A 60,948-nucleotide genomic window follows, 5' to 3' on the forward strand; every position below is an offset into this window, starting at 1 on the left:
CGCTGCATGTGTCCCTCTATCAATTTGGTCTGTCCTGCTCAATATAATTGGTTCCCTGTTTTTTAAGATACCTATTTCTATACCTGTATCTGGAGGGCAATTCTATAACAGTGTACTTACATATAGTAAAGAAGTCAACTGGATCCCAATTCGTAGGATAGGGTTAATCCAGTCCTGGCTCTACCCCGTTGCATGCAGGGACTGATTTCCCCATTGCATTCCCCCCCCCAAAAAAAAAAGCAAGACTACAAATACCAGCATGCACTGGGGTAAACCCAGGACTGGATAACTCTCCTGCGAATCCAGATCCAGTTGTCAGCCTTAACATATAAGTGTATACAGAACACCTGATAGGCACATATTCTATGTAGGCACCTACTTTCCCTTCTTGAATATTATCAGAGGCACCAGCTATTGCTCAGGAAATATGATATTACATCCAATCAACTTTTGAGGCAAATGGACCGCTGAGCACCCTTGAGATCCCCTAGGTCAGACCTGTCCCAAGTTAAGTCCATGAGGGCTACAAACAAGCCACGTTTTCAGGATATCCCTAATGAATATGCATCCTCACCTTAAGAGTGAAATTATTTATCCTGTTATGATCTATCTTAATCCTATACTCATTGATAACAGCACACCAGCTTTATAAATGCTCTCTAGTGTAGTCAAAATTTTTTATTATAATTTTACACACTTTAGTTTACAATACCCTTGGACAGGGTATTGTAAACTAAAGTGTGTAAAATTATAATAAAAAATTTTGACTACACTAGAGAGCATTCATAAAGCTGGTGTACTGTTATCAATGAGTATAGGATTAATGAATATGCATGAGAAAGATTTGCACGCCCCCTCAACTCAGATCTCTCTCATACATATTCATCAAACTAATCCTAAATGAGTATCCACTAGTTACAGACCATATGTATTCTCCTTTAAGAAACTACCAAATCTTTATCAAATTCTCAAACATCTTTATTCAACATTTTTCATATTATATCACAATATTTATTTAAATATTCTATTAAAACACACAACCATCCCTCACTCATACCTTACATTCTAAGCACACTCTCGCATGGACTCATCCCTCTGGTGTAATGTTTACTGACTCATATATGAAGTAATTCAAACCCCTTATTATATTGCACATATAATTTCCTCTCTTATTCTTGTCCTCTCAGACAATATCTTTTCACAACCTGCAAAGTGTCTCTTCATGCAATGCTTATCTGCACCGCATACACAATTCGCTGAACAAACTGTGAAAGTTGATATTCAATTCTTGATATAAATGTTCACCAATATATTCATAGTCGTGTAAACTTTGTCTGAAAGAATTTGTTTTCTAGCAGTTCTTGCCTCTTGTTTACCAGGCGATTCGTCCTTCTTTCATCCAAAAGTATAAAATCCACGAGATGTCTCTATTTATGCCTCAATGACACTCTAAACTTTCAAGATTATTCCTTACTCTTGCATTTTCAAAAACCTTGAGTATGTTTCAATGTTGTCAAAACCCAACACAAACTTGTGTTTCACAACCAGCGTCATCAGGGGTGTTGACTATAAATAAAACACAACACAGCCAGGGAATAAAATTGCACTTATGAATTTTCTAATATTATTTATTTATTATTACATTTGTATCCCGCGCTTTCCCACTCAAAGCAGGTTCAATGCGGCGTATCATTCACTTAAACCTACCTTACAAATTTGTAGGTAAACAAATTATGCTGTTTCCACCCGGATGGAACATGCTCCGGTAGCCGGAATAATGATGCCCAGTTCGCCAGCAGACACCGAGAATGCGTAATTCTGATTCTCTCCTGACCCGCGTGGAATACTGCTCATTTATAAACCCGCCCACTCTACTTCCTTATTCAGCCACATAGGAGTCACTGTTCCACATTCAAATATCATACGCTGTTCGATTATGCCCCTCAATGTGTTACAAAAAATTCTACAGATAGAACAGCGTATGATATTTGGGTGACCCTGGGAGAAGGACGCCCATCTCCCAATTTGTGTCGAAAGATGGGCGCCCTTCTCTTTCGAAAATAAGCCTGATAGCCACCTGTATGTAAATCTATTTGTACCAATACTAAAAATGTTACATCCTCAAGACTGTGATTTACTGTGGTACAATGTTCTACAAGGGGAGTATCTAATTTTTGCAACTTTATATTGCTAAGATGTTGAGCAATTCTGGTTTAAGCAGTAGAAACTGGTGACGTCTATTCTGAGTGTGTCATGATACATGAGTATCATCATGATACATGATACTCTTTATAACTGACTGTTTAATCTACTATGCCAATCATGTTCTAATGTAATACCACGTGTATCTCTCACTCCGGAAATGGCGATCGCCAGGACAGAATAATGTAAGCCTCATTGCGCCTGCAAATAGGTGGGAAAATGTGGGATACAAATGCAATAAATAAATAAATAAAATAAATATATTTGACTTTTTCCACTGTTTGCCCTATGTAAAATAAGCCACAAGGGCATATTATGGCATAAATTACAAATGAGCATTCACAATCAGTTCTAGATTTCAAAAAGAACTGTCTAGGACTTTTCTGATTAGGAATATCAACCGATTGAGTTTCTATTGCATGAGAACAATACCTACAGCCCTTACATCTAAAATGACCAGCCTGTTCCACATTTCGTGCAACTTTATATTGTTTTAATTTTTCACCCAGATTTTGACCATGACGATACGTGAATCGGGGAAGCTGCTGAAATACTGAATGAACCCCTAATATGGGCCAATACTTTTTAATTATTTGCTTTATTTGTTTTGTACATGGTGCATAAGGCAAAACATACAGCATACTACAATCTCCTGTATCAGTACTCTTATGAAACAGCCACTCTCGTTGTGTGTTATATGCCCTATTAAAAGCCTTGTGAATGACCTTCGAAGGATACCCACGCTGTTTAAATTGCTGGTTCATCTGGCTCGCTTGTTCTAAATAATCCTCTTTCCTCGAGCATATTCTTCAGATACGTAGAAATTGACCAACTGGGATTCCATTCTTTAGTGGAACAGGGTGATGACTAGAGTAATTTAGATGACTAGAGTAATTTAGATTGTGAGCTCTTTGAGCAGGGACTCTCTTTTCATGTATGGTGTACAGCACTGCGTATGCCTTGTAGCGCTATATAAGTGATAAGTAGTAGTAGTAGTAATGTAAAATTGTGTTTCTACCCGTGGGCTTACAGAATATTTTAGTGATGAACTCTCCCTCTTTATACTGTATATAAACATCCAGAAAGAAATTCTATCTCATTGCTGCCTATATGGGAGGAGAATTGAATATTAATATCACACATTTAAATATTGTAAAACTTCTTCCAATATTTGAGCATCTCCATCCCATATGAGCAGCACATCATCTATGTACCTTTTCCATAAATAAATATGTGATGTGAACTTACTCCCATACACATATTTATTTTCAAACATAGACATGTAAAAAGACAGGCCACAGTGGCTCCCATGGCCTACTCCTTTTGTTTGTAAATAATACACCTGGTCAAACTCAAAATAATTTTTTGTTATAACCATCCCATCAATCTGTTTTAGAAAATCATTTATATTCATGGAGTATTTCATATTATTCAACCGGTTCTCAATCATAGTTAATGCTGCCTTCTGGGGGATTTATTTATTTTATTTATTTAGATTTTTTTTGCTCACATCTTTTTCAGTAGTAGCTCAAGGTGAGTTACATTCAGGTACTCTGGATATTTCTCTGTCCCAGGAGGGCTCAAGATCTAGGTTTATTCATATATTAGGCTGTCACATCAAGAGTCACCAATTTTATATCCCGTGTTGTCTCTATGCTCATTTGATTTAATATTGTGGAATCTCTAATGTACGAACTGATTTTAGGTATCTCTATATTCAAATGAAAATCTAAGTATTGTGATAAGGGTTCCATAAGTGAACCCCTACCATTCACAATAGGACGACTGGGGGGGAGGGGGTCATGTTTTTATGAGTCTTTGGTACAAAATATATTTTGGGAACTAAGGGGAATTGTCTAAATAAATATTTAAATTCTTTATTAACCTTGGTGATAAGCCTCCTTCAATAGAGAATGTGTATACTTTGTTGGTATTCTTGAGCTGGGTCACCTTGTAGAACTTGATAAAGTGACCCATCCCGAAGCGGTCTTTTAGCTTCATCCAAATAATCCCTCTTATTTGCACTACCGCCCCTCCTTATCTGCTCGTGATATAATTAATCCTCTTTTGTAGTTGTTCATGGCTAAATCTGATTAGATTGTAAGCTCTGTCGAGCAGGGACTGTCTCTTCATGTTCAAGTATAAGCGCTGCCTACGTCTGTAGCGCTTTAGAAATGATAAGTAGTAGTAGTAGTAGACAGGTTGCCATAAACAAAAGATATTCTGAAAACCTGGTCTGCATGCAGTTCTTGAGGACTGAACTTGGACAAGCTGCCCTAAGTACATGTTTTGTGCTTGCTGACAATGTATTGCTCAGTAGTTTCTGTGATACCATCAAATGCCACAAATCTTGAGTCAGAGAGATAGGCGGCTGCTACTGCTGCTGAGGGACCAATGTTTTTCAACAAAAAGTAGTCACCAACCTTCTCCTGGATGAGAGGATGGTCCCTGCAAAGTTTTTGCTCCTTTTTTCCGAATACCATTGGATGCCACATGTCATCGGTCAGAAAGACAGACTGTTGCAAGTGGAGGGCCGATGTTTTTCCAACGGAAAGGTCCTCATACTGTGACCAAATGCATGAAGAACAAACAAAGACACAGGCAAACTTGTCTTCCTTATTTATATAGGCTAGCGTAATAATGCATGTATATGCTCAGGCAGGAGCCACAGAGCTGGTGTCAGTGTGTGCACCTAAGTGCTGGTGATACGCGGGTAACTTAAGTATTCTCTAGTTACCCAGGTAATGTGCACGCTGCCCAGGGTCCACCTAAATTCACCTGTAGAAAACGACTGTTGCAGATATGCATATTAATTCACACAACAATGCATAGGCACTCATATACATAGGAGCTGGCCCTGTGAGTGCTTGAGCACCCCCCAATTTTGAGAAATTCCTTCTACATGTCCAGGGAGGGGTTATTCTATTGGCTTAGCAACCCCAACAATTTTGAAAAGTTGGCTCTATCGCCCATAGGTTATTATTCTGAAGATTTAAGAGTGTAACTGGGGCATAATGTTTGTATCCACTTTACAGATTACCCCCTCTATGCCATACATTCTAACATCCCAATTTAATTTTTAGACCTCTAGCAATTTGCATGCAGACAATTATCGTATACGCTTGAATATAACCAAGACTTTTGTTACATTAAAACAAAAACATCAAAATTGCATCTTGATTTATATTTGAGCCTTCTCACTCCCTCCTGATGTCCAGCATTCCTCCCCTTTCCTCTCTCCCTCCCCTGTGGTGTCCAGCATTCCTCCCTCCTTCCTCCTCTCCTGTGTGTCCAGCATCCTTCCCTTCCTCCTTCCTCATGGCATCTGGCATTCTTCCCCCTTGGTGTCCAGCATTCCTTCCCTTCCTCCTCCCCTGTGGCATCTGCTATTCCTCCCCTTACCACCCTAACCACTAGGCCACTCCTCCACTCCACTTATTGTGTTGACACTGTAATGTAGCATACCACGCTATACCTTGCAACTTTATTTGAATGTTTTTACTGCTGTAATTATCTATTGCTTATGTTTCACTTATTCTTGCTGTACACTACCTTGAGTGAATTCCTTGAAAAAGGTGGTAAATATAACCTACTAAATCAATGCATTTCAAATATTGATGTCATTTCAGTTGCAGCAGCACAAACTTCTCCCTCCAAGAAATAACATCAAACCTTTCACAAACACACTCACCACCTACATCGCAACCCTGCCATTCCAGAACAGCACTAACTTCCAGAACTCTCACGGCAATGCAAACATTTATGTCAGGCCCTGGAACACCTTTACACCTTTCTCCTGGGAAAACAGAACCAGCAAGACTGCTCCATTTCCCCTTTTAAACTACATGCTAGCAGAATATCTGACCTCAGATACACATAGAGAACATGGAAAGACCTTCACCAAATATGGAACAAGAGAACACAAATTACAAATTGAAATATGTAGCCATGACCTTGACTGGAAACTCAAGGAATCAGTCTCAGCATATAAAGGAACCTAAGAGAGAGAAAAATGCATTTTCTTGTGCACTGTGCAGAACACAGAGATATCAGAGATGCACATTCCCAAAACCGAGAGCAAAAATCAAGGACTTTCCATGAAAGAATGAGAAAGAAATACTCTGTATAATCCTGGGTGAAACTGAAGGCATGAGTTCAGCAGTACTGCTGCCAAGAACTGAGGGGGATGACGAGTGAGTGCAGTGGGGAGAAATGCAATACTGCAGGTTCCCCACGCCTGCTCTTGGAGAAATACATCATTGCAGTTACACACACAAAACCCAGACAGATCTTCACCAAAGAAAGAAAGAAGGATGGGTGAACAGCAGATAGGGCTATTATGTTTACATGCAAGAGCATCTGTGCTGTTCACATTGAAGTAATCGAGTCTATGGAGCAGCAATGGGTGAAACATGAATTTGTGTCGATAAACAGGATAAGAAAAATGAAAAAAAAAATGGACTGATGACAATATATAGTGATGGTTTCTAATAACCACTGAAGAAAAATCACTGCTGATGGTCCATTACCTATATATGAAAATATTAAAAAGTTTAGCATCTGGTGTGCAAGGTTTGTGATGAGGTTATATGGAGAACACAGGGATTTACAATAATTGAAAAACTATTAGCCATTTAAGACTTTGGGCCCTATTTACTAAGCTGCGCTGTAGGCGTGCTAACTTTTTTGCACGTGCTAACGTTAGAATGTCTCTAGCATTAGCATGCGCTAATTTTTAGCGTGCACTAAAAAGCATACTTACAGCGTGGCTTGGTAAACAAGGACCTTTACAAGGTACTGAATATGGCTCAATTAAGTAAGGAATTTATTGGATATTCAGAAGAGCAAATCATATCATTTTTGCAGTGACTAGCTTTATTAGAACATAATACAGAAAATGAAGTATTGAGTTCGCGGACAGAACTTCAGAATCTATATAAGAGATTAGTGAGAGCAGAACTCCATGGCAGCACATTGGTTCAGTATGTTACGAAAACTATGATCTCTAGGGGTTTGAAGATAATAAAAGTATATAATAAAAGAACCAAAGATATTTACGGCTAATAAAGAGTTAATGGAAAAATGGATTATGATTTTAAATCATTGCAGCCGTGATCTAATGATGTTAATAAAGGACAGAACATCACAGACAGAAATACAAATCGAGGAGGTTGAGGTGCAGTTAAAACAGAGGTTAAAAGATGAGGAATATGACAAGCAGTATATAGACCTTCAACAGAATACATTTAGAGAAACTTTGAGAAAGATGAAGGTCAAGAAGTATAAACGCGATGAGAAAGATTATCAACAAAATTGGGTTTATACATGGCTAAACAAGAGCAAGAAATCATATAATACCGTGTTTCCCCGAAAATAAGACACTGTCTTATATTAATTTTTGCCCCCAAAAATGCACTAGGTCTTATTTTCAGGGGCTGTCTTATTTTTCGGGGAAACATCGGGGTTGCATCGGGGTTGGCCCGCCCGCCCGCCGTCGCTCCCGGAACTAACCTTAAACGCCTCCTTTCACCTTCGCAGCAAGCAGCAGCAGGGCAGGCCACTCCTTCCTTCCGTGTCCTGCCCTCGCCTGAGGTAACGTCCGCGAAGGCGGGGCATGGAAGGAAGGAGAGGTCTGCCCTGCTGCTGCTTGCTGCGAAGGTGAAAGGAGGCGTTTAAGGTTAGTTCCGGGAGCGACGGAGGGTGGGCCCGGCGACCTCGGGTGGGGGGGCAGCACAGGGGCGGCCTTGTCCGGCTCTCGGCGGCCCTGCTTTCAAACAAAAATTTGCTAGGTCTTACTTTCAGGGGAGGCCTTATATCTACCAATTCAGGAAAACCTCTACTAGGTCTTATTTTCTGGGGAAACAGGGTAGTAAACATAAAGATTTTTAAGAATCATCGGGGGGGGGGGGAGGGGGTCTTTTACAAAGCAGCGGTTACCGTACGCTAAAATGGAACTACCGCTGGCTCAATGTGGCCGCCGGTGGTAGTGCTGGCTGGAGCGTGCGCCATTTCTGGCACTCCAGGAATTTTTTCCCCTAGCACAGTGCTAACTCTTTGGTAATCAGGCATTGCTGTGCGCTGCCTGGTTACCACCAAGTTACCATAGGAGCCTTTACCGCCACCTCAATGGGTGGCAGTATGTGCTTCCCACCGCATGGCCATGCTGTATGAGTTATCGTACTACTTGGCCATTTTTTGGGGGTGGGGACATTTTACCAGCTACAGTAAAAAGGGCCCTGGCACATGGGAAAAACGGCCCCCACTGCTACCACAGGGCCCTTTTTTCCGCAGCATAGTAAAAGGACCCCCAGGTCACTCTGAAGGACGTGCAGGTGAAGGATGTACTCAACACAATGATCCGAGGAGAATAATTCTTTTTCCTTCAGGGGACAAGGCCGGGGCCAATACCAAGCTGCCAGCTAGAGGCACAAAAATGAAGGATTCAGGGGCCAACCGGTACACCAGAATGAGGAAGACAATACAAATGCAATAGTTAATATTTCTCGTCTTTGTTTGTTGGCACAACAATATCGTATATTGAAGTTAGGTTTGGGATTTGTTCCAAGGCAAGATATAATCCTTTAAAACTCGGATAGCTATATGCAGATTTATTTGAAAATTACAACTAAGGAGATTTTTTCCCCTTAATCCTCCAGCTCCAGATATCTCAGTGGTTCATCCAAAATCAAGATGATGTCCAATGGGAGCTATGAATCCAGTAATTTTATCATTTACAGAATTAATAGAGAAAACTCTGTAGACGGCTGAACAAGAAGCATCATGTATCAGGGGTCATTTGAATATGCCCCTTGATGGATATGTGGCTTTATGTCAATTGAGTGAATGAGAAGTTATTATATCTAGAGCTGATAAGAGCGGAGCGGTAGTTATTCAAGCACGGCAACAATATTTGATGAAAGCGACAACACAATTGTCAATGAAAAAATATTATAGTAAAATGGTAGATGATCCAACATTAAAACTTAAGGATGAAATTAAAGGGCTGATACAATCAGCATTGGAAAGAGGCATACTGACAGCCTGGGAAGCATTGTTTCTATTACAAACTCATCCTAGTACTCCACATATTTATTTTGTGCCAAAGATACGTAAAAATCTTCCTAACCCACCAGGACGTCCAATAGTGAGCACAAAGAATTCTGTGCTGGAATTATTATCGATATTATTAGATCAGTTTTTGAAACCGTTGGTGAGAGAGATGTGATCACATGTACAAGATTCCACTCAGATGCTACGGATACTGGAGGATAATGAATTATCTAATACTCAACTGATCATTGCTACGATGGATGTATGTAGCCACTCTATATACAAATATTCCTCAACAATCAGCTTTGAATATTATCAAAGAAGCTTTTGAAAGATGAACACCAACTCCCAGGATGTCTACTGAGTTTTTGATGCAATTGGTTTGATTGGTTATTCAGAATAACTACTTTTGGTTTCAGGGTGAATATTATAAGCAGATCCACGGTGGCAAAATTATACATGGCTAAATTTGAAGAGCAAAACCACACACAGTGAAAAGCGACTTGAACAATAAGGGGAAAAGTCTTATCAACTGTGGGGAGGGATTTCTAATTCAATGCACACAGTACAAAAAGTGATCATCGACAACCCCCCCCCCCCCAATTTTAAATAATTTATCATGAAATTAGGTTCAAAAAAATGTGTAATAAAGAACTTTACTCACATAATCTATTAATCCATATGCTTGTCAAACAGTCCATGCACAACAAAGGTGCTTGGAATGAAAATATCTTTCATAAAAAACTTATCTGATCATCGTTCATCCCATTAAATGCCAGGTGGTAGGTTCCAACTGTCCCGTTTCGCACTGCTTCTTCAGGGAACCACACCGCAAAAACCGTGAAGTTTTTCAAAGCGCTGGAGAATATGCTTACTACCGCTTCCCTCGCAAAATTTACTAGTGTAAATTTGAAGAGCTACTGTATATTTCAGAACAATTTCAAAAATGAGCTTATGGAAAAGATACCTGGACGATATATATATATTTTTTATCTGGACAGCATCAGAGGAACAACTTTTAAAATTTTGTGACTGATGTAAATCTGAAGTTTGAAGTAACTTATCATGTTAAAGAGATTAATTTTTTGGGACATTCGTATTATTAAAGTTGATGATCATTTTGAGACTACATTGTACAGAAAGGAAGTAGATCGTAATAATTATTTGCCATTTTCATCACTATAAGTTAAAATGTAGCTGACCTATAAGCCCGTTTTTTGAGACATCTGAAGAATTTGGTTTTACGGATATTGAGTTTAGGAAACAAGCTTCATTATTGCAAGCAACATTTTTTACAACAGGGATATCTAAGTAGAATGTTAAAACAGGCATATATTAGAGCTTGTATGCACAAAGAACATTATTATTGCGATATTACTTGCACTCAGTAGGGAGGATAAGGTAATGTGCATTTTACCATAGTCATGATTATCCATTTCATCCACAGATATTGGCCATGTGTTGCAATTATATACAGCATTTGAGGAACATCCTATTTGTAAGCGTTACAATGTGGCAAGACTATAGATGAAATAGTTAAATTGTCATGTCTCTTACCGTGACTGTGTCGCTCTGACTCCCCCTGCTCCACTCTGGCCTGCTATGGACAATGCCCTCGATCTCCGTGTCCGTTGAGTGCCACCCTCCTAGGGCAGGCGCATGCATTGCAAACCTTAATTTATGGGGCCTGCAGTGGAACCTTGCTGAGTGCGCGTCTGGATGATGTCAAGGGTCTGGGCATATATTACGGAGGTCCAGATCCTCTTCCAGTGCCTTTGCAAATTGCTTGCTCCTAAGGTCCTTCCTGGCTTCCAATGTTTCTTGTTTTTGCCTCCAGCATTGGTTCTTGAGTTCCAGCTACGCTTGTCTCTGAGGTCCAGTCTTGCCTCCAGTGTTGGTTCCTGAGCTCCAGCTTTTGCCTGTCCTGAGGTTCCAGCCATGCTTGTCTCCAAGGTCTAGCTTTTGCCTCCAGCATTTGTTCCTGAGCTCCAGCTTTTTCCTGTTCCCCGAGTTCCAGCCACATTTGTCCCTGAGGTCCAGCCTGCTTCCAGTATTGGTTCCTTTGCCCTTTGCTTTGGATTTAGAGGTGACCTGCCTGCCACAGATGGGGCTACAACTGTGTTCAAGAGCTCACTGCTACAAACACAATAGCTTGGAAAGGCCATGAGCTCGACGGAGTCACCAGCCTTACAGTTGCTACAACAGCTTGCGCTTCAGCAACTCTCTGAGGCTGTTCAAACACTGACACATCAGATGGACAATATCCAAGGGCCAGAGGCAGCTGGAGTGGCAGCCTCACCCTTTGTTGCAGAACCTTAGACTGGCCGACCTCCATAGTGACATGGAGGGGCATAATCGACGGCAGCCGGCCAAATAGATGGCCAGCCATCTATATGGCCGGCCCTGTAAAGAGCTGTCCCCAACCGTATTATCGAAAAAGATGGCCAGCCATCTTTTGTTTCGATAATACGGTTGGGGCCGGCCAAATGTCAGAGATGGCCGGCATCGGTTTTCGACGATAATGGAAACTGAAGCCGGCCATCTCAAACCCGGCCAAATCCAAGCATTTGGTCATGGGAGGAGCCAGCATTTGTAGTGCACTAGCCCCCCCTCACCATGCCAGCACACCAACCGGGCACCCTAGGGGGCACTGCAGTGGACTTCAAAAAATTACTCCCAGGTGGCAGTACCTCCCTTACCTTGGGTGCTGAGCCCCCCAAATCCCCCCCAAAACCCACTCTGCACAACTCTACACCACTACCATAGCCCTAAGGGGTGAAGGGGGGCACCTACATGTGGGCACAGTGGGTTTTGGGGGAGGTTTGGAGGGCTCCCATTTACCACCACAAGTGTAACAGGTAGGGGGGGATGGGCCTGGGTCCACCTGCCTGAAGTGCACTGCACCCACAAAAAACTGCTCCAGGGACCTGCATACTGCTGTCAGGGAGCTGGGTATGACATTTCAGGCTGACATAGAGGCTGGCAAAAAAATGTTTACAAACATTTTTTTTTGGGGTGGGAAGGGGTTGGTGACCACTGGGGGAGTAAGGGGAGGTGATCCCCGATTCCCTCCGGTGGTCATCTGGTCAATTGGGGCACTTTTTTGAGGCTTGGTCCTAAAAATAAATGGACCAGGTGAAGCCGGCCAAGTGCTCATCAGAGCCGGCCATCTTTTTTCCATTATTGGCTGAAGCCGGCCATCTCATAACCATGCCCCCGTCCCGCCTTCCATACCCTTCCGAAACGCCCCCTTTAACTTTGGCTGGCTCTGCGACGGAAAGCAGTTGGAGCCGGCCAAAATCGGCTTTCCATTATACCGATTTGGCCGGGTTCATGAGATGGCCGGCCATCTCCCGATTTGTGTCGGAAGATGGCCGGCCATCTCTTTCGAAAATACGCTGGATAGGGATCCACGTCACTCCAACTCCTCGATTTGATGGTAACCCCAAGACTTGCAGGGGATTTCTGAATCAATATCAGATTGTGTTTGAATTTCAAGTCAGAGACTTTGTGTCCAAAAGAGCCAAGGTGGCCTATATCATTTCTCTTCTCATGGGTCCTGCCCTTGCCTGGGCCTCCCCTGTCTGGGAGAGGAATAAACCTATACTAAATTACCTGATGGAATTTCTGGTCCACTTTTGCTGAATCGTCAAAGAGCCTGGCAAGGCCACTTCAGTGGCTACAGAGCTATTGAACCTATGACAGTGATCCCAGAACATTGGAGATTATGCTATTCGATTCTGGACCTTAGCAGCTGAACTGACATGGAATAATGAGAACCTTGCTGCCGTGTTCTGGCAAGGGGTGTCCTCTGCTATTAAGGATAAACTGGCCAGGCACGAGCTTCCCACGAACCTTGATGACCTGATTGTCTTATGTACACAAGTGGATATACGTTTTCATGAGCGAGCCTTGGAATGCCAGAGTAGCCGTAGACCATTCTGGTTGGCTCCTACTTTTCAATGCAAATCTATGCCACTCCCTTCACAGTCTGGGCCCTCTGGGAATTATGAGGAACCCATGCTAATGGACCATCTAGGACTTTCAGACCAGGGGAAGAAGCGGAGATGGGCACAGGATCTGTGTTTGTATTGTGGTGAAAAGGGACATTATACCCTCAGATGCCCAAAGTAGCTGGGAAACTGGCAGGCCTAGGACCTATCCCACAGACTTCCTGCTCACAGTTATTTGTCCCACCAGTCATCGATGATGACCCCAAATTCTTCACAGAATCATTCATAGATTCCAGAACGGCAGGTAACTTAATTGATGAGGCCTTGGCTCATCATTACCATATCCCCACACAGGAGTACTTCATCCCATCCCAGTATCCTCGGCCTATATGGGCACATTCAGGAATTTCCCAAGGCTAAGATGCTCTCACTCAGCCTTCAGTTTGGGGTACTATACAGAGAAGCCATAACCTTGTATGTCCTGCAGACAGCTGTAAACTCTATCATCCTGGGTCTTCTTTGGCTACAATGGCACAACCCCCAGATCGATTGTGAGTAAAGCCAGTTAACAGCTTGGGGTTCCTCCTGTAAAGGGCAGTGCTTGGACTCCATTACACTTTCCGAACCAGTGGCCATCCATACGGTAGAGTTCGGACAGACCTTACCTCAGGCCTACCAGGAGTTTGCTGATGTCTTCTCTAAATGATAGGCGGAAACTCTCCCACCTCACAGAAGCTATGACTACCCCATTGATCTGTTACTTGGGAAAATTCCTCCCTGAGGCAGAGTTTATCTGCTTTCACGCCCTGAGACCGAAGCCATGTACCCCTACATCAAGGACAACCTGCAACGGGGGTTAACATACCCCCCCAAGTCTCCAGCTGGAGCCGGATTCTATTTTGTGGGTAAGAAGGACGGGGGATTGTGGCAGAAGTCTTGCAAGGCTACCACTTGATGTCTTGGCAGACGTTTTGAAGCGGCGCCGGGAGTGAGCAGGTCAGTGGCAATGCCAGAAAGGAAGGAGTGAGGTTCTTTCCTGTCCTGAAGAGGCCACTAGACCACCAGGGCACACACTAAGGTATGGTAACCCTAGTTCCACAGCCATGGGACAGCAACTTGCTTTAGGAAACTGTGGAGGATGGGGCTAATTTTAAAAGTCCTTTAATGGCTAAACAGAGCTTTAAATGTGAAAATGACAGCATAGCAGTGCATTTGTGTTAATAGTACGTACATAATACCAGGTAATTTCCCTCTTAACCACTGGAGATTTGGATTTTTCCAAAGTACGTGTCAAAAGTACCATTTTGCCGGTAATTTGAAGCACAGTAAACAGCAGGTGTAAAAAAGGTGCGGGTGAAGTTTCCTTGGGCTAACTTTCAAAGGAAAGCGATCCACATGCTTCTTTCCCCCCTTAACTTAATATTTACATAATCGCAGCAAAGGTGCGATGACCTGTTAGGTCACCCGTCATTCCCGGCGTCAGACATGCAAATACAGCGCTGCGGGCAATGTGGCGAGGTTTCAATGTGCTCTTTCCCCTCTCTCTCACCACCCTCTTCGCTTTCCGCCTTCGTCGACAAGGCAACTGTGGCCAGAGGTTTTGCCTCTATCTGTGCAGCTGGAGCGTTTGCGCCCGCCCCCTCGGCCCCCCCCCCCCCCCCGGTGACGCTGAGTCACCGGGAGCCAGATAGGAGGGCGGCTCCAGGACTTCCTTGTAGTGCGGTAGGTGGTGACGTTTCTCTTTTCGGCTTTGGGCTAGGGAAGAGAGGGCGTTGATTTGTGTTCATCTGGTGGTGACTCTGTGCTCAGTTGTTGTACAGTGGACGTAGTGGTGTGAGACAGTAGCAGTTTGGGGTGAGCGGTAAGTGGGGTGGGGGTGTTTATAGGGTAGTGGGTTTCCCGGCTCCGAAAGTTTTCGTGGGAGTTCAGCGGAAGGGGGCGATGGCTTTTGTTTTTGGTATCTGCTGTCCTGGCTCCTGCTTGTCGCTTACTCGATGGGGGGGGAGGGGATTGAGAGGCATTTTACTCTGCCATGTTCTGTTTGCTTTTTGCTTTCTCCTTGTGTTTACTGCTTCATTTCTTTCTCTTATTAGGGAGTGAAATCAAGTGAAGAAAATGGCGGTGGAAGGGGGGATGAAGTGTGTGAAGTTTTTGGTGTTTTTCTTCAACTTCCTGTTCTGGGTGAGTTTGGCTTGAGTGGGGAAGCATTAAAACTCCTACAATCGGCCGAATGTTGTACTCCCTCCTCCTTCGGGAGAGCCCAGCCGGTCACTGATCTTCCCCACCGGATCCGGGAAAAACACAGATCGGATCTCATGCTTACTGGCTTTAGCCCTCTGGCGACGGGGGAATTCTAGCCATGACTCTGCGCCTTCCCTGTGGAAGTAAAGCCAGGTGCTTTCCTGCTTGTAGAGTAAGTTGGACCGCCCCGTGATCAGCCATAACAGTTTGCTCCTGGGTTTTGGCAGAGTCCTGGTTTAGCTGGAAGGCACTTGGCTGTGTGCCCTGCCGTGCGGTTTCAGGGGAGGCCCTTCTATAAGCAGCAGAAATTGATCACAGTGATTAGGTTTCTTATATTCAGCTGGTAGAGGATCTGGGTAATCGCCACAATTTTGGATTATGCAAGACTGGTGTGAGTCTGTAGCCTTGTAAAGCTTTTCAGAATGTTGTTTGGAAACGGGTCCTTGGGAGAGACCCTTCTCGCTGCAGCTCGGTGCAATTCCTGGCTAACTCAGTGTGTGCTGTAGTTTGCTGAAAACTTGTTTGTATTACTTGAGAAGTAGCCCTTATTCTTGTATAGTTCTTCTAGTGTAAAGCGAATGAGCCGAAGCTGCAAATCTAGATTCTACACTGGTTCTTGCACTGCAGGCAGCACTTCTCTGATGTAGTACTGCCTGCGATTCTTCCTTCCTCCAGTGCTGAATCCTTTTTTTTTTTTTTTTTTTTTTTTTGAGCATTTTGGACTGCAGTGGGCCACAACCCACAGGGGGAAGCCTGAGAGGGAAGGCAAAATAGCTTAAAAAAAAAAATAACGGACCTTGTGAGTCTGTTGCAACTGTACATAATTTTAAGGTGGATTTTTTCTTAGCATCTTTATCCTCAAGAGTACAGGAAGTGACTATTTAGAGCAGGGGTTCTTAACCTAGTCCTGGTAGCACACCTAACAAGTCAGGTGTCTGAATACCCACAATGAATATGTATGACAGATTTGCATGCACTACCTCAATTTTCATTGTGGCTTTCTGGTTAGGTGTGCCCTGAGTACTGGGTTGAGAACCACAGGGAGACAGTTATAGGCTGAGAATCTGGGAAGCCAGGGTTATGGTCATCATAAACATGGGCCAGCCCAAAGTGGTTTACATACATTTATGCAACAATCATAAAAATAGTTGCTGTCATTTGCTACACTAAATCGTCACCTGAAAGCAAAAGTGGAAGTGTGCTTGATGTGAAACGGAGAAAATGAGAAGTAAAGTTTAATATGCTTATTGTAAATCACCCAGTGTCAACATTTAAATTTTAACGGTAATGTGATAAAAGTATCAAAACAGTTGGTACTCAAGGCAGTGGCGTAGCTATGTGGGGCCATGGGGGCCTGGGCCCCCGTAGATTTAGCCCTGGACCCCCCCCTGCCGGCAACTCTCCCCGCTGTTGCCTACCTTTGCTGGTGGGGGACTCCAACCCCCGCCAGCCGAGGTCCTCTCCCGGCACAAGTCTTCGTTCTGTTTCTGAGTCTGATGTCCGACGGGGGGGGGGGGGGGGGGTCAAAGTTGGTGGTGGCGGCGGCAGGGGGGTCGATGGCGCCAGGGTGGGGCTAAAATGTGCCACCTCATCTCGGACTCCAGACTCCCGCCAGTCTGGCTACGCCCCTGACTCAAGGTCTTATAGCAGTGAACTGAAATGTCATCCCATTTCATATTGGGTACTTTTCAGGTGTCAAAATCCTCTTCCTGCTACTCACATGCTATGTGGCCTTGGATGAGTCACTTTGTCCTGTGGCCTAAGCTCTCTGAGGCAGGGACATACTGTACCTTTGAATATTTTTCACTACTGCACAGTATTGTGTTGTAAACGTTACCAGAACAGCATTGGACATACCCAGATCTGTTTTGCAGCAGAACCACTGGATTCACCCAGATATTTCACAGCAGAGCAGCCACTAGTTCTGGTGGGTTGAACAAATGTGGCATTCTGGTGTAAGATCCAGTGGCTCTGGTATGAAATAAAGCTGGATCTGGGTTGACTTGGCAATTATGGTGAGAAATACTTTGCTATCGGTAAGTGGTTCTGGGGGAAAAATAGTCCTAGATCCAGAATCTGTAGCAGGAAATAAGACCTGGGTCTGGTAATCGTGGTGATAAATTTTGTGGTCTAAGTCAAGCAGTACAGTAAATTTTAATAAACCATAAGTATAGATCTGGGTGGAATTAGAGCAGGGATGTCCAACCTCAGCCCTTGCCAGGTTGTGTTTTCAGAATGTCCATGATAAATATTCATGAGGTCTGTTTGCATACAACAGAGGTAGTGCATGCAAATAGATTTCATGCATATTTATTGGGGAAATGCTGAAAACCTGACTGGACTGCGGCCCTCAAGGACAGATGTCAGACACCCCTGAGCTAGAGGTTCTGAGGGGAAATATATTTGGATTCAGTGGTTATGCTGGGAGTTAAACCTGGATCTAGATGGGTGTGGTGCAGCTCTGATAGTAAACTGTTTAAACACAATTACATGTAACTTAAAGTGGAATGACTCAAGCTGGTTTTTACTCACCACTTTGGCCTTGATTTTTTTATTTTTTTTTGGTGGAAACTTCACCCCCCCCCCCCCCTCAAGTTGGTTCTACCAACTTGGATCACCTGAGATGTTTTATGAGGGGCAGCAGGCATGCTGGGAGGGGGTGAGCATGACAGTACTAACATCTCCTGCCCCTACAGTCTTGTGGTATGAGCTGAAAAATCACACAGCTTCTATCACAAGACTTGCCTGCAGCAGCAGATGTATGTTTAAAAACATTGCTGGGTTGGATGGTGTGACCAAAAGAATCAGGAGGTGGAGCAGCCTCACTATTAGAAGGAAGTATGGTATCCTACTTACCTTCTTCCAGATCCCCAGCTTGAATGGAGGCTTTATCTGCTCTCACAGAGGGGGAGGGGGTGGAGGGATAGCATTCCCCTGAACTCTACTGTACCACTGACGCCCTCCTTGCACACCTGCCTCACCCTCCTTCTCTGCACCGCTGTCCTCGGATGAAATTGCCCCCTTACCTATACCACACTTCCACCGTTCAGACACCTCTCACTTTATCTTTGTAAAGGTTTCTCCTTGCAGCTTATCTTTAACAGCCTTGTTTAAACTTTAAGAATCACGATTACCCCAATATCAAAACACGTGCTCTTACACCCAGGGGAATTTGGCACCGCTAAAGTACAAAATTTGTTCAGCATTCTGCACGGGAGCTGGGAGGCAATGGTTACTCGCACTGTTTTTCTTTTTCCCCCACCTCCCTGTACTGATCAGCAGAAGCAGAGTAGCAGGAGGAAAGCGGCTGCGCAATGTCGTCGTCATCCTCCAATTGTCAGATTGAGCCACTGACTGCACAGTGTCCACACAGTTCAGATTCATCAGTTGGAAGAGGAGGGGGGTGCAGCCACTCATCTCTGCTTCTAATAATTGGTGCCCATGAAGAAGAGGACAAATGGGGGGGGAGAGGGGAATTACCAAGTCAATGGGATATGTATTGGAGTGCCATGGTGGGTGGGAGAGGGCAGTCGGGATTGCTGCGGAAGGTATGTATACTGGGTGTGTTGGGGAGAGCTGAGGATGCAGAAAGAACTGTGGGCTGATGGGGGGGGGGGGGGGATTTGAGAGAGCGTGAGCCGTAGGTGTGTGCTGGGGAGTGGCATGAAAGAGCTATAGGTGCCTGTATAGGGAGGTTTAGAGTACTGTGTGCCAAGGGGAGGGAGAGAGAAAGCAAGCTGAAGTGCTCACCCTAGAGACAGGGCAGTTAATACTGATACTGCCTTTCTGTGCTTACAGTTAAAACAGCAGGGGTTTAGGCTAGTTGGTTAGGAGAGCTGCCTAGTCTCCCTAATAGTTAAGGCCCTGATTACCACTCCTATGCACCCTGCCCAGTGGCAGGCTGGCTCGCACCGGCTTGCAAGAGCCGGCGGTTGAATTATTTAACATCTTGCAAGCTGGTTGTTCTGCACGGCGAGCTGGCTCCAGTAAATGAGGTAAGCATGGCAGGTGGGCCCCACAAGCCATGCTTACCTCGCCTCCCAGAGCCCATGTTTGCCTGCACCTGCCTCGCGCCGTCCTTGGGGGGGGGGGGTAAATCTTTTTTATTACCTCCGTCGAAACAGTTTGCCGCCCCCATCCTCCCCTCTCATTCATATCCACCTGCCCGGCCTCTTCTTCCCCCAACATCCCCCTTTTTCTTCCTGCCACTGTGCCACCTTGCAGGGTTTAAATCTCTTTATTACCTCCATCGAAGCGGCCGCATCATGCAAGGTTCCATGTTAGGAGTTACGGACCAAGAAAGGGATCTGGGTGTCGTCGTCGATAATACACTGAAACCTTCTCTGCTCAGTGTGCTGTAGCGGCTAGGAAAGCGAATAGAATGTTGGGTATTAGGAAAGGTATGGAAAACAGGTGTGAGGATGTTGTAATGCCGTTGTATCGCTCCATGGTGCGACCGCACCTTGAGTATTGTGTTCAGTTCTGGTCACTGCATCTCAAGAAAGATATAGTAGAATTGGAAAAGGTGCAGCGAAGGGCGACTAAAATGATAGCGGGGATGGGACGACTTTCCTATGAAGAAAGACTAAGGAGGCTAGGGCTTTTCAGCTTGGAGAAGAGATGGCTGAGGGGAGACATGATAGAGGGATATAAAATAATGAGTGGAGTGGAGCAGGTGGATGTGAAGCATCAGTTCACACTTTCCAAAAATACTAGGACTAGGGGGCATGCGATGAAACTACAGTTTACTACAATGTAGTAAATTTAAAACAAATCGGAGAAAGTTTTTCTTCACCCAACGCATAATTAAACTCTGGAATTCGTTGCCGGAGAACATGGTGAAGGCGGTTAGCTTAGCAGAGTTTAAAAAGGGGTTAGACGGTTTCCTAAAGGACAAGTCCATAAACCACTACTAAATGGACTTGGGAAAAATTCACAATTCCAGGAATAACATGTATAGAATGTTTGTACGTTTGGGAAACTTGCCCAGGTGCCCTTGGCCTGGATTTGCCACTGGCGTGGACAGGATGCTGGGCTCGATGGACCCTTGGTCTTTTCCCAGTGTGATATTAGCTTATGTACTTATGAAAGCTCTGCCCGTCTCTAGCCTTCCCTTCGTGAGTTCGTTCTCTCGGAGTACTGCCCTCGCGGAAAGAGGAAATGTCAGGAGGCGGGACTCTTGAGGGCACAAACTCACGAAAGGAAGGCTAGAGACGGGCAGGACTTTCAATGACGCGGCTGCTTCGACAGAGGTAATAAGAGATTTAAACCCCACAGGGTGGCACAGTGGCAGGAAGAAAAAGGGAGATGTTGGGGGGAGAAGAGGGCGGGCAGGTGGACATGAATGGGAGGGGAGGATGGGGGCGAAGGAGACTCGCTGGGTATGGCTGGACGGAGGGGGGGGGCAGGGGAGAGAAGAGACTCGCTGGGTATGGCTGGACGGAGGGGGGCAGGAAGGAGATGCAGATGGATGGAGGGGAAGGAAGAGAGAAGAAATGCTGGACATGGAGGGGAGGGAAGAGAGAGGAAGGAGATGAAGGATAAGGAAGAGAGGAGAATAACTGCACATGGATGGAGGAAATAGGAAAGCTGGATCCACTGGACAGTCAAGTCTGCGGAGGACACAGCTTTTACTTACGGATGTAGGGCAAGAAATGAAGGAGGAAAGTAAAGAAATAAATGGAAAGGAAGCCCTAGAAACAGAGTTAAGAGGACAGATAGTGGAGTGGAGGAGTGGCCTAATGGTTAGGATGGTGGACTCTGGTCCTGAGGAACTGAGTTCGATTCCCACTTCAGGCACAGGCAGCTCCTTGTGACTCTGGGCAAGTCACTTAACCCTCCATTGCCCCAGGTACAAATAAGTACCTGTATATTCCATATCATCAAGCTGATCAATCCATAGACTGGTGGGTTGTGTCCATCTACCAGCAGGTGGAGATAGAGAGCAAACTTTTGCCTCCCTATATGTGGTCATGTGCTGCCGGAAACTCCTCAGTATGTTCTCTATCTCAGCAGGTGGTGGTCACACACAGCAGCAGCTCTGGCTAGGCCTCTAAGCCTAATCCTTAGGTTTTGTTGAGGCCTGGGGTTGAGGGCTCTTTTGAGCAAGTGCAAACCTGGTGGTGCCAGGTCCCTCCTTTTCTCCCACCTCCCGCTGGCTCCGTTTAAAAAAAAAAAAAAAAAAAATTTTAAACGTCCTTAAAGGCGTTTATTTAAACGTTCATTGCAGCTACTCACTGGGACACCAGTTCGTTACAGCTCGGAGCGGCAAGCAGGTAATTTTTACCTTTTTATAGCGGGCAGGGGGTTCCCCGATTCTTCTCCTCGTGGCATATGGCGTCGGAGGGCGAGGGCGCAAAGGGTCGCTCCCCGGATCGCTTGAGCGCTTCTAGAGGGGATGCGGGGGTCTTACAGCCTGATTCGCCCTTGTTGGGTGACAGTTTCGTGACCGATGAATGTCCCGGTCCTTCCTCCGGCGTGGCGGTTTTTCCCGCCATAAACGCCCATCCCCCGCTCCTCGCCTCCGCCATCTTGGCCGGCCACACGGCTCGGACGGCTTCTTCGGGGCCGCCCTTGAGGTTGGAGACATTAATGCCATGAACGCCCTTAATTTGGGCGAGGGCACAAAGCGGCTAAAGTAAGCGCCGCTCTTCCCGCGCGGCTCCTTCGCGGAGTGTCGCGCCGGACGCCATTTTGGATGCGCAGCATGTTTCTCCCCCGCTCTTGCGAGCGCCGGTTGAGGGTGCGTCTAGGGCTGTTGCCCAGGCTGCGGAAGTGCACAGTCTGGGGGGTTTCTCCCCCGAGTTTGTTTTGCTGCTGCATCAGGCTTTCCTCATGCACAACGCTGCCCCTGCTCCCTCTTCTGATAAAGAGGTTGAGGTTCCCAGAGGTAAACGCCCTCGGGTTGATTTCCAGGCCTTGGAGGACTGTGTCTCCTCCGATGTAGATGAGGGCAGCGTGTCTGAGGTCTCCCAACGGTCCTTTGCGGATTCCTTGGAGGAGACGGATCCCCGCTCGGATGGAGCGGATGACCCCTCTGCAGCGCGTTTAGCCCAGAGGATTTGCCCAACCTGTTAGTGCAGGCCATGGGCATTTTGAAGATTTCCTCTCCGGAGGACGTCTCTCCCTCAGCCCCTGTTGGCTCTGCCATTATGCTGGGGACGAAGCGCCCGCCTAGAACCTTCCACGTGCATGATGCCATGCACACCTTAATTTCGGCTCAATGGGATGTCCCGAAAGCGAGCCTCAAGGTGGCTAGGGCTATGTCCCGCCTCTATCCTTTACCTGAAAGTGAACGTGAGGCCTATCTGTGGCCTACTGTGGATTCTTTAATCACTGCGGTGACTAAGAAAACGGCTTTGCCGGTGGAAGGTGGCACGGCCCTAAAGGACGCCCAAGACAGAAGATTGGAGGCGGCCTTAAGGTCGTCCTTTGAGGCAACTGCTTTAAGTTTGCAGGCCTCGGTTTGCGGTTCCTATGTGGCCAGGGCGTGCCTGACTATGGTGCAGCGGGCTTCCCCCTCGGATCATTCCTTGAGGGTTGATTGGCCGGCCCTGGAATCGGGCCTAGCCTATTTGGCAGACTTGCTGTATGATGTCTTGAGAGCCTCAGCTAAAGGCATGGCTCAGACAGTCTCTGCGCGGCGGTGGCTTTGGCTGAAACATTGGTCTGCTGACCACGCCTCTAAATCCCGCCTGGCTAGATTGCCTTTTAAAGGCAAGCTGCTCTTTGGGGTCGAGCTGGACAAAATCGTGACCGATCTCGGCACGTCTAAGGGCAGAAGTTACCAGAGGTCAGGGCTCGGGCTAGTACTCGTCCCGGTACCTCCAGAGGACGGTTTCAGGAAGCCCGTCGGTACCGCCCGGGCAGGTCGGGCTCCTCTGCCCCCTCTTCCTTCAAGAGGTTTTTCTCCCCCAAGCAGCATTCATTTCGCAGAGACCGCCGTCCCGGAGGTCCTCCCTCCGGTCCTCCCCCAGGGTCTCGTACCCAGTGACGGGGCCTTGGTCCACGCCCCAGTGCAGATTGGAGGACGGCTGTCCTCGTTTCTGGGTGAGCGGACCACAGTAACTTCACAAGCTTGGGTGCTGGAAGTCATCAGAGACGGCTACAAGCTAGAGTTCTGCCGACCCTTAAGAGACGGGTTTGTACTCTCTCCCTGCAAGTCTCCGGTCAAAGCTGTGGCAGTGCAGCAGACCTTGGACAACCTGATCCGCCTGGGTGCGGTCGTTCCGGTGCCAAAAAATCAGATTGGCAAGGGACGTTACTCCATTTACTTTTTGGTACCAAAGAAAGGAGATTCTGTCCGGCCTATCCTCGACCTCAAAGGGGTCAATCGGGCCTTGAAAGTGGAGACTCTCCGCTCTGTTATAGCGGCAGTGAAGGCAGGAGAGTTCTTGGCTTCCTTGGGCATCTAGGAAGCGTACCTGCATATTCCCATCTGGCCTCCTCTCCAACGCTTTCTGCGTTTTACAGTCCTGAGACGACACTTCCAGTTCAGAGCCCTCCCTTTCGGGTTGGCTACTGCTCCGCGGACCTTTTCCAAAGTAATGGGGGTCATAGCGGCCTTCCTGCTAAAGGAAGAAGTACATGTCCATCCTTATCTGGACGACTGGTTGATCCGAGCCCCCTCTTATGCAGAGTGCGGCAAGCTATGGACCGGGTAGTTGCTCTTTTGAGCTCCCTAGGATGGATCATCAACTGGAAGAAGAGCCAGCTGCGCCCGACTCAGTCCCTGGAGTATCTGGGAGTTTGATTCGACACCCAAGTGGGCAGAGTGTTCCTGCCAGACAATCGGATTGTCAAGCTTCAGGCTCAGGTGGACTAGTTCCTAGTAGCCTCTCCTATTCGGGCTTCGGACTACGTGCAGCTGTTGGGCTCTATGACGGCCACGATGGAAGTAGTGCCCTGAGCCAGGGCTCATATGAGACCACTACAGCTATCTCTGCTGTTGCGCTGGACTCCGATGTCGGAGGATTATGCTGTGCGCCTTCCCTTGGACCCAGCAGTGCGCAAGGCGCTGAGCTGGTGGACGCAGACAGTCAAGTTGTCTGCAGGAATGCCTCTGGTGACCCCGGAGTGGATTGTCGTCACGACAGACGCCTCTTTGATGGGCTGGGGAGCCCAATGCTTGGGAAGGACAGCGCAGGGGCTCTGGTCTCCTGCAGAGGCAAGTGGTCTATCAACCTCCTGGAACTCAGAGCCATTCGGTTGGTGTTTTTGGAGTTCATCCCGGTACTGGTGTTGAAGCCTGTACGGGTCCTGTCGGACAATGCCACGGCTGTGGCTTATATCAACCGCCAGGGAGGTACCAAGAGCGCCCCTCTAGCCAAGGAGGCTATGAGTCTATGCCAGTGGGCGGAAGCGAACCTGGAGCAGCTTTCAGCGGCCCACATTGCCGGAGTCATGAATGTCAAGGCGGACTTTCTCAGTCGCCATACCTTGGAGCCCGGAGAGTGGCAACTATCTGCTCAGGCGTTCTTGGACATCACGAAGCGCTGGGGCCAGCCGAGCCTAGATCTGTTGGCGTCATCGGCCAATTGCCAAGTGCCGCGCTTTTTCAGCAGAGGACGGGACCCTCGATCCCTGGGAGTAGATGCTCTTCTCCAACAGTGGCCGACACAAGAGCTTCTCTATGTGTTCCCGCCCTGGCCCATGTTGGGCAGGGTGCTAGACCGGGTGGCAAAGCATCCCGGCAGGGTAATCCTGGTGGGTCCGGATTGGCCCACACGTCCCTGGTATGCGGACTTGATCAGGCTCTCAGTCGACGATCCTCTGCGGCTCTCAGTGGAGCAGGGCCTGTTACATCAGGGTCCCGTGGTGATGGAGGATCCCTCCCCCTTTGGTCTTACGGCCTGGCTATTGAGCGGCAGCGTCTGAGGAAGAAGGGCTTCTCAGACAAGGTCATTGCCACTATGCTAAGAGCGAGGAAGCGCTCTACTTCTACTGCTTACGCCAGGGTTTGGCGTATCTTTGCAGAGTGGTGTGAAGCAGGCTCACTTTCTCCCTTCACTGCTCCAATTTCTTCAGTGTTGGCGTTCCTGCAAGAAGGTCTGGAGAAAGGCCTGTCGCTCAGTTCCCTTAAAGTCCAGGTAGCGGCTCTGGCTTGCTTCAGGGGCCGCCTGAAGGGTGCTTCCCTGGCTTCGCAGCCAGATGTGGTGCGCTTTCTCAAGGGAGTTAATCACCTGCGCCCTCCTCTGCACTCAGTGGTGCCTGCGTGGAAGCTCAACCTGGTGTTAAGAGCCTTGCAGAAGCCGCCTTTTGAACCCTTGTCGAGGGCATCTCTGAAAGACCTGACGTTGAAAGCAGTCTTTTTGGTGGCTATCACTTCAGCCAGAAGAGTTTCCGAGCTCCAGGCGCTCTCATGTCGAGAGCCTTTTCTGCAGTTCACTGAGCAGGAGTGACTATTCGCACAGTGCCTTCCTTCCTGCCCAAGATTGTTTCTCGCTTCCATGTGAATCAGCAGCTCTGTCTCCCTTCCTTTCGGAGGGAGGACTACCCAGAGGAGTACTCTGCTCTTAAATATCTGGATGTGAGACGAGTCATCATCAGATACTTGGAAGTGACCAATGATTTCCGGAAATCGGATCATCTGTTTGTCCTGTTTACAGGTCCTCGTAAGGGTCTGCAGGCTGCTAAGCCTACAGTGGCAAGATGGGTCAAGGAAGCCATTGCAGCGGCTTATGTGGCCGCAGGGAAGGTGCCGCCTATCCAGCTGAAGGCTCACTCCACGAGAGCTCAGGCGACCTCGATGGCAGAGGCCGGGTCCGTCTCCTTGGAAGAGATATGCAAGGCGGCAACTTGGGCTTCGGCTCATACATTCTCCAAGCATTACCGTTTGACTGTGGCTGCACGGGCGGAGGCCCGGTTTGGAGCTTCAGTGTTGAGGTCAGGGATTTCAATGTCCCGCCCTGGGTGAGTACTGCTTCGGTACATCCCACCAGTCTATGGATTGATCAGCTTGATGATATGGAAGGTAAAATTATGTATAATCATACCTGATAATTTTCTTTCCATTAATCATAGCTGATCAATCCATAGCCCCTCCCAGATATCTGTACTGTTTTTATTCTGGTTGCATTTCAGGTTCAAGTTTAGTCTTCAGTTTCTTCAGAAAGACTTCGTGTTCAAGTTTTTTCACTTGGATTCTTCAAGAGTTGAGACGAGTTTGTGTTACAGTGAGCTGCTGCATTCCTCTCCCCTCCGTTTTACGGGGCTGGATTGAGACACAAATTCTGCCGGCACTCCCTCCCGCTTCGTGCGGCTGTAGGGCAGCTTTGTACCCTTCCCGCTTCGGCGGTGTTAGGGTCAGTCAGCTCCTCCCGCGGTTGCAGGATAAGCCAGATCCCCCCGCATCGGCGGGTGTGGTGTCCCTCCCCCGCTCCGCGGGGATGAGCTGGACGGATTCCCCTCCCCCACTTGTGTGGGGATGAGCTGGGTTAATTCCCCTCCCCCGTTTCGGCGGTGGTGAGCTGGGCAGAGTGTCCCTTCGTGGGTGTAATTCTCTAAGTGCTGAGTCCTGCGGATGGAGCTTTGATATCGACATACTGAGGAGTTTCCGGCAGCACATGACCACATATAGGGAGGCAAAAGTTTGCTCTCTATCTCCACCTGCTGGTAGATGGACACAACCCACCAGTCTATGGATTGATCAGCTATGATTAATGGAAAGAAAATTATCAGGTATGATTATACATAATTTTACCTTATATGTAAGCCGCATTGAACCTGCTATGAGTGGGAGAGCGCGGGGTACAAAAAAAAAGATAGCAGCAGAATCAGATACTGGGCCAGCATGAACAGAAAAACAGTCACCAGACAACAAAGGTAGAAAAAAATAGTTTTATTTTCATTGTAGTGTTTGTAATATGTCCACTTTAAGAATCAGGTGCTCAACATTAAAAGTTTATATTTATTTACGGCATTTTATCCCACATTAAACATGAATTAGATTGGAACCTGGGATCATTTCTGGGTTTTTTTTCCTGGAGAAAGTAATGCATTGCCCCCCTCCCCCAGGCTCTCTCCCCGGCTATAGCCAGCTCTGCAATTTTGAGGGGGGGGCGCAGAGGTGGACGGGGGGGGGGGGTGCAGTGGTAGTCTGGGGAGAGAGCCTGTTAAACATTTACCAGCACACCACTGACCCTGCCTCCTCTGCACTCTGATACACGTGTTCCCCACCTGAGGAGTCTCACCCACACCAGATACCTCCTGGTCTACACACTACCTGAACTCTTGACCAGGGCTCGGGGGGGGGGGGGGGGGGGACTACCATGGCCTTAGTGAGGGGAGGTTGGGGAAGCATTATGTCTGTTCCTCACCTCCGATATCAGATTGCCTTCAGCCAGCCCTAACATAGAGTAGTTTCCACTGCCATTTAATGGGCTTTTGTCAGAGGAAACGCCATGGCCTCTACTCGGATGCTCCTTCAAGATTAGGCAGGAAAATCTCAGACACTAAAACACAGTGGCAACTTCTTTCCAATGTATGGTTGATAGTGATGTCATGGTTAGGGCTTCCCCTTCAGGGCAGAGATGCAGCATGTTGACATTGAGAAGCAGTTTTTTTTTCCTATGGTGTGCTAAACCCTGTAGGTAGGAGATCTGCCTCTTCCTGCTGCATGTACCTGGGCTCAGGCTTCCTTAACCCTGTAGCTTTGATCTCTTCTCTGATAACCAGTTTCAGGATGTGTGTAGGATGTTCCTGTACCTTGTGATAGACAGGTCTGACAGGTTTCAGAAGGGTCTGTGAACCTTGTGGATGGCAGCTAGAGACTGAAATGTCCTGTCTGCCTGATTAGGTCCGGGTTGTCCCCTCTCTGCCTGATTAGGTTTGTCCGGGTTGTCCCTTGTTTTCTAGGACATCTGTAGTTATTTCACTGCAGTTTACAGCTGGAGTGCTGTTTTGTGCAAATTAACTGAGGGAACGGTATTTCAGTTCTAAACAGCAGTAACATGTCAACCATCTGTGAATGTGGTGCCCCTTTTGGCCTGCACAATGTTAACAGAATGCCCCACATTTCCAGTGTCGTCCGGAGAACAGTGCAGCAGTTTTCAATCTAGCTTGAGCTTAATTTTTACTCTGTGCATTTAGAAATCTGACACTTTCCAAGGCCGCCTACTAAACTTGGAGACATATTTTCAAAGCACGTAGACTTACACTGTAACCTATGGAACTTTTAAGTGCTTTGAAAATGAGCCCCTTAGTCATTTGAGGTTACTTACCTGTAACAGAGGTTCTTTATGGACAGCAAGAAAAGTCAGCCACATGTAGCTAATTTAGTATTTTCCAACCTTTTTGTTTCATGGCAACCTTGGTGTCCCAAGTTTTTTCACAAATGCCCTAGGCCACACAGGTCTCTTTCCTCCCCCCACCCCCACCCGCAGTCCTACCTTTTTCTGGCTTCTTGCTGCCTGAGCTGGATCCAGGAGGCAAAGATCCTGTGCTGGGGACAGAGCATCTCGCTCCCCCTGCGGCCCCACTAACAGCCAAGCCTTCTCTTTCACGCACCCTTCTCCACTCTTCCTCATGCCGTCCCCAAGTGGGGAGCTACAGTTGCTATGTTTGCAACCTTCGCGCTCATCACCATCCAGCAGCACCGGGACCTGGGATTCACTGCCCCAAGAGGTGTCGACTGTCGCGGTGCAGCTGCATGCCGAGTGCGAGCAGGAAACATGGCAGTTGCAAGTGCAGGCCGTTAATGTGCATCTCCCATCGTGGTGCCCCTGTGAGTTTGTCACAGCACCCTAGGGTGCCACAGTGCAGATTGGGAAGCACTAAGATAATGTCATCCAATGATGTAATTGACCAGAAATGGTCTCCCAGAGCTCAGGAGACCTCTTGAAAAAGTCCCTCTGAACATAAATGTGTAGACATCATCTGCAGATCACTTCCTCCCTCAGTGAGTCCAAAGTCATCTGAGAGGGGCTGGTAGGAGACTTGCATGTTTGGCTTATCCTGCTGTCTATGAAGAACCCCTGATACAGGTAAATAACCTTGCTGTCTCCACACTGATTCCCAAGCTGAGAGCCAACCCTTCACATCCTGAGTAGAACTGTGGTAGGAAAAGCCAAGACCGTTAGCAAGAGACTGCTGAAGAGGAAGTATGAACATCTGTATAGTAGTACACAGACAAAACATTTGAATGCAGGGACAGCTCTAAAGCTAGTCTATGGCCTGAGGGGCAGCACCAGAGGGCAGGTGGACACATAATCCAGAATACTGCATGCCCAAATGAGGTACGAGCCTGGAGGGCCCAGTCAATGCAGTGTTTGAAAGTATGGCTTGAGGACTAAGTGGCCACGCTGTGAATGTTCTCAAATACCACTCTTAGGCTAACTAAGGTGGTGTCTATTGCCCTGATTAGTGGGTGGAGTCTTTTTCAGTTGGTTCCATGGTTTGCTGGCTGTAGGAGAAGGAGCAGTCAGATATCCAGAAGGATGGTGCTTTTGAGTGACTGGAGCTCCACCCCTGTTGGGGTCATAGGAGATGAAGATTTGTGAGGCCTAGTGGCCAGGCTTTGCCCTGTGGGGGTAGATGCAGAGTGCTTGGGAATAGTCCAGGGTGTGTAGGCATTTCTCCTCCAGTTGGTGTGTACTTCAGGGAGAAGATGGGGACCACAGTAGATTGGGTGAGGTGGAAGGAGGACGCTGCCTTGGAGAAAGCATGAGTGGGTTCCAAGGACGTGCTGGAGTAGTGTTTACTGCAGGTAGGCAATGGGGACTTGCTGATATGTTTGGCTGAGGTAATGGTGACAATGAAGAGGGCCTTCAAGTGAGAAATTTGATGTGCATGCTGTCTAGTCGGGGGGGGGGGGGGGGGGGGAGCCTGAGCTGCTGCAGACAGGTGGTGCCTGCTCAACAGAATTTCCAATCTATTAAAGACAGGACAAATGAGATTAGAGATTTATTTATTGTGGGTATGATTAAAACAAACGGGTACTGAATAGGTGAGTAGGGGGTAAAGAATTAAAAGCAGCCTCAAAAGGTGAGCTTTTAGCCTAGATTTGAATAGGGCCAGAGGCAGAGCAAGACTACCAACTCAGGAAGTCTATTTCAGACATATGTGGCAGCAGGGTGAAACGAACAGTCTGGAACAGGCAGTGGAGGAAAAGGGTACAGATAAGTGATTTTAGACTAATGGAGGGCTGTAGGGAGAGAAGAGGAGAGATAAAGTGCATTCATTCTGCAGCTCCTTAGTAAGTCAGTAAGAGGAAATTGAACTGTATACAGAAATGAATTGAAGAGGGGTTATGTGAGTGTAGCGACACTGGTGGAATGTAAGTCATGCAGCAGAATTTTGAACAGGTTGAAGGGGAGAGAAATGATTTAGTGGGAGATCTGTGAGATGCAAGTTGCAGTAATCTAAGCATGAGGTGATTTTGAGTGTGCTTAAGTTTTGCTAGTGTGATGGGAAAGAAATGGCAGGTTTTAGTAGTCTGTTGGATATATGCAGAGAAAGAGGAGTAAAAAAAAAACTCCCAAGATTATGAGCTGAGGAGAATGAGTGTAGAGAATGGGGTAAGAGGAGAGGTGGGTTTAGGGGGAAAGTTCAGTTTCAGGTAACAGTGATGACAGGCAGCAATGTCAGACAAGCGGCTGAGACTTCTGGTGTGGAGAGGCTGATTTTGGGAGTCATCGGCATAAAAATGATGAAAACAATGGAAGATCAGTGCACCAAGGGAATAAATAGAGAGAAGAGCAGAGACTCCAAGACAGCCCTGAGGTACACTGACGGTGGGATAGTAGTGGAGAAGGATCCACCAGAGCATACATTAAAAGTGCAATTGGAGAGAGAAAAAAAAAGTCAAAAGTGGAGCCCTGAAATCAGTTTATCAAGGAGCATGTGGTGATCAACAGTGTCAAGGTATTGTGGGGCAGGATCTGCCCTATTTGGGCTATTACAATCTGGCTTTAGTCCTCCACAATATACCGAAAGAACCCTTGCCGAAGTATCTGGTGAACTGTTCCTAGCTAGATTAAGGGCCGTTAACTCAATCCTCATCTGTCTTGACCTATCTTCTGCTGTTGATACTGCCCTCACTTGGATTCTGGAGCTCTGTTCTGTCATGGTTTTCTTCTCTCTCATTGCACTGTGTGCTCTGGTGGATCCTGCACTGCTATCACACTGTCGTGTGTACCTCAGGGGTCTCTTGGGACCTCTCCTCTTTTTCTCTATACTTATTCCCTTGGTGCATGAACTTCATAGCAGTCTCCATAATAATGGCTTGGTGAGTAGTTGAGCCTTATTGAATGCGGGAGCTGCACGGTATTTAGTCTTTTGGAGGCTGAGATGCTGGAGAAGAGGCCTGCCAGATTCTCTGCAATCCTGTGGACAGGATCAGCCACCATGGGTTTAGTTGTGTCTACATACTTTGGGATGCCTAGTTTCTCTCATCCCTTGGGTCAGGTGTGTTGGCTGGGTGACCAGTGAAAGGACTGGAATAAGATTTTATAGCAATTGTTGAATAGGTAAAATAGGTGGAGAAGGCAGACATCAGAGGGGATGCTAGAGTTGGGTGGGAGTTATATTTATTTGATATGCTGCAAATTTTCAAAAGAAATCTAAGCAGTTCACAATGAGCAAATGAAATGGGGAAAGGGAAAGACATACAAAAGGACAAAGGAAAGATTACATATCAACAAAAAGATCCATGGGGGGAAGGGGGGAAACAAGGAGGGAGGAAGTCTTTCCACATATATGATGCCAAATCCCAGGAAGGGGTTTTCAGGTTCATGGATTTTGCAGTCATTGCCTGACTGTTCCAGTTCCATTAAGAGTTGGAGGTGGTCAGTGCAGGTGCTTGGTGGAGTGGCTGTCTTCTGGCAGTGGTGGAAAAGTGCCATAAATCTGAGGAGGTATGGTTCTAGCTGTGGTCAGTGAGTTGCACAGGTCCAGGGCCTGAATTGGGGTTTCCTGGCAGTGCCATTTAGGAGGAGGGCTGGTGTTTGCCTATGGATATTTGTTGGAGCGAAAGGAGAGGCAGGGGTGGAGCTCCAGTCACTCAAGCACGATCCTTCTGGATATCTGACCAACTCCTACAGCAAGCCAACCGTGGAACCAACTGAAAAGCCTCCACCCACTAATTTGGGGCAATAGCCACCACCTTAGTTAACCTCACTCCTTTCGAGGACATTCACAACGTGGCCACTTAGTCCTCAAGCCATACTTTCACCAAACATTACATCAACTGGGCCCTCCAGGCCCATACCTCATTTTGGCAGGCAGTACTCCAGTGTAGGTGCTTTCAGGGCAGGATCTGCAGCACCAGCAGTTTAGCAAAGTGGGGCAGGGACTACTGGCACTGATGGGCATTTTCAGTGCCTGTAGTTCTAAAAGTGTAAGGCAGGGAAGCTTATGAATTTGTCTAGGCAGAAAAGCTAGACTGAGGGAGGAAGAGGACTAGGCTACAGAGAGATCTACACACACATGTTCAGAGGAACCTGAAGCTGCAGTGTGGTAAATTTAAAACGAATCTGAGAGAATTTTTCTTCACTCAACGCGTAGTTAAAACTCTGGAATTCGCTGCCGCAAAAAGTGGTTAAGGCGGTTAACTTAGCGGACTTCAAAAAAGGGTTGGACGGCTTCCTGGAGGAAAAAGCCATAGAATGTTATTGAATGGACGTGAGAAAAATCCACTATTTCTGGGATGGGGCGGGACAAATTGCTTGTTCTTTTGGCTGCTGTCGGTGACAGGGTGCTGGGCTTCATGGACCCTTGGGTCTGTCCCAGCATGGCGATGCTTGTGTACTTAAAAGGTCTTTGATCTCTAGGGGAGCACTTCTATCCGTGGCAGTGCCTTGCCTTCACCTCTATGTGACAGACTTATCCTGCTTGTCTAGGAGAATTTCTTCTGCACCCATCCTTTCCCATGTCGCTGACTGGCATTCCAAGCCTTTGGGGAGGGGGGGGGGGAAGGGAGGGGAGGAGGTGTGGAACAGAGGTTGTTGCTCTCTCTTGTTTGATTTGAGATTTTGCTTTGTCCTGCCATCCCATAGCTTCCCATTTCACTCTTTCTCTCCTTTATATTTAACCACCCATTCCTAGAGATCCTAAGTTACTTCATATAACAAAATTACAGTACAAACTTTACATCAAATTTTCTGACATATTAAGAAGCTTCAGGCTTAACCTCCTAAAGGCAAAGAATTCCAGATAAAGGTGGCTTGGAAAGTTCCATCTAAATGTCTTTTCCCCTTCGTAAAATGTCTTCATCAATCACGAACACTGTAGGTATGCTTAGATGAATTGGAGCTTGCCCGAAAAGATTTACATACTAGACATGAAATTTTGTATGCAGTTCTAGCTTTTAATGTCAGCCAATTACGTTTAAGCAATAGAGTAACCTTGTCATATTTTATTTTTTTTTTTGCATTTAAAAGTCACTCACTGCAGTATTTTGCAGTAATTGAAATCTTGATGGTATTGCACAAGTTACAAATATACACAGGCCTAAAACTGAAGGCAATGAAGTGTCTAAAGCTCTCGACTTTAGGGATAGGAGTACTGAAGGATCCCATTAATGAGGATATCCAGGATAGTATAATTGGAGGTGAACATTGCTGTCCTTCCTACCTACTTCAGTCCTAAGATACAAAGTTATGAAAACAGTCATGATCTCATTGTATTTGTGAGTTGCTGAACTTTCCAAGATTGTTTTAAATCCCTTGGTTTTCTGCAAACTCTCCAAGCAATGACATTCCTGCTTGAGCTTGTATAGAGAATGCTCATAGCAAGCGGCTGACTTTCTTATGATTTCCATTTTTCTTTCAGTGGAGCAACTGTATTTAGTGCATTACTTATAGAAGAATCCCAATTTGAAAGCATTCCAACGGTATCCAGAACAAGTAAAAATGAACCTGCTGCCAAAATAATTCTTTTATCAGTCTTGCCTCCTGAAAAGCACCACTTGTGAACTTTAAGAGGAACAGAGCTTAGAGAGATACAGTTAAAACAACATAAAGTGATTGGACCAAGCAATAGGATGCCATTTAGCATCTGAGACTAGATGTGATAAATTTGAAACAATAAAATCAAGAGAATGAGTTGGAAGGAATCACACTGGGAATGAAAGTGGAGAGAGTCAAACGATATAAAACAAGCGACATTTTAACATCTAAGGTGTTCTCTTAAGTGTAAATTTGAGTCTCCAAGCATAACCCGCCTTGGGGGGGGGAGGAGGCATGGCAAGATAAGATAATTTAATGTTTGAATATTCAGCCAAAGGTTGATAGATGAATATTATACCAACAGAAATAGATGGAGAGGTGGAATCGTAAACTAGTAATTCCAAACCTGTAATAAATTTAGTCTCTATCTTCAGGTTAAAGTTCTTATATAAAATAACTAATTCCCCCTCCCCCCCCTCCCCCACCAATCTGAGCTTGTGAACCTAGAGGAAAGATCTGAGATAAATGACCAAGTGGTAATAGGATTTGATAACACTGCCTTTCTGTGGTACAGTTAAAGCAGTTTACATTTATTATATGTAGGTAATTTCTCTGTCCCTAGTGGGCTCACAATCTAAGTTTTTGTACCTGGGGCAATGGAGGGTTAAGTGATTTGCCCAACGTCACAAGGAGCTGCAGTGGTAATCAAACCCAGTTCCCCACAACCCACTACATTAACCACTAAGGCTATTTTCGCCACTCCCAAGTTTCAGCTACAAAGATCAAACCTGGATCAAATCCTGAATAGGATTGGTTTATTCGGACTTGTTTACTGTCTTTTTGAAGAAATTCACTCAAGGCGGTGTTCGGTAAGAATAAGTCAAGCAAAAGACAACTGCAGCAGTAAAAGTATTCAAATAACAGTACAATTATGGCATAGTATACTACATTAGTGTCAACAATACACAATAAAACATGGTTCAACAATTTTTATTGAACAAAGAAATTACAGGTGGAATAAGAAACGGAGAATCATTCGTTGCTAGTTACATGTAAATCGACCCTCCCCCTTTCATTATTGTGCTCAAAGAATAAAGCAAACATAATTAGGAGTGGCAGTGGTACAGTGACACTGTGATATTACTAATTTAAAGTAAAAAAAGATTTTCCAAACTCCCCTGTTTGTGCCCTCCCCCAACCTCATGGACCCCAAATCCACCCCCTTTCCCAATAGAGAAAACAAAACAAAAAAAAAGGGGGGGGGGGGGAATTTCCAGGATAGGTCATCGAGGGTCTGGGTTCTTATGACCCCCTCTGACGGTCTCCTGGGCCCCCAAGTATCAACATTAACCCCCCCCCACAGACACACACTTCAATGAGGATAGGGCTGCAGTACGGTGAGACTGGAAAGGCCACTGTTCTATAAGCAAAGATGGAACATATAGTGGGGCATTTTTGATATGGCATCTTAAGTCCAAAGTTAAAGTGGGAAATATAGCCATTATGAAAACAAACTTTTTTTTTTTTTTTTTTTTTTTTTTTTAATGGCTATTTGCTAGATGTTTTTGTTCTCGGTGCGTTTTATCTTTTTGGACCATTTTCTAAAAAAGAAAGAGAAAAAAAGTCCCAAGTGAAGAAAAGACATAAAATCAATCCATTGGGATGTAGCAGGAGCCAGCATTCTTAGTAGACTGGTCACACAGACATTCCAGGAGAGTAATGGGGCACCTTAGGGGGCACTGCAGTGAACTTAAATGCGCCCAGGTATACATCTCACTGTTTGTTCCTTTGTCTTCTGAGCCCTCCAAACCCCCACTACAATAATCCTTATGTATAAGTATTATAATAAAAGCAAGACACTGGAGTAGGTGGAAAAAGCGGAATATACTGAACTTCATTGGAAAGATCTCAGATTTTGATAGGTTCTTTTACTTAATTTACTATGACAATGGACTTTGTCTAAAACCTACTAATGTTTCGATTTTTTTTTTTTTTTTTGTGTTGCTAATTGCATTGTATCATGTGAACATCCTCTTGTAATAACGAGGTTGCTAGGTTTAGGCATACGAGCACAGTTAAACAAAACTGGTATTCCATGAACAATAGAATTATTAACAGTATTATATGGCTCAGTGGTGTAGCTACAGGGGGCCTGGGCCCCCGGTTTGTCTGGTGGGGGTCCCCTACCCCCGCCAGCTAAGGTGTCTGTCCCACGCTGTTCTTACAATTCTGGTGCCCTGTTTTTTTTTTTTTGTTTTTGTTTTTTTTTAATTCATTTTCAAATAATACATAACGCATTTCTGCAATCCAACTGTGTACATATTGCTTCACAATATTATCATCAGCTCTCAAATATTTGCTTTTTTTTTTTTTCTTTCTTTTATTACCCCCTTCCCCCCACCTCAGTCATATATTACCTTACTTCTTACAATCCTCTCCATTGTTCATATAAATGCCATATTTTTTGGAATTTCTGGAGTTGCCCCCTTTGCATAGCTGTCAATTTTGACTTTTGGTTGGTACAGATAATGTAATCTACCCTCCACCACCTGCATAGTGGGGGATCTCCTTCTGCTTCCAAGCTTTTGCCAGCGCCAATTTAGCTGCCCCGAGCAAATGAATGGCCAGCTTATGGCAGTGTATTGGGCTCTTTCAGGGTCGTATGTGTAATAATTCTCAGCCTGACATGGGTAGTCATTTCTCTCACCAATATGTTTGGGCTTTTGGGCATTCCCACCAAATGTGCCAAAATGTTCCTCGCCCGCCACATTCTCTCCAGCAATCTGTCGTCATTTGCGGATACAAATTTTGTAATCTAACCGGTGTATAGTACCACCAGTATAAGATTTTGTAGCCATTTTCGGCTAGTGGCTGGGTGATGGAGGGTTTCAACAAATGTCTAAAACTACTTGCCCACCAATCTCCTGTATGATTTGTTTGAAGTTCTTTCTCCCATCTCCCTATATAAAAATCCTGGGGGGAGGATAGCAGCAATAGAGCCCTATATAGCCAAGTTATGCCCCCTCTACCCCCCTCCCTCGCATAGCTTTTTCCAGTCCAGTTTCGGCCGGATCCAATTCATCCCTTGCACGCCTAAATATATAGTTCCTAAGGCAGATATAGTACACTAGGTCTCTATCCTCCAATCCATATTCTTCCTGCAGCTCTTCCCCTGTCCTGTTTTTTTTCAGCATCGTGCACGCTCGTTTTAATGAAACTGAGCATGTTCCGCAAGCAGGACAGGGCGCCAGCAATGTAAGACCAGCGTGGGATAAACGCTTTAGCTGGCGGGGGTTGGGGACCCCCTACCAGCCAAGGTACCTTGATGGGGAGACGGTACTTTCCAGCGGCGGTGGGGGGGCAGAGGTGGCGGCAGGAGGCTGGCCAAAATGTGTCTTCCCACATTGGGCTCTGCCCCCCCCCCTCCCGTCGAGGTCTGGTTACGCCCTTAATATGGCTTAGTGGAAACCAGCCAAATAAGGTTAAACAGGTGACCCAAATGCAGCGCATGATGAAATAGGTATACTCATATTACACCTATTAAATATCTTTTTGGTTACTGATTTGAGCCAAGAGTGAAGTTTAAGATTATTTATTTAGATCATAAAAAGATTTCACCTATTTTTGCTTCGAGCTTGCGTCTCTCAGCCTGTCAGAGCTCTTAATTCTTGTAGCCAGGACTTGAAAAGAGGGAACCTCAAGCATTTAATTAGATTGGAAGTACATAGATGTGTTTAGAGTATTTGGTCCCAAGCTTTGGAATGAGCTTCCGGCTTTTTGTTGTAAGGTTACCTCTTGTGCCAGTTCAAGAAGGAGCTTAAGATAATGCCATTTGAAAGCATGTGGTAGTGTTTCCCAAGTCTGGAGTACTCCTTTCTAGTGAGGTTTTCAGGATATCCACAATGAATATGCATGAAAGATTTGCATATAATGGAGGCAGTATATGTAAATCAAGTTCATGCATATTCATTGTGGATATCCTGAAAACCTGACCTGGCAAGGGGTATTCCAGGACTGGGCTTGGGGAAACACTGACATAAGGTAGTGTAGTCTAATGACCAGTATGTGCGAGATGGTTTTATGGTTTGATCATTTAGCTAACGAATAAATCTGATATAGCCTTGGTGGTGGTGGGTTTTTTTTTTTTTTTTTTAGTATAAGTAGGAAAATGGAATGATTTGTAATTTTTTGTATTTGTTGTGGTTTTGTTTTTTGTTTTTTTGTAACCCACCCAGAAGTTTGTATTTTATCTATCGCTACACACAAAGGGGCATGCTAAGAGTTCCCTGAGGCATTACACCCCCCCCCCTTTAGGCCTGCCCTTTGAGTACCACATCTCAGAGGCACCAAATTTAGATTGTTGCTGATGTCTCAGAAGTGGATGGGTCTAAGCTGCACTAACCCAATGTAGCAAAGCAGCTTCCCTGAAAAACACTCTGTGTCTGAATGCAGCCAGGTGAAGTAAAGGGTTTGATTTCTTTAGCTTTTTCCTTATGTAGACTCAGAACAGTATTTAAAAACCTCAGTAATCCAGGCCCTTAGTGAGATATGTCTAAGGAGCAGAGATCCTGAACTTAATCTTGGCCCTAAAGCAGTTTCTTGCTGTCTTTCCCCCCCCCCCCCCCCCCCAAAAAAAAAAAACAAAACAAAACTCTTTCCACAGTTTTAGCTTTGCCAGTTATCAGGAGCTTGACAGAAGTCTTAAGGTGCATATGAATATACAGCAGTATGGGAGTGGGCCACAGGGTCTATGGTGCTACCAGGTTTTTGCCTACATAACATCAGCAACCAGGGAGATTGGGAAAGGAGTGGGTGAGAGAACTTGGGCACAGCTTGGTGTGACCCATCCAAACAGAAGTTGCCTCTGTTTGTAACTCTAAAATTCAAAACCAAAAGATTCTTAATGTGCATTAAGTGAAAAGTGTAATCTTGGTGGTGGTGTGTGTTCCAAGCAGAGGACCTAGCTTTGACTATTGGGACTAGAGCTCCGCTTTCCTAGCGGTCAAGACTGGAGGAGAGTATCACTCGGTGCTGATGCCAGTAGGTGCACTCTTATCAGTGAACGACGTTTGTTCTGGAGCAAAAAAGAGAAAAACTTCACAAATGTTCTGGCTGCCCATCTCTAGATTCTAGGTGGGTGGGTTTTGGGTCCACCTGAGTTTTGGAGGGAGATGTGGTTTGCAGCCCTTGGCTTACGTGGGAGGGGGTAGTTGTTAATAAAGACTGAGATATTACAGCCCAGAAGATGCTGAAGGAGCAGGTGGGAACTGCCAAGTCTAGGTAAAGGGTAAAAATGCTTAAGGACATCCTCTTTGCTGGTGCTTTTATGAGAGTGTGTTTTCTGAGAGCGTTGTGTTGTCGGAGGCATGCTCTAGTGCTAGGATGACAGGCACTTCTTGAGGAGTGAGTTTTGTCCTGTGGTTCTAGGGCTAGGAGAGAGGTTTGGGGACGGTCTGTTCCTCCTCTCATGGTGTGGGAGGGTGTGAGGAAGCACTCATGTGATGTCCATGTGGAATGATCTGCTGGCTGCCTAGCACACTGTCCCTTTCAGATGCTTCACTTCTGCATTTTTCTGCCTCCCAAAAGGTCCTGGACTCCTGTGCCTTTTACTGAAATTGAAACTTAACAGATCTGCAGAGAGGTTTTCTTTAGACAACCTCAATATGTGATTTTATTTATTTTTGTGGTATAGAGAAGGGACTGGACTTGAATGGTGCCTCTGGTCTCTTCCCTATAGGATAATACGAGATTTTAGATATTTGTATGTAAGGCAATGAAAATTTATGTATTTACTAGTAAAAAAAAAAAGGCCCGTTTCTGACAGAAATGAAACGGGCGCTAGCAGCGTGTTCCTCGGATTGTGTGTGTCAGAGAGAGACAGTGTGTTTGTGTGCGAGAGACAGAATGACTGTGTGCGTGTGTCAGAGAGAGTGTATGTGAGAGACAGTGAGTGTGTGGCCCCCCCTGCAGCTGCCACTGGTAACGCTGTCCAGCCGCTGCTGCTGCTCCTGTTGAGCAGCGGCCGCTACAAAAAGAAAAAAAACAATAAATGTTTTTAAACATCGAGCGCGGCACCGCAGACAGCCATCAGGCATTGGCTGTGGGCTCTGCAGCTGCTCATCCTCTCGCCTCTCACATCGCTTCGCTCCTCCGGGGTCTTACTGCAGGGGCAGTGACGTGGAGGCGGGAGGAGGAGAATCGGCTGCAGAGCCGACAGCCAATGCCTGATGGCTGGCTGCGCTGCCGTGCTTGATGTTTAAAAACATTTATGGCTTTTTTTTTTCTTTTTGTAGCGGCCGCTGCTGCTCAACAGGAGAAGCAGCAGCGGCTGGACAGCGTTACCAGTGGCAGCTACGGGTGGCGAGGGGGTTGATGTGTTTCCGGGGGGGGGGGTGTTTGAGCGGTGCACTCACAGCTGATTCCCAGGCAGGCGGAGGAGTAGGGAAACACGCGGAGCAAGTTGCTCCACGTGTTTCCCTACTCCTCCTCCTCCTGCCTGAGAATCAGCTGTGAGTGACGTCAGCCTGGCTACGGAGCCTAGCTCAGCAACTCCAGGAGCCACGGACACAGGCAGCTACTTTAGAACGTTGGTGGTGAGAATTATTATTATATAGGATTTTTTATTCCACTTTTGTATTATTGTGGACTATAGACTAGTTTGAGGGTTTTTTTCCCCCTTGAAATTTGCTGTATTTCTGAATTTGCAAATCCAATTTTGTTTCTGGTTTTTGTATTGGAAGTATTCTGATATAAAAATAAGCCTCTCCTTTTCAAAGCCATGAAGACTTGGTCCTTGTAGAAAAGAGAATCTTTTTGTTAAGTCGAAGGACATAAATGGTCAATTAAGATACAACTGAAGGAACATTAATTTTATTAATCTCAATAAATGGCAGGTTTAATTGTGATAACATGCAGCCTTTAAAATAATCAATCTCTGTGCCGCACCATTATGTCGTCCTTCCCTTCCTCGCCATCCCCCTGAACCACAATTGGCTGTCTGGTGAGATCTCCTGATTGACTGTGCAGAGAGCCAATGAGGAGGGCTGCTATTGGGCAACGCTGGCGGGTGGATATCGGGCATTCCCCACTGTGAGACTTTGTGCTACTGCCCCGGTCTGCCGTTGCTGGCCACCTGCTTGCCCGCTGCTGCCACAAGAGATAGTTGGGTCCTCCTCTTTTCCTCCCCTCTCATGAAGTCTAGAGGTCCCGGTCCTCTTCTCTCCTCCCCCAAGGTCTAGCAGCTTTAGTTCTCTTCCCACCCCCAGAGTGCTTTCTGCCTAATTGTGACCCTGTAGGCAGCATAAGAAGAGGAGAAGAAGGGTTGAATACAGAGCTGTGTGGCTCAGTCTTCTGGCTGACTGCCTTTTCTCTTCTAGGCTTCGGGAAGGGAGGGGCTGGATCTACTCTTGTTCTGGACTCTCAGAAACCGTGACAGACCTGCATTCCAGTCCATTTCTTCAGATGCTGATCCCTAATGTTTAGGCAGGCTGCGGCACTGGTGCTATCTTTGGAAACAGCGATTGCACACTTCCACTGTGGAGGCTTGTATACAATTGATGTTTTCATGACTTTTTCTCTCTGAAAAGGTGGCATCAGCAACCTTCTGAATTTTCCGTATTCCAGAGGTTTCCAAACTCTTCCTGGGGGAACCCCCATCGAGTCAGGTTTTTAGGATATTCACAGTGAATATTCATGATTTTTATGGTCTGTGCCTTAGAGTTGGCAGGGAGAGCATAGAGATTAAGTATAGCAGTGCTTAACTTTAAAGAAGTGGAACCTGACCAGAGTGCCAGATTTCAACTCTGGTCACCTTGTTGGGCAGACTGGCCGGCTCGTGCAGGTTTTTATCTGCCAACATTTACTGTGTTACTGTGAGAGAGATTTGCATGCATGCATCTGTCCATTGTAGGCAAATTTCATGAATATTTATTGTAGATATCCTGAAAACCTGGGGACCATTGCCTTATTCCATCCTTGACTGTCATTGGAGCAAGGGTAGGCAACCATGGTCCTCGAGGGCCACTTCCTAAGTGGGGTTTCAAGATTTCCACATTGAATTTGCATGTATCGCTAAGAGATCTTGTGCACTTTCCATTGTGGAAATCGTAAAAACCTGATTGGGTTTTGGCCTTTGATATGTGGTTGCCCATGCATGCATTAGGGCGTCATTGTTTGAAGCCTCATCTTAGGCCTTCCCAGCCAGTTTTCATTAGGGTGCTATTTCATTTTCTCATTCATCCTTCACATTATATTGTGTATCAAACAAAAGCCTCCCTCACCACCTCTGTCCTAGAAAGCTACACCCAGGACAGCTTTGACTGTACCAGGAAACAGAGGTAATTTTAGCGCCTCTACTCTCTTTAATATTTACCTCAGTCCATTCACTACCCTTATTCAAGATGCTGTTCTAAAGGCATAGTACGCAGATGATATTCTACTTAGTCATTTCACTAACTCCTTACGTCCGGACATTGCTTCTCTCCAAACAGTTTTAGACAGAATCTCCATCTGGCTGCACCAAAATAAATTGGTGCTTAATCCATCAAAAACCATCTCTTGCTGGGTCATGGGAAATAAAGTTCTTCGTCGCGTTTACCCTGCTTACAAGGCTCTTGAATAAAATTAGTTCTGCAGTTCAAAGATCTGGGCATTTTTCCTTGATCGTGAGCTGTCATTTGCCCTGCGGTTGGCAACCTTGACCCAGCTCGTTCTTTATTAACCTTGAGACAATTTCATGCTGTTTGATTCTATATCTCTTTATCAAGTCACAAATGACTTTCCTGTGTGCTACACTTCTATCATTCCTAGACTACTGTAATGTCCTCTATTCTGACATCACGCAGACGCTTCTTCGGACATTACAATCTGCACAAAATACCACCTTGAGACTATTTGCCCAAGCCAAAAAGCCCTGGCTCCCAGTAAATTTTTTTTGCATCCAACAGAACATTCTGACCCCACCTAATAAAATTCATTCCACAAGGACCCCATCATATCAGTCCACTGCAATAGTTCAATACTTCCCCCCCCAGACTACTTGGATCGCTGAACGACTGGCGATTATGCATTCCCCCACTGTCTGCAGCAAGATTGAACTTCCCTAGGTATTTGGCCTTCTGTTGTATAGCCCCAACCGTATGGAATTCATTGCCAACAATGCTTTGTCTTGAGCCTTCATTTCCCAGATTCAAAGCAGCCCTTAAGACCTGTTTATTCAAAGCTGTGTTTGGAGATGTCAGTTGAGGATTATCTGAAAGCCGAGCTCATGCAACTAGTGTTCTATCCTGATTGTATGTGGATGTTGCCAACTTTCTTTTGATTTGTCATCTTTTTGGAATTATCTGTTCGGGTTTTTTTTTTTTTTGTTTTTTTTTTTTTGTCTCTGCTCTAAAGATTTATTTTGTATTGTGAACCACTATACTGTATTTTATGAATATATTTTGTCAGGTGCTGTGGCTGTACTTCTCTCCATCACTACTAATTTGAAGGTTTGTTACAGACTCTCCTGTATAGGCTCCGCCTTATTCTCACTGGTGGCAGTGTCTGAGAGTAATTTTGGTAGTGCTTGGCAGCTAAGATTGAATAGAGAAAATGCAGTGTCATGTATTTTGTACAGAGAAATCTAAGGTTGAGAGTCATAGAGGTAACACAGGCATTGGTGTGGTCGGGTTGTCTGACAGGTTATGGTGAAAGAATGAACTGAGAGCTGGGTCTGTCCAGCAGGATAGATTTCTAGTTGACTAAAAACCTTAGCAGAAACACAAGTGCTGTGAACTGGGTCAGTCTGGCAGGCTGTGCAAGGGACCAGGCTAGTGTTATACCACCTTTTTATTAAAACGGCAAAGTGGTTTTATAGTCAACAGCTGGAAAAAGATGTGTAATATCCTGAGAAGGCAGGGGTGAAGAGAAAAAAAGAGGTTAATATATATGCAGGCAGAGAAGATTACTTCATAAAGGCCTGTATAAATCTCAAGACTGGCTCAATTTTTGTAAGTGGTCTCGGCCTGGGTAGAAAGTGGTGGTGTGCTCCAGAGGGAGAGTACCAGAAGGGAAAAAAAAGAAAATACTTACCCACCTTGCGTATGGGCTCTAAAGTGACTGACTGGGAGGTGATAAGAGGCCTGTGGTAAATGGGTTCACTGAAAGGAAAGGAGCCTATCAGAGGGGTGCTCCTGGGACTGGTTTTCATTCTGCGCTTCAACATTTTTTTAGGTGACATTGCAAAGAGGCTGAGGAAAGTTTGCCTTTTTGCAAACAGCACCAAAATCTGCAACAGCTTAGAGACCTCAAAGGTGTGAATAATGTGAGGATCCTAGCAAAGCTTATGGAATGGTCTGGAGCAGGAGTTCTTAACCCAGTCCTCTGGGCACACCCAGCTGGTCAGGTGTTCAGAATATCGACAATGAATATACATAAGTTGGAAAAGTGATGCTAATGCAGAGTAACTGACTTAATTTTTTTTTATTTTTTTTTTTTTTGGGGGGGGGGGTGTATGATTTAAAGGACAGAGAGATAAGGGTTGTCCTATTATGTAGTGCACTTTTGAACTAAAACCAATCAGTTTTAGTGAAACAGATGGTAAGGGTGGCTGTGTAGATTACATTAGCATGTTAGTCTAATAACTGGGTCTCTCTAGTAATAAAGTCCTAGACCAGCATGTCCCAAATTTTAACTCTGTATCACCCCATTTCAACTCTTAAATTCCCAAGACCAAAGCAAAATAGCAAATCTCCATGCCACCCTCCTATCAAAGCAGGAAGGTAGTGGCAGTCAGTGTAGGGCCCCTGTCTCCTATTCTTCCTAAGCTCTGCTCCTTTACTTGGATGAGGCCTGTGCTATCAGCAGCTCACAGAGGGAGGTGGGGAACAGGCCCATGTAGTGAGGGAAAAGGCTACACTTCATATGTGCTATGACTCCCTGTTTGGTAACCCCTGACCTGGACACTGTGTCTGGCAGGCCTCCCCAGGGAACTGAGGAGAGCAGATGTTGGTTATTCAGATAATTAAGGAGGTCTGTGAGCCCTGGATGCTGGTGGGAGCTAAGTGAGGATCCCCTGCACTCCTCCATCGTAAAGTGGAAAATAATAAAGATGTACTAAGCTGAATGGGGCAAAATATCACAGGAAGTCTAATCTTATGACTGGCATTGCAATGACTGGGTGGACTGAAAATGCTGATGGACTCTGCTATATGTAGTGAATTGTCAGGAGCCCTTGAGACTGCAGCAATGTGTGGGAGGTCAACAGATCACGTGCTTGGTCCCATGATCTCCCACATCACTAAGTCCATGTGAAACTGATGTAGTCATTGTCTACAACATCTACACCAGCCTGTTCCCTGCCCTCAGGATCCCACTATCGGTGCTTCAGCACTCTTACCCCTCCCCCCCCCCCTCCCCAAAAAAAAAAAAAAAATCTATAACTCGCCTCACTGGATCGTGAGGAATAGAAGATCAGATCCACTGCCATGAAGCACATCAGTAGCTCAATGGCTCGGTCAGCCATATCTCCTATAGAGATGTGGCTGTGTTCTAGCAACCGGATGTGGGGTATTGGGTGGGATTAGCTCCGCTCACAGGATGGAGGTGTGTATTCCATGGTTCTGGACATTGGCATTGAGGTGTTGATGTACTTCATGGCAGTGGATCTGAGCTTCTATTCCTCACTATCCAGCGAGGCTGAGTTTGATTTGTTGGGGGAAAGAGGGTGCTAAAGCACCCATAGTGGGATCCCCAGGGCAGGGAAGAGGCTGGTGTGGATGTTTGGCTCTGAATGTGAAGGCTGTGCACACACATCTTGACATTCCCTGATTTATGTATGCATTTGTACATATGTTGGCATAATACCAATGAAACGCCTAATAGGCAAGCAAAAGAACATTCAAATAATATGATAGTAATGCTTTTCTATCTAGCTGAGGGAGCAAGTGCAGAGAGATAGATGGGAACAAGATGGGCAGGTCAGAGTCAATGGAGATGAATAGATGATGGCTGAACTCAAGCATATGGGGAGGGTAACCAGCTGTGCTGCTGAAGCATAGGGAAGGAATGGGAAGTCGACTTAGGCAAGTTCTCAGACTATAGCTGGAGCCTAATCATATAGTGAAGAGCATACCTTTTTCTCTCCCTCCCCACACCCCCCCTCTTTTTTTGTCTGGCATGCTGGCAGAGTATTCATAGTACTAATTAAAGCCCTGGTACACAGTCTTGTGTAATAACCTCCAGGAACACAGAAGTGGTGCTGCGTTCAGGGGATGCCTGCTTTTGTAATTTACTTTCTGTGGGTAATGCAGTTGACCCTGCATGTCCCATTTCCTGTTCTTGCCCTAATAAGATCAGACCAGACCTTGTGTAGTATCTGCATCTGCTGTAACTGCAGCTTATGCAGCACATAATTAAGCTGTGGAATCTGTTACCAGAGGATGTGGTCAAGGTGGCTAACCTAGCAGGATTCAAAAAGAGGGTAGGACTAGAGGCTGACCAAATTTCAGTTTCAGTGCCCAAACCGTCCTGAAATAAGAATTCAGTCTTTTTTTTTTTTTTTTTTCCAGTGAAAGTTCAAGTGTGGTTTTTTTTCCAGCTAAAGCCAAAACTGTGCAATATCCCTGAAATTGGTGCAAACCCTCCCCCCCACCTTCCAGGCCTACCTTCAAGCTTGATGGGATAGGAGTGAGTGGAGATTGCTCCTGCCCTGACTGCACCACAAACACTTATAAGGTGGTGGCAGGGGACAAGAATTGCTCCTTTTTGGAGGGGAGCACAGTGCTGGTTAGGGGTGGCCGGGTTTTGGCTGAAATGATCAACAAAATTCAGTTGCAGGTACAGTTTTGGTTGACCTATAGACTGGACACATTCCTGGGGAGAGCCATCCTTGAAAATGAGCAATAGATCTAAATTTTGGAATTTAGAGGGGTCTTGCAACTTGGGCTGGCTGCTGCTGGAGACAGGATGATGGACTCTGTGGACCCAACTCAGCCTGGCTTTCATGTTTTAAGTTCCTCTGATCTGAGTATTCTTATCCAGCTGGGGCAGAAGATCTGAAGCTAGCTATGTCTTGGAGGAGGGGGGTAGTTGGGAGCCAGTGAGGCATGGAGAAACTGGGGATAATTGTATCTATTTTGAGTATGGTGTGGGTGGGTTGAAGTCGGCTCTGTTGGGGATGGGAACTGGGCCCTTTAAGTGGTTTGGGAGTAGAAGCGAGGTCACGAATGTACACCCCCGTAACAATATCTCTTCCCCCCCCCCCCCCAATCTCTTTGCAGATATGTGGGATTGCACTCATTGCCATCGGAGTCTATGTACAGGTACAGCTGAACAATTCGGTAATCATAAAGAACGCTTCCTCCTCAGGTGCACCCATCGTCATCATTGTTGTGGGGGTCGTTATCTTCTTTGTTTCCTTCTTCGGCTGCTGTGGAGCCTGGAAGGAGAACTACTGCATGGTGACAACGGTAAGAGGAGCAGGGGGGAGGGTGTGATGGGAGGCTTGCCCGCCCTACTGCTGAAAGGTGTCTTAAAGGAGTTTGGGAAAGGTATCTGTCTGAATAAGCATCCCATGACGCATGACGCTTCAGTCACTGTTTAAAATGTGAAGCTTTCCTGCTCCATGTCAGTAGCTTTGCAAGGATGTAGTATATTTAATTTATTTCGCTTTGTTACACATGAAAACATTGATAAACATTTATTTAAGCTTTGTATGAAACCTTCCCCGCTCCATGGTTGGTTTGCCTTGGGTGTTTCACTGCTGAGAGAGCTAAGGCAGATTAACACCTTGATGGTGTGACCAGGGGGGGGGGGGGGGGGGAGTTTAAAGGAACTGTGATGCCAAAGGATATTTGTCCTTCTCTCTACTGACAAATGCCTTAGGTCTGGCTATATGGGGTGCTGGTACACCTTGGTTATAACGCAGAGAGGCTACTTCCTGCCTGCTCTTTCATGCAAACTCAATGATTTAATAATTTTAGCAGAGACTCTTGTGAAGGCAAGGAAGAGGTCATGGGAGGGGACATTTTTATTTTCAACCAGCTAATGTTTTTGCTTTGTTCCCCCCACCCCACCCTCAGTTTGCCATCCTGTTAACACTGATATTCTTAGTGGAGATCGCAGCTGCCATTGCAGGATACGTGTTTAAGGATCAGGTGAGTGAGCTAATGGATTCTGTGTTGCCACTGCCAGGTAACAGATTTAGACAGATGGGATCCTGGTAACAAAGCTGTGATTTTCAGTTGTGGCCCTGCTTGATTTTTCGAGGGGGGTAATAGTGGCAAGGAGGATGTATTAAAGTGAGAAGGGCTTGGTGGACTGAGAGGGAAGGGTGGCGGGTGGAACTGGTCTGTTTTCAATGTTTAACTGAGCGGGCAGATGGCTTCTGACTCGTGGCAGATTTGATTTCTGTTAACAAAAAAAATGGAAGTAAGGAGGAGGGAGAGAGGGAGTTACAGACCAGTTTAGTCTGATGTAAATGAGTAAATTAATGGAAATGCTCCTAAAACAGGGTAGGGTAGTTCTGGAATCCAGCAGATCACAGGATCTGTGGCAACAGGGTTTGCTAGAGGTTGGTCTTCCAGTGAAAGAAATGGGTCTTGTCACATAAATGTGACCAAAGAGTGGGATTGGGGGATAGTGGTAGATGTGGTGTATTTAGGTTTCAGCAAATCCTTTGACTTTTAAAATGAGCACTGTTGGTATGGGCTCTAAAGTGACTGACTGGGAGGTGATAAGGGGCCATGGTAAATGGGGTTCACTGAAAGGGTGACATGGGGTGCTTCAGGAATTGGTTTTCATTATGCTCTTCAGCATTTTTTTAGGGATATTGCAAAGAGGCTGAGGAAAGTTTTCCTCCTTGTAAATGACACCAGAATCTGCAACAGCTTAGAGACCTGAAAGGTGTGAATAACATGAGGATCTAGCAAAGCTTATGGAATGGTCTGGAGCAGGAGTTCTCAACCCAGTCCTCTGGGCACACCCAGCTGGTCAGGTGTTCAGGATATCCACAATGAATATAAATGAGAAATTTGCATACAGTACGTCCATTGTAGGCGTCTCATTTACATTAATTGTGAATATCCTGAACACGGAGGTAGTGCTGATTATTAGTGGGGGGAGGGGCATGTTGTAGCACTAGTCAGTCTGTCTAGCAGTTGTGTTCTGAACAGACTGCAGTTCTTCAGGCATGGCCTTACCAGTGTTTTCAGGTTTACGAGTAGCTCAACTTGTTAGCATGTCATTTGGCAGCTTGCATATCGCACTCTGTTGCAATTTTTATTTCATGAATGTCTTTGTACATGGATGTGGAGAGATTAAACATCTTTTATTTATCTCTCTCCCTCTGCAGGTGAATTCGTTTTTCGATGCGTCTTTTAAAGATGGCATGTCAAAGTACAACGCAACCAAAGACATTGAGGAAGCTTTGGATGATATTCAGAGGAGTGTGAGTTGGGACTGGATGCTACTGTTCAGTCTTAACCTTTTTGTTTAAATCATTTTTATTGAACAAGCGAACAAAAGGAAGGTACAGTGCAATGCTTCCAACAGTAGGTCCAATAACTATATCAGAATTCACAAAAAATTTTTAACTGTAGTTCCACCCCCCCCCCCCCCCCCCCCCCCCCAGTGACAAAATAACAATTACATATTTAATGGCTGGCTGTGTGCCTAGGCAGGTAAGGTTTGTCAAAATGGTTCCCAAATGGCACAAAATGTAGTCCCCCTTTTAAGTCTTAACCCTTTATTTACTACTACTACTATTTAACATTTCTAGAGCGCTACAAAGTGTATGCAGCGCTGTACAAACACAGAAGAAAGACAGTCCCTGCTCGAAGAGCTTACAATCTAAATAGACAAAAAGTAAAGCATTTAATATTTAAAATATTTAAGCAGTCAAGCACAAGAGAACAGTCACAGAAGGACTGAAGATGTTGAAGGGTGGTCAGTGTGATTAGGTGTAACTCTGGTTGGAGTAGTGGGAGAAGGTGATAGAAGAATAGAAATGGGTGAGGTAAAGTAATGAGTGGGTTGATAGGGAGGTTACAGCCCACCAGCGCACTACAGTTCTCAGCAAGGTACAAATAAGTTCTAGTGTTTGCATCTGCAAACAAAAATCTGTTAGCAGCATGGTGACATGTAGTTGGGATATGGTTATATTGAATCCATGCAGTGAAGAATCTACTCGTGCTGTTGAGGGGAACCCCCCCCTGAAATGAGACATACGATTGGTCTCATGTCTGTCTGCCAGGAGAGAATTCATTCAGACTGCAGTCATTTGACTTATTTCAAAACAAAAAAAATTCCCCCATCCACAAAATCAAAACAGAGCAAAGCATTAATATAGCAGTAGCAAAAACTTTAAACATCCAACACGGTACCATTATATCCATAACCCCACTTTAGCATCTGGTATTACTACACAAAGCTACATATCTGATAGTTATCTGTGTCCCAGGTCACATGTTCAATAATCTGCCCTTTTAAATCGGGTTCTCACCCAGCTGCTTTTCAGAATCTCCACAGTGAGTGTGCTGAGAGAGCAGTGCAGATTTATTGTGGAAATGCTGAGATTCCTTGTCATCAAGCAGATGAATCCATTACGAATGGGTTGTCCAGCAACCAGCAGGGGGAGATAGAGAGCACTGAAAAACTATAGTGCCTCGTGGCCAGCTAGCTCCAGTATTCTCTATCTCCCCAGCAGGGTGGATGCAGCTTATTCAAGCTCCTTCAGAAATCTGCCTGGGGTGGCTCCTGTGCTTTTGCCAGTTGTAGCAGGGGTGTTGTGGCTGGTGGTGCCCACTTTAAAGGCACATATGTTCGCCCTTTCCCTGCTTTACCCGGCCCCCGATGTGGATGCAGGCATATAGGCTCGCCCTGTCTCTGCCTTTCCCACTTCCATGTAGATGCAGGCACATTGGTTAGTCCTTTCCCTGCCTTTCCCACTCTACTGATCCTCCAGAGTTGGAAATTTGCCTCTATCACTGTTGCCTCTAACTTTTCCTCACAGCGTTAAAAAAAAAAAAAAAAAAAAAGTCGCATCGCGCTTTGGCGCTGCGATTCCAAGAAAGAGGTTTTCTTCTGATTGTGCAGCGTGACTGGAGCTCTGAGACTCGGTCGGTTGAGGTAAGAGTATTTTGTAGCTCCTCTGGGGAGGGCCCGCGATCGGGACAGTTTTGGCGCAAATCCGCCATTTTGAATTTTTCTGCCGTTTTCTGCGACGGCTGCGGAGGTTGTTAAGCGCTGTTCCCGTTGTGGCAAGCGCAGATCAGCAGCAGGGCTCTGTAAATCGTGCTCTTCAGACGTCGGAGCCAGCACGAGCATGGCGAGCGATGTTTCTTCCCGCTCAGTGGAGCTGGCAGCGGGCGCCATTTTGGACGCACCGCATGGCGCGACCCCGCAGAAGCAGAGGGATTTGAGTCTGGAGGGGAGCCTCTTGTGGAGGCTAGCAAGAGAGCTGCTATCCCCGGACTGGAACCGGGAGGCCAGGGTGAGCCCTTCTCCCCTGAGTGTATTGCTGCTGCATAAAGCATTCATGTTAAAAAGAGCTCTGCCGCAGGGGTCTCATTCGGCCCTGCTACCTGTTTCCCCTCCAGTGGCACCCGGCCTCGGATTGCCGTCAGGTGCGTTTTCCCCTGACAGATGGCCACAAGACAAGCGCAGAAGGGTTAATTCCCCTTCAGAAAGTGGCGCATCCCCCTTTATGATCTGAATTGGGCGACTGACATGGCTTCTAAGCAAAGGTTGGTGAAGTTGCCCTTTCAAGGCTTTCTCCTATTTAGTGAGGAGCTGGAGAAAATTGTTAAAGGCCTGGCGGATGCTAAACCCCAGCGCTTACCCGAGGGTAGGCCGCGGCCTTCTTCCAAGGGTCAGGCGGTTCCCTCCTCTTACAGACCTCGCTTCCTTGAAGCTAGAAGGTACTGCCCGGGGCGTTCTGCTGGGGTTACTTCACATGCCCGCTTTCAGCAGAGGAACTCCTTTCGCTCGGACAAGCGTTTCGGCTCAAGGCCTGGAGTTCAAGGGCGACTCTCTCAGTGATGGTGCTCCGGCCCTCTCCTCGATTCCTGTAATAGGAGGATGGCTTTCCCTCTTTCTCGAGGAGTGGGTCAAGATTTCCTCAGATCAGTGGGTTTTGGACCTGATCAGAGAAGGCTACAGAATAGAATTCAATGCCCTGGTGAGAGACGTGCTGTCGAACGGGCAGCGGTAGAGGAGACCTTGCAAGGCTTGATTCACCTAGGGGCGGTGTCCCTGGTGCCTCCCGCCGAACTCTGCTCTGGCTGTTACTCCATTTACTTTGTGGTGCCGCGAAAAGGAGGGTCTTTTCGGCCCATCCTAGACTTAAAAGAAGTCAACAAGTCTCTAAGAGTGCGGAATTTTCACATGGAAACACTACGCTCCATCATTGCAGCGGTACAGCCAGGAGAGTTTCTCACATCTCTGGACCTGAAAGAAGCTTACTTGCACATACCTATTTGGCCCCCGCACCAGAGGTTTCTTCGGTTTGTGGTGATGGGAAAACATTTCCAGTTTTGGGCCTTGCCTTTTGGCCTCGCCACAGCTCCCCCGAACCTTTTCCAAGGTAATGGTGGTAGTAGCTGCCTTTCTCAGGCGAGAGGGTATTCGGGTTCACCTGTACCTAGACGACTGGCTCATCAGAGCGGACTCTGCAGAAGAGAGTCGTCATGTCACAGCCAGAGTGGTCGCAGTACTGCAATCTCTGGGCTGGGTTGTCAATATAGCCAAAAGTCACCTGACCCCCTCTCAATCTCTAGAATATTTGGGGGTCCAGTTCAACACAGCCTCGGGGTATGTCTTTCTACCCGAGCAAAGGCGGTGCAAGCTTCAGAACCAGGTCCGTCTGCTCCCGAGGATGCCTTGCCCGTGAGCTTGGGACATAGTCCAGATGTTGGGGTCGATGACGGCCACTTTGGAAGTGGTGCCTTGGGCGAGAGCACACCTGAGACCTCTGCAGTGTTCCCTGCTTCACGATGGTCTCCCAAATCTCAGGATTACTAACACAGACTCACGTGGCTCCCTGCGGCCCGGCTCAGTATGGAGAGGTGGCTCTGACAGCATGCTGCGGCGAGGAATGCCGCTAGCGCTCCCCGATTGGTGCCTGGTAGTAACAGATGCCAGCTTGAAGGGCTGGGGTGCACATTGCCGGGGAAGGCATGCCCAGGGTCTCTGGACACCCGAGGAATCAGAGTGGTCCATCAATCACTTGAAGTTGAAAGCGATATTCCAGGCGCTTCTAGCCTTTCAATTGATCCTGGAAGGATTAGCTATCAGAGTTCTGTCGGACAATACGACAGCAGTGGCCTACATAAATCTACAAGGCGGCACTCAGTGCAGGGCACTAGCCGCACAGGCCGAGCAGATTTGCCACTGGGCCGAGCTACATCTGCAGTTTCTGTCAGCAGCTCACATTGCAGGTCAGAGCAGCGTGCAAGCCGATTATCTGAGCAGGAATCAAATCGACCCAGCGGAATGGGAACTGTCAGTCGAAGTGTTCCTTCAGATCTGTGCCAAATGGGAAAAGCCCGTAATGGATCTTATGGCCTCAAGCGCAAATGCCAAAGTCCCGTGCTTTTACAGCAGACGGAGAGATCCTCGCTCGGCGGGGTTGGATACCTTGGCTCAACCCTGGCCTCAGGGCCTCCTGTATGTGTTCCCTCTGTGGCCCTTGATAGGGCAAGTACTCCTGCGGATTCGGCTACACCAAGAAGAGGTGGTTCTCATTGCCCCGGATTGGCCCAGGAGGTCGTGGTATGCGGACCTCCGGCGGATGCTGGTAGAGGCTCCCCTTCCTTTGCCTCTGGTTCCGAATCTGTTGTCACAGGGACCGGTGACCATGGAGGACGCCTGCCGCTTTGGTCTTACGGCATGGCTATTGAGAGGGCGCAATTGAGAGACAAGGGTTATGCCAGTAAAGTCATTTCCACTCTCCTACAGGCCCACAAGCGTTCCACTTCCGTGGCTTATGCCAGGATTTGGCGCCAATTCGAGGCTTGGTGTGCTTCTAAAGCAATCGCACCCATGCGGGCTTCTGTCTCGCCGATACTTGACTTTTTGCAGGATGGTTTACAAAAAGGCTTGGCCTATAATTCCCTGCGTGTTCAAGTGGCAGCCTTAGCATGTTTTCGAGGGAAGGTCGCTGGCCTCTCTCTGGCTGCTTGCTCGGATGTGGCACGGTTTCTCAGAGGGGTGCTTTGGCTCCGTCCTCCCGTGCGGACTCCGTGTCCGGCCTGGAACCTGGGGTTAGTTTTAAAGGCCCTTCAGTGTTCGCCCTTCGAGCTGCTCAGGCGAGCTTCAGAGAAGGTTGTGATCCTAAAGACGGTCTTTTTGGTGGCCATTACATCGGCGAGACGGGTGTCTGAGCTCCAGGCGCTGTCCTGTCGAGACCCATTTCTGCAATTTTCAGAGTCCGGAGTTATGGTACGTGCTGTGCCTTTCCTTCCTGCCTAAGGTGGTCTCTGCATTTCACCTAAACCAGCCTATTTTCCTGCCTTCCTTTTCCAGAGAGCAGTTTCCGGAAGCCTTTGGGCAATTGCACCTTCTAGATGTGAGAAGGGCTCTGTTGCAGTATCTGCGCATGTCAAATGCTTTCAGGATCTCTGATCACCTTTTTGTTTTGTTAGGTTCGCGCAGAGGGTCTCCAGTGTGTAAAGCCACTATAGCCCGTTGGCTCAAGGAAGCTATTTTCAGCATATCTGCTGTCTGGCTGGCCTCCGCCTGAAGCCTTTAAGGCACATTCCACAAGAGCGATTTCCTGTTCTTGGGCTGAAACTGGAGCACTTTCTCTTCAAAAGATAGGCAGTGCAGCGACATGGGCTTCTAAGCTCTCTTTTGCCCGACATTACAGGCTGGATCTGGCTGCCAGGAGAGACGCGCATTTTGGAGCACAAGTGCTGGTGCGTGGTGTGGCTTGTTCCCACCCTATCTAGGGATTGCTTTGATACATCCCATTCGTAATGGATTCATCTGCTTGATGACAAGGAAGGGAAAATTTAGGTTCTTACCTTGGTAATTTTCTTTCCTTTAGTCATAGCAGATGATTCCATGAGCCCTCCCTCGGTTCATTCTGTGATTGTTTTATGTTCAGTTTTTCCTGTAGATATGTTCCCTCATTGGGAGAAGTTGGAAAAAAGTCTTCAGGATTTCTGTTACAGAAGATTGAGTTCATCCCTCCTTTGAATTATTGCTCCTGTTCTGGGGCGTTCATCCGCTGTGAGGAAAGTTCATGTTATACTTTGCAGTGTAACACTGCTTTGGAAGCTTCAAATACTGAAGAGGCAGATGGAGCTAGCTGGCCATGAGGCACTATGGTTTTTCAGTGCTATCTCCCCCTGCTGGTTGATGGACACAACCCATTCATAATAGATTCATCTGCTATGACTAAAGGAAAGAAAATTACCAAGGTAAGAACCTAATTTTCCCATGGTGTGTCCTAAGAACGCAGTCGAGCCCACAAGCCCTAGGTTATGAACATCCCCCCATCCCGGAGCTTTTAAATCTTATGCTGATCAGTAGACCTACTTGAGTATGTATGACTGAAAACCACCGTGAAACCAAATTAATACAAAATACTGTTTTGCCAGCATCTTTTGAAAGCGGAAGAAAATCCTGTATATCTACATAGGACGATGAATCCCAAGGCTCATCAGTACTTTTACCTAACTGCTGCTGATAGATGTTTAAATAAAACGGAAAATATGGGCAATTGTTGATATACATTTATATGGTGTAAATTTTAAATTAGGTTTGCCTAATTTTATTTTCATTAACTTTTTTTTTTTTTTTTTTTTTTTCATGATGTGGGCTTGTGGTATTTTTGTTCGTATTGGATACCTTTCTTGTACAACTGTGCTTTAAGTAATAAAAAAACAATAATATGGAGCCCTGGGCTACACCAGAATTCAGTGGGTGCCAGGTAGAAACATCTTGCTTGTACCTTTTGTGGGACGCTCTTGTATAGAGTCTGCACGATATGAATTAAATACAAGAATAATGGTGGGACTAACACCTATGCATCAAACAAGCAAGCAGCTCATGATTTGGAGGTGTCAAAACACAGATCTTACATTTATTAGCACCAATACAATTTAATCCCCTTTATTAAAACCCTGAAGGACCATATCTGCTGCCGTCGGTACAAAGGGAGCAGTACTAGTTTCTGAAGCTATTCACTTTTTTTTTTTTTTTCTCGATACAGTTTAATTGTTGTGGGGCAGCCAATTACACTGACTGGTACCAGTATCCTCCTTTCAGTCTAAGCAAATCTGTCCCGGACTCCTGCTGTATCAATGAGACAAAGGACTGTGGGAAAGCTTCATCTTCCCCGATCCATCCAGAAGTAAGTGTTGCTGGGGAGGTGTGGGGAGAGGGGAGATACCGCAGGAAGGACTGCAGCCACTGGGGAGGTACTGTCTTTGGGTGACAGGTTTGACAAAAGCCGCCTTCATGAAGCTAGAAGGGAGGTTCCAGTACTTAAATTCTTCTGTTACTCAGGAGAAATTAAGCTGATACCAGCTCTTACCTCCCCCTCCCTCATAGATGGTAATTTTTCTTTCACTTTGCCATACTGTTTTTGATGTGATACTTACTGCTCCTCCTTTGTTCCTCTCCTTTCCTTCCTCATCTTGCTATTGGTAGCTGCAGGGATAGGTGGGGGCTGTGCCTCTTGCTGCTCTTTCCACCACCTCCATCATGCACATTGAGAGCAGCAAACCTAAGCACCTAGGAGTTCAGAAGAGCAGGAAACAGAAGCATTTCCTACCTGCTTCTGGGTCTTTTCCTAGCATGTTGCTCTTAAAATGCCGCTGCATATGCTCCAAAGGGATATATTCCAAAAGCAGTATTCATAGCCTCTTCTTGGGGGTGGAGGGTAGTGAATGGTCATGATTAACTGTAAAACCTAGGTGCTAGATTTAGGGTTTTGGAAGTAGTCTGGCTTCTGGCCCATACGGCAGTGAACAGAGTAGAACTGTGTGTGCCTGTGGCTGGAGGTACCTCTTACAATGAGGGAAATAACCCAAATAGTTTTGAATGAAGGCTTATGGTGCTAGGATTCTAGCCTTGTTCCAGTTGAGCTGGAATACAAAAGGAGATGAGTAACCTATTGATTTCCAACCCCCCCCCCCCCCCCCCAAAAAAAAAAAACAAAAAAAACCAAGTAACCTGTCTAGGAGAACCTGGATCTTTACCCTGCCTAGGGGGGAGGTATGGTGGAGACTCAGCCCAGGTTTGTGTTTTAACTGTTGTGTTCTCTGGTTCCCAGGGCTGTGTGAAGAAGGTTAACGAATTGATAAAGAAGAATGTGGTGATCGTAGCTGGGGTGGCCCTGGGCATTGCGTTCTTTGAGGTAATGTGATTATACTGCACATGTGTGCAGGGTGCCAGCAGTTGTAATTAATGAAATTCTGTCTTCCCTTTGCTACTGTGTGAAGAGTGAACGGCAGTGCTCTATCTGAATGGGGTGAAATGTGAAGGGCAGTGCTCTATCTGAATGGGGTGACCTATTGGTCATGTTCCAGCCTGATAACCTCTTCCACGGCTGTGGATTTCTGTGATCTCGTGCTGTGAATGCCACGGTCGCACTGTTTGCAGGTTTTTCTGGCAGAACGTGTTCTGTGCCAGTCCTCGGGTGTCACAGAGCAGTGGAAGGGGTGTGTGCAACAGTGCAGAATGTCATATTCTGGTTCTGTCATTGCAGTGTTGTATAATATCTTGGCAAGTGAAACCTAGCTCTGGGGGGGGGGGGGGGGGGGAGTGACTGTTTTGTTTTTCCTGGGGGCTGTGCCCTCCCCTTCTGACTTCATCACCTTCTTTCTTTCCCTAGCTGCTGGGCATCATCTTCGCCTGTTGCCTAATGAAGGGGATCCGCAGTGGATATGAAGTCATGTAACCATTTATTCTCCCTCCCCAGATGAAGAGGAAGTGGTGCCACACACCTGCCCCTGCCTACCCAGAGACATGTCACTTCCACTTTTTTGTGTTTCTTTATGGCTTCAGGAAAGCAGAGTTATTTGTGATCTGGTCTAGGTGGAGCTGCTTTATGACTGTTTTTCTCCCTTGGGATTTCTGCCTTAATGTTTAAAATAATGATAATAATAACCACACCATGATAGCCCTAATGCTCCCATGTTTTTGCTGTGTGGGAGGGTTTTTGGAGAATGCACACACACTGCCAAAGTCCTCTCATTTTTTGGGAGCATACATTTTCAGTGTCTGCGTGCCCATTGACTGATCTTCAGAGAATTCAAAACAGATTTACAAGTCTTTAGTGATAAATATGAAACCAAATATGCATCTTTTTATATTGAGAACTCACAAGCTGTGTAATAAAAGACCAATTGGTGTTCCCAGCTCGGTTGCCCTTGTGTCCTGTGCTTGTTGCAGTGGACTGCATCAGTCCAGATTGTGGGGTATGGGGAAGGCCAGTGAATGCAGGAGTCTCGCTGGCTTGTGGTGGTGATGTGCAGGGCATCGAGTGGACCATATAACGGAGCTTCCTACAGAGGACCGTTGCTGGACCCCCAGCTTAAACTTGTTATAATGTGTCCTGTATTAGAGGGCAAGGTTGAGGACCGAGCTTCCCTATCTGTAACCACTGGAAAGTAGGGGGGGGGGGGGGGGGGTCTCTGAAATGTCATTTTAAGTTTGAATGATTTTTATTCAGGATCAAACGTATCCAACATCAAACAGCTAAGCATAAAGTCAAAAACAAGAACTTCAGTCCGACAGAACAGAATAATAATCAAAGACAAAAAACAGCAGCAAGTTGGAGAACACATGATCCCATTTTTGTTTTGTGAGACCCTAGGCATTGAGATCACCCCTCTTCCCTACCACACCCTGAACTTGATCCAACACTAAGATGACCCGGTATCTGGACTCTTATGACCCCAGATCATCTTTGGTAGAATAATATCTAGTATTCCCAACCCATCCTCTCCTAACCAAGCAGAGAACCCCTGTAATAACCCCCAGTTTAACAGTACCAACTTAAGAAACACTCTGAAATCTATTCAGTACTGCACTTCTGGTTTTATGGGAGGCATTTTGCTGGTAGCAATTCCAGATAGACATGAAAGCCCTTCTGCCCTTTGGAGAATTCCTAACAGCCCTTGCCTCCCACAACATAAGGGCATGCAGTATTTCTCCACTACCAAAAAGAGGGGGGGCTCTTTCTGCGTCCGGTGCTTGAGTATGCACCTCTTCCCCAATGCGTAGCTCTGAAATTACATATAAGAAATGGGACACACTGTGGTGGACCTGTGGCTACAGTTCATGTGACTGTCTCAGGGGAAAAGAGGACTAAAGTCCCCAGAAGCAAAAAGAGGTTTTAATTCGGTTAGAGCGAACCACTTAGTCTAAACAAATCCTTTTATGTGAAAAAGTAGTTACAGAAAGCCAGACATTTAAGTTGCAGACTGCTTATGGACACATGAAATTTTGGATATTCTACTTTAGTCACTTTTTCACACTAACAGTCATAAAACAGTTAAGTGGTTCCCAGTAAAGAAAATATGGAGAGGAAAATAATAGGACCAGAAAAGGAGCCTAGGTTGCGAGTTGTCTTGAAGAAACTAACATTTGAGATGAGAGCAATAGATTAAAAGTGAGGCATACAAAAATGGAGTGCAGGGAGGTAACATAGGCCCAGATGATCAGAAGCATGGGCTGTTCCAAATAGTGCTCTAAAATTAGCACCTGAACAGTACGGGCTACACTGCCCCTATGATCAGAGCTAATAGCATGCAAATTTAAGCACACTGTTAGCTCTGATCATATGGGTATTGTACTGAGTGCAGTCTTCCTGCACTTGTTTGACAGGTCCAGGCTGGCAAAAGCCCAGACCTGCCGAACATAAATCGGGAGATGGCCGGTGATCTCTCAAAAGCGGCAAAATCGGTATAATCGAAAGCGGCTTTTTGGACACCATTGCCACGCCGGCGAAAGTTCAAGGGGGGCGTGTTGGCGGCGTAGCGAAGACGGGACATGGGTGTGACTACCAGATGGCCGGCTTTCGCAGATAATGGGGGGAAAAAAAGCGGCGTTATTCAGTATTTCGCCAGGTTTACTTGGTCCTCTTATTTTCACGACCAAGCCTCAAAAAGGTGCCCCAACTCACCAGATGACCACCGGCGGGAATGAGGGATGACTTCCCTGTAGTCCCCCAGTGGTCATCAACCCCCTCCCACACTAAAAAAAAAATAAAAACCTTTTTTTACCTGCCTGTATGCCAGCCTCAAATGTCATACCCAGCTCCCTGACAGCAGTATGCAAGTCCCTGGAGCAGTTTTTAATGGGTGCAGTGCACTTCAGGCAGGCAGACCCAGGTCCACTCCCCCCTACCTGTTACACTTGTGGTGCTAAGTGTTGAGCCCTCCAACCCCCCCCCCCCCCCAAAAAAAAAACCCACTGTACCCACAAGTAGGTGCCCCCCTTCACCCATAAGGGCTATGGTAATGGTGTAGAGTTGTGGGGAGTGGGTTTGGGGGGCTCAGCACCCAAGGGAAGTGAGTTATGGACCTGGGCGCTATTTGTGTATATTTTTTTTAATTTTTAGAAGTGCCACCTAGGGTACCCGGTTGGTGGCATGGCAGGGGGACCAGTGCAGTACAAATGCTGGC

General features: G+C 46.3%; 1 protein-coding gene across 2 annotated transcripts; it reads left to right on the plus strand.

Annotated features, from left to right (window-relative positions):
- Positions 1-14,943: 14,943 nt before the first annotated feature.
- On the plus strand, positions 14,944-58,681 carry CD63 (CD63 molecule). 2 transcript variants are annotated; one of them, XM_030196786.1, is made up of 8 exons: positions 14,944-15,066; positions 15,299-15,386; positions 47,590-47,778; positions 48,391-48,465; positions 49,662-49,757; positions 56,526-56,666; positions 57,591-57,674; positions 58,152-58,681. In XM_030196786.1, exons 2-8 carry the CDS (start codon positions 15,321-15,323, stop codon positions 58,215-58,217), a joined length of 717 nt encoding a protein of 238 aa, XP_030052646.1. In that variant the 5' UTR covers positions 14,944-15,066; positions 15,299-15,320; the 3' UTR covers positions 58,218-58,681. The 2 variants fall into 2 exon arrangements, with proteins under 2 accessions (XP_030052646.1, XP_030052648.1); XM_030196788.1 differs by having other exon boundaries at positions 14,944-15,059.
- Positions 58,682-60,948: the final 2,267 nt, after the last annotated feature.

Source organism: Microcaecilia unicolor, chromosome 3 (assembly GCF_901765095.1).
Source record: "Microcaecilia unicolor chromosome 3, aMicUni1.1, whole genome shotgun sequence".
NCBI lineage: Eukaryota > Metazoa > Chordata > Amphibia > Gymnophiona > Siphonopidae > Microcaecilia > Microcaecilia unicolor.

Bases quoted from the DNA above. Each gene is read 5' to 3' on its own strand.
- CD63 (XM_030196786.1), top strand. From the start codon at position 15,321: ATGGCGGTGGAAGGGGGGATGAAGTGTGTGAAGTTTTTGGTGTTTTTC. The intron at 49,758-56,525 runs GTGAGTTGGGAC...TTCTCGATACAG, and splicing joins TGGATGATATTCAGAGGAGT to TTTAATTGTTGTGGGGCAGC. The intron at 57,675-58,151 runs GTAATGTGATTA...TTCTTTCCCTAG, and splicing joins TGGGCATTGCGTTCTTTGAG to CTGCTGGGCATCATCTTCGC.